The sequence below is a fragment of the Theobroma cacao genome, chromosome 2, assembly GCF_053813885.1.
Source record: "Theobroma cacao isolate CCN51 chromosome 2, ASM5381388v1, whole genome shotgun sequence".
Classification (NCBI taxonomy): Eukaryota; Viridiplantae; Streptophyta; class Magnoliopsida; order Malvales; family Malvaceae; genus Theobroma; species Theobroma cacao.
The window spans coordinates 47489480-47561568 of record NC_142640.1 but is presented as its reverse complement, the minus strand read 5'-3'; the positions used below and the strand labels follow the sequence as shown (position 1 = coordinate 47561568).

The 72089-nt window shown below is 33.2% G+C and overlaps 2 protein-coding genes, 1 long non-coding RNA gene and 1 pseudogene across 3 annotated transcripts; 1 reads left to right on the top strand and 3 right to left on the bottom strand.

Annotated features, from left to right (window-relative positions):
- Positions 1-29495: 29495 nt before the first annotated feature.
- LOC18610019 (U-box domain-containing protein 21 pseudogene) lies at positions 29496-31050 on the bottom strand (annotated as a pseudogene).
- A 7341-nt stretch (positions 31051-38391) lies between these two features.
- Positions 38392-41997, bottom strand: LOC18610018 (Leucine-rich repeat protein kinase family protein). Its single transcript, XM_018116003.2, has 2 exons — positions 39772-41997; positions 38392-39170 (listed from the first exon to the last, which is right to left on the bottom strand). Exons 1-2 carry the CDS (start codon positions 41948-41950, stop codon positions 38644-38646), a joined length of 2706 nt encoding a protein of 901 aa, XP_017971492.2. The 5' UTR covers positions 41951-41997; the 3' UTR covers positions 38392-38643.
- A 4667-nt stretch (positions 41998-46664) lies between these two features.
- On the bottom strand, positions 46665-50329 carry LOC18610017 (brassinosteroid-related acyltransferase 1-like). Its single transcript, XM_007045427.3, has 3 exons — positions 49760-50329; positions 48166-48624; positions 46665-47428 (listed from the first exon to the last, which is right to left on the bottom strand). The coding sequence occupies exons 1-3, from the start codon at positions 50189-50191 to the stop codon at positions 46928-46930; spliced, it is 1392 nt and encodes a 463-aa protein (XP_007045489.1). The 5' UTR covers positions 50192-50329; the 3' UTR covers positions 46665-46927.
- Positions 50330-67634: 17305 nt separating this feature from the next.
- On the top strand, positions 67635-68282 carry LOC18610011 (uncharacterized). Its single transcript, XR_016024757.1, has 2 exons — positions 67635-67812; positions 67959-68282. It is a non-coding gene; the product is annotated as an uncharacterized LOC18610011 (long non-coding RNA).
- The last annotated feature ends 3807 nt before the right edge of the window (positions 68283-72089 follow it).

Here is a 72089-nt window from a genome sequence, read left to right as displayed (position 1 = left end):
GTTTGAATAATTGATATATATAAAAGAAAGCAATTTGCTATTTTGTTAATTAAGTTGTAAACCAACTAAATCAAACCATGATGTAATTCACATTGAAGCAAAGCAAAGGAAAAACAACATTATATCCATAGGATCAGGTAATTAGACATTGAAGCAAAAAGGAACGATCGATTCCTCTTTAAGCAACATTCTATCTCAATCTGAATCCCAGGTTTCAAGTGGTACACATGGTGTAAAGCTCTGTGCAGGAATTAATGAGTTTCTCCTAGCTAGGCTAGGCTTTGCCACTTTTTACAACAAAAACATCCTTAGAGACACAAATATGGCAAAAAAGACTATTTCATAACTTTAAAGTACTAATTACAGCACCATTTAAAGTCTAAACAGTGTACATAATGGACTGACCTTTTAACAAAATCGCAAAACTATTGTGTTTGAGTTTCTAAAGAAGATAAGAACCAGAATAGCTTTGCTTATCTGCTCTGTTTGGGTTCCAGTTTGCTAGAAGGTGAATGTATGTAGAATTTGCAAATTTTTTTATGAATCCAAAAATTGTTTTAATTTAGCATCTACAAGGTCTATATGCATTTGCGATTTTTGTTTGATATATATAGAAAATAAGGAAATAGTTAGCTGGAATAACTATGTAAAGTTGTCTTTTGTTTGAAGTTATTTGAAGGATGGAGAATTTATCTTTGTAAATTTTTTGACTTACTTTCTGATTAAATTTGTCTTAAAAAGACAAACAAATTTATCTTACTATTATTTATAGGTTCTTTTTATTTTTCTTTCTCTATTCGTGTCTAGAGAAATTTGATCAGACATAAGATTAAAGAAGGTACGTTAAAATGCATTAGATCAGGTTTGGGCTAAATGTTAGTTTGTTATATTCATTGTGGTTATTACAATATTCTATAACAAAATGAGTAGTGGCTTTTCGCACCTCTATTATTGGTATTTTGGTATTTAGTGTAAATTTTGTTTATTTCTTATATTTGTCATATTATTTTAATTTTCTACCTTTTTATCCTTCATGCATTTTCTTATTGATATATTTGTCATTTTTCCTTTGCTGAAAACTTGGATCAATCAACTGATTATCCCAGTGAGGTTAACTTTCGCATAAGATTGTTTTTAGAGTTGATTATTGTGCCTTATAAAGAAACTGTGTAGAGTTTTTAAATTTAATTTTTTCCCTATTTTAGATATTTGTGTTTCATGCTTGGTTTTATTGTCAAATTATAATTGTTTTGTTTGTAAATCATTATTACGCTTCTGATGTCCAAATTTTTTTGATTAAATTCACTACTTTATGGGGTTTAAAAGATGTCCATGTCTTATGGTTACTTTATTTGCATTCATATATTATAACTATTGATTAACTTTTTTTTTCCTTCCTATAGGATGGTTGTGTTTCCAAAAGTTTTGGGGCATATTAAGATATTGGTAGACTTCTTTGTGCAAGTTGAAAACAAGTTCAACCCATCACTAGCAATTTTAGCAGAAACCTTTAGAACACTAGGCAGAAAAGGACCTTTGACTAGATGTGCACAACTATTGAACATATGAATTAAAATTCACTTTTGAGTGTGAAAAAAGTAAATTGTGAGCACCATTCCTCTCTACTAGTGTGCCTATTAGAGAGTTTTGTGAAGTGAATGGCCTGAGTAGAAATCTAAACAAACATGGATCTCAAGACTATGAAGCCTCACAAGACGGTAGGTGGTTTGGAAAATACAATGGATGGGACTTCAACCGATGTTATATAGTTGTAGGAATGAGATGTCAATTCCTCTTTTAGGATTATGGGGCAATTAATTATGCTCCATTTATGGTACGTAAACAGGTTGGATTTGAACAATTTATTCCAATGACTCATAAGCTCGAATTGAGTTTTCTTATGGCGAATTAGGGACATGGAAAAAAGTCGAAGAGATTACTAAGGCGTGGAAGCAAACTCATAGAATAAATACACGAAGATTCACTAATAATATTATGCCAGAATATTCAATATAACAAACACGAAAAATTAAAGACATTGTGTATCCTTTCGAATGTGGCTTTAACTACCCAAATAACGTGGAACTTCAAAACACCCCTATCGTTAAATTACAACTCGAAATTGAAGGAAATAGATTGAAGAAGGAAAATAAAGAACTTAAAAGAAAAGTGGAGAAGCTAATGCGTGAAGTTGAAGAACAAGAAAAGAAAATCGTAAAATTGCATACAAAGAAAAAGGTTTGGAAAGAAATGTACAATGGCTTAAGAGTCACTTTTGAATCAATAATTACTGAACTTAATGTGTTACAAAGAGAGGTTTAACAGTTGCAAGAAAAATGTCAAATGATTGAAGAACAAAAAGAGGCTCTCCAAACTTCTACCAACAGTTTGGGCCGTAAGTTATACATCCAGCAAAGGGCCAACCAAGTACTTAAAAGGAGAATGTGATCAATTCAAATGTATTGTACGAATGCTTCAAAATGAGTATGATATGGTCAAACAAAAAACTTTGGAAGAAACAAGCCTTAATGGAGTATCTTGTAGAACAAATCACCAAGGTTGTTTTCACAGCAAGAGAAATGGAAGATAAGGCAGAAATCCCCATAAGAGAGATCATTACAACAGAAACATATAGGCGTCATATGCTCAACTTCTTAGATGAGGCATATGATCAATATCGACAAGTTGGTCATTTCATGTAGATTATATGAAATGGATATAATAAACAAACCTCTCAAGGTTAATTAAGGAAATTTTTTTACCAGTATTTGTTATGTGATAAATACAATGAAGCATATTCATTCTTACATTCATCAAAATGCATAAACATGCATACATATTCATAAAAATGCAATTACCAAATTTTCATTATATGGCACAAACGCATGCTAATTCATATTTATGGTAATAAAAGGTTAAAGAATAGCTCGACAGTTGAAAATCTCAAGGTAACCTATTTGTCATTCATACAATACTCGATCGCAGGATAAGGTCGAAATCATGGAAAACGAATAATTAAGCCAAATAGATAGAGTCGAGAAAACTCAAGAGGAGACGATGGAAAAGTTAACAAGATTAATGGAAATTATGGCTTCCATTAAAGGAAAAGGAGTTGTTGAAGGATCTTCTACTCAAAATGGTTCTCAATTCCAAGATAAAGATAAAAATGAGCCTTTATATCCCCTAAGATTCACTTTACCCCAAGTGCATGTTGCTCAACAAACGTACCAAATGCCAAACCACCAATGGGAACTTATCGGTTCCTTGAAATGCAACCACATGTAGGGATGGCAATGGGTACACGATTAGAAGGTACCCGCGAATACCTCGACTGATTATATAGGTTAAGGTATCCTATAATTGGGTTTGGAAATGGTTCGGGTAGTAATTTTACTACTCGTATTGGGTTTGGGCAGGGTTTGAATACTACCCTTTAGGTACCCTGTTACTTGAACCTGATTACTATGTATAAATTTTTTTTATTATTTTAATAATTAAATTAACAATTTACAATTTTTACCAACTTTACAAGCAATTTTTTTTTTAAATAACAAATATATGAAAAGTATGATTAGTCTAATTATTAATATGATGACATTAATATATTTAAAGTAAAAAATTATTAGATTGTTAATTATGTTTAAATAATGTAAAAATTATATCATATTATAAAGGAATATAATTACTATTACATATATACTTTTAATATAAATATATTTACTTTCTATTTTGTGTTAACATTACAAAAATTATTACTTATAAAATTATTAATTATAATATATATACCATTGTTTATATAATCTTATAATATATATACTTAAAGAAAGCTTTTGAGATTAGAATAGTTTTGGAAGCTAAATGTTTTTTTTTTTAATTTCATGAAATTAAGAACAAATCCTTATAATTAATTAAATTAATTCATGAAAGTATTATTATTAATTAACTTGTAATGTCTTTTAAAATATATAGTTTATATATTGTGTTAATTTATAAGAAATATAATTATTATTATATATATACTAAAATATTTTAAATATATATATACTTTAAATATAAACATATTTACTTTCTATTTTGTGTTAACATTACAAAATTATAACTTATAAAATTATTAATTATAATATATATAACTTTGTTTACATAAACTTTTATAAATCTAAAGAGAAGTTGTGAGATTAGAATAGTTCTAAAACCTAATTATTTTCTTTAATTTTATGTAATTAAGGACAAACTAGTATAGTTAATTAAATTAATTCATGAAACTATAATTATTAATTAACTTGTAATGTCTTTTAATATATATACTTTATATATATATATATATATATTAGATTCATTTATAAAGAATATAATTACTATTTTATATATATTAAAATATCTTTTATGTATGCGTGTGTGTATATATATATATATATATATATGTACTTTAAATATAAACATATTTACTTTCTATTTTGTGTTAACATTATAAAAATTATAACTCATAAAATTATTAATTACAATATATATACCATTATTTATATAAACTTATAACATAAAAATCTGAAGGGAAGTTATGAGATTAGAATAGATAATTGGATAATTGGGTGTCTATGAAGAAGATTTTAATAATTTTTTTATCTAATTAGGGTATTTAAATGGGTTAGGGTAATTATAGGGTAGTGGGAATGTATTAGGGTTAAGATAGTAATTTTTAAAATTATTCGAGTAGTTAATAGGGTTAGGGTTTGAGTATCTCAAAATTAACAGGTACCTTACTCGTTGACATCCCCAACCACATGTCGGATAAATGCTAACCCAATGAATGTTATGCCAACTTTAGGTGCTAACCCTCATGAACCAATTTCTGCACCTGATTTGGATGACCCTAAAGAATAGGAAAAGTTAAAGGCAACTTCGAAGGCAATACAAAAATATGATCGTTTGGAAGAGCGTCTTAAAGCTGTTGAAGGATTGGATTACTATACCACCATTGATGCAACAGAATTGTGTTTAGTACTTGATGTGGTAGTACCTCTTAAATTCAAAGTCCCAGATTTTGAAAAATATGATGGGAAGAAATGTCCAATGGCTCACATCATTATGTATTGTCGATGAATGGCTGCCTACTCACAAAATGATAAACTCTTGATTTATTGCTTCCAAGATAGCTTAACAGGGTTAACAATAAGATGGTATGTCAAACTAGATAGAAATCGAATATAATTTTGGAAGGACCTCGCAAAAGCTTTTATAACTCAATATGGCCATGTCACAAACATAGCTCCGGACAGACTATCTTTGTAAAACATGAAAAAAAAAGCTACAAAGACTTTTAGAGAATACACTCAAAGATGGAGAGATATAGTTGCACAAGTTGAACCACCTCTTACCGAGAAGGAAGCGACAATGTTGTTTGTTAACACTTTGCGAGCTCCATATTATGAAAGACTAATCGATAATGCCTCTAAGAAATTTACCGATATGGTAATCTTGGGAGAAATTATTGAAAGTGCCATCAAGCAAGGAAAGATTAAAGCTAGTGCCGTCACTAAGAATAGTGGATCGTTAAAGAAAAAAAAAAAGGAGACACGCAAGTTGTTATTTTTTAGAGTCAGCAATTTAAGGGTTCTAATCAGCACTACCTTTATTCCTCAAATTATCCTTTTCACCATGCAATTAACAACGTATCTCAAGGACCGTACCTCTATTAACTAATTTCACCACCGGTTTTCTCAACAAACACCAATCACCAAACTCCCATGCCTACACTTACACCAGCATCAACTTCCACAACTCAGCTTGTTTCTAAAAAAAAACATATATGGTTATAATAAAAAGGGATCACGGAATAACCAAGAGAAAATACAATTTGACCCTATACCTATGACCTAAACTGCTTTACTTCCACAACTCATTGAGAAACACTTAATTGCATCTATCCATGTGGAACCCCTCAAACCCTTTTACCCCAAGTGGTATAATGTTAATGCCCATTGTGATTACTATTATGGAGTTCAAGGTCATTCCACTGAGAATTCCACAACTTTAAAGTACAAGGTGCAAAATTTGATTAAAACAGGATTGGTCAATTTTGCAAAGAAACTAAAACCAAATGTTATTGGGAATCCATTACCCAATCACACGGGAGCTTTTGTAACTGTTGTGAATAGTAAATAGGCTTGTTTCATCAAAAGAAGTGTGGATGAGGTTAAAACTTTGATGATTGAGGTATTCGAAGCAATGATTAAAGTTTGTATACTTTGTTAAACACCTAAAAAGGTCAACACTAAGCAATTAGGATGCAACTCCAAATTATACTGTTAAGTACCATATCGGAATGGCGAGACACACTATTCAAAATTGTGTTGAATTTTGTCTCAAGGTGCAGAAGATGATGGATGCATTCTTGGTCGAATTTTATGAAGAATATGATGAGGAATCTATGGATGCAATAATCGAGGAATCACCAGCAAGTGCATCTTCTCAAAATATGCCTATGCCGATGACTTTTTTTATGAAGAAAAAGTTCAACTAGTAAATAACAAGCCTTATTAGGGAATCACGATTAAGATTCCAAGCTCTATCCCATATGAAAATAAGAAGGCAGTTCCATGGATATATGATTGCAATATTATTATCTTCAAATTTGAATTTTAATATGTTTTCACTTACTTCACAATTCGAAAACGCTGCAAACATAACAGGTGTTAGGGGCATGACTCGTAGTAGACGCCGCTATACTTTGAAAATGTTATTGGACAAAGCTTAAAAATAGAAGATGAAAGAAAAGTAGAAAAGTTTGATTGGAGAAGAGTATTCATTAAAGGGTCAAATAATAGAGCCTAAAATTGCTCCAAATGTTGAGCATAAAAAGCCAATGTCAGAAAAAGAGGCTTGTGAATTTTTAAAGTTCATCAAGATAGTGAGTATAGTGTAGTGGAAAAATTGAGTAGAATGTCGGCTCATATCTCGCTATTATCATTACTTCTAAATTTTGAGTCCCACCGAAATGCATTGTTGAAAATGTTAAATGAAACGTATGTGATTCACAATATATCTGTAGAAAATTTGGATTATATTGTGGGAAACATCACTACAAGAAATTCCATCACGTTCAATGATAAGGAGATTCCACCTGGCAGTCAAAGAAGCAACAAAGCCCTCCACATATCCACTAAATGTAAGAACCATTCTATAGCCAAGGTATTGATTGATAATGATTCATCCTTAAATGTCTTGCCTATGACCGCATTGGCTAAGTTGCCTATTGCTATATTTTACATGAGGACTAGCCATATGATTGTGAAGGTTTTTGATGGAACTAGATGAGAAGTGATAGGTGATATTGAGATACCAATACAAATTGGACCTTCTACTTTTATTATTGATTTCAAGTCATGAACATCACATCATCTTACAATTATTTATTAGGGCGCCCATGGATTCACATGGTAAAGGTTGTACCGTCATCTTTTCATCAGAAAGTAAAGTTTATAGTAAACAAAAGTTATTATGTGTTTCTGGAGAGGTGGATTTGCTTGTTTCTCAATTTTCGACCATTCCATATGTGGAAAATGTAAGAGAAGCAATTGAATGTTCGTTTAGATGTTTTGAGTTTGTCAATGCTACTTATGTGAGTGAAAGATCAATGGTACCCACTATGCGTCTGTCTAAAGCTACTAAAATGACAATCAAACAGACTCTTAGAAAGGGATGTCACGTTGGGTTTAGCTAGGAAAATACTGTAAAGAATTAGAAGACCTTTATCAGTGATTAAGAATAAAGAAAGATTTGGCCTTGGATATAAATCTACAAAGAATGAGGAATTAGAGATGATGTCTAAGAAGAGGAAAAAGAGAATGGCTTACTTCAAAGGAATTGAACTAATAGAAAAGAGGATGTATTTTCCATATCTTTACGAAACTTTTTGTTTAGGAGGGTTTGTTTATCTATGCCTACCAAAAAGGGGGAATTGTGACTACGAAGCTTCAGTGTGTGCAATAGATGAAGAACAATCAAAGAAACACCACTAGTATATATAAGGCCCATTGGTTTGAAGCTGAGCAACTGATTAGTCATGGAGCTACTATCATCCTCAAACCTCCAGAGTAATTGAACTCCTTAAATTCCTATGAACTCCTTAATGCTTATGCCTAGGAGCTTAGGGAAAATCTTGAATGTATAATGGGCTTTTATTTTATTATCATTTAAATAAAAATGACGCATATGATGCATTTTTGTAATTTTTCCTTCATACATCAATTATCATTTCTTTATATATTTTCAATTTATATTGTTATTCCTTCGTTTCCATATCCTTACATCTCTTTAATTTTACTATTTCCAAGTTTCCAAGTAATGAATATGGGATTGTAATAACAATGATTCTGGATTTGATTTTGAAAGAAATACATATGTTGGTAAGCTTGATGACGAAGATAATGTTGATAATTGTTCCTTACCTCTTGACTTCTTAAGGTTGGTTGAGAAAAAAAAACAAATTAAACCTCATCACAATTCTATGGAAACAATTAATTTGGGAGATTCAGAGAATAAAAAAAGAAGTGAAAATCGACACAATGCTTTCACCTTTCAAAAAACAAAAACTAATAGAGCCGTTTCATGAATATGTGGATATGTTCGCATGGTCTTACTAGGATATGCCAGGACTTAGCATAGATATTGTAGTACATAAGTTGCCTTTGAAAGCAGAATGTGAACCGATCAAACAAAAATTGAGACAAATAAAACCAGAAATGTTGTTGAACATTAAAGAAAAGGTGAAAAAACAACTCAATGTAGGATTTTTAGAGGTAGCCAAATACCTTGAATGAATAGCCAATATAGTCCTTGTTCTTAAGAAAAATGGAAAACTTCGAAAGTGTGTGGATTAGCGAGATTTGAACAAGGCAAGCCTAAAAGACAATTTCCTTCTGCCTCATGTCGACACCCTTATTGATAATACAGCGAGGCATTCCATGTTTTCATTCATGGATGGTTTTTCAAGATACAACCAGATTAAAATGGAGCTGAGAGATATGGAAAAGACTACGTTTATAACAATGTGGGGCACATTCTACTATAAAATGATTCATTTTGGAATCATATATTTGACGATATTTGAAAAATACATGGGTTGTGTATTATGACAACATGATGAAACAGGGAAAAAGGAACATGCCATTTACTACTTGACCAAGAAATTCACAAATTACGAATCCAAGTATTCATCATTGAAAAACATGTGTTGTGCACTAACTTGGATAGCTCATAAACTTAGGTAATATATGCTATGCCATGCTACTTGGCTCGTAGCAAAATTGGATCCAATTAAGTATATTTTTGAGAAACCTTCATTGTCAGGAAGGATAGTGAGGTGGTAAGTTGAAGAATTGAAAGAAAGTAATTAAAGGAAGTGCAATTGCTGAATTTCTTATAGATCGAGTTGTTGATGATTATGAACCCGTAAAATTTGAGTTTCTTAATGAAGATTTAATGGCTATATTCCAAACTGACGAAGAAGAATTGAAAGAAAATAAAGTTTGGAAAATGTTCTTCGATGGAGCTTCAAATGCCTTAGGGCATGGCATTAGAGCCATTTTGATTTCACTAGAGGGCTATTATTACCCTGCCACTGCAAGATTAGGTTTCCACTGCATTAATAATGTGGTAAATATGAGGCATGTGTTATAGGTCTTCGAGCAGCAATTGAAAGAAAAATTGACAAACTCAAAGTTTTTGGGGACTCTGGCTTAGTCATTTACCAGTTACAAGGGGAATGGGAAACAAGAGACTCAAAATTGGTGTTATACTAGAAATATATAGCAAGATTGATTAAAAAATTAGATGCAATACACTTTAATCACTTGCCTAAAGATGAAAATCATATCATTGATGCTTTAGCAACATTAACAGCAATGTTCAAGGTGGGAATAGAAGCTGAAGTCCAACCTATCAAGATAAATCTGCAAGAATCCCTTGCGTATTGTTCAAGTGTGGAGGATGAGATTTACGGAAAACCATGGTATCACGACATCTTACAATATGTCAAATGTCGACAATACCTTGAAAATGCTTTTAAGAATGACAAAATGATCATCAGAAGATTGGCAATGGATTTCGTCCTTAATGGAGGAATTTTATACAAAAAAAGGTGAGATCAAACATTGTTACGGTGCGTGCACATTGCTGAAGTTAAAAGAATCATTGAAGAAGTTCATGAAGGAGATTGTGGAACACATGCAAGTAGGCACATGATGGTCAGATAAATCATAAAGGCGGGTTATTATTAGTTGACAATGGAAAATGATTGTATTAATTCCCTTTGAAAGTGTCACAAATGTCATATCTACATAGATATTCATACCCCTTCCATTTCCTTTACATATCCTAGCACCTCTATGGTCCTTTTTCATATGGGAAATTGATGTAATTGGGCCTATTACTCCCAAAGCTTTAAATAGACATTGATTTATCCTAATTGTTATTGATTATTTTACAAAATGGATAGAAGCAACCTACTATGCTAATATAACACGAACTGTTGTGTGCAAGTTCTTAAGAAATAGGTAATTTGTCGATATGGACTCCCGGAGAGGATTATATCAAACAAGGCATGTGACCTCAATAAAAAAATAATAGGTGAAGTTTATGTTCAGTTCAAAATCAAGCATCACAATTCTACACCATATTGTCCTAAAATAAATGGAGCAGTAGAGGTAATCAATAAGAATATAGAGAGGATTGTGGCAAAAATAACTGATGTGTGCAAGGATTGGCATATTAAGTTGCCATTTGCCTTGCATGCTTATCGGACGTCTGTACGCACGTCCACAAGAGCCACACCATTCTCTTTAGTATATGGAATGGAAACGATAGTACTTATTGAAGTTGAGATTCCTTCTTTAAAGGTTTTAAAGGAAGTTGAATTAGAAGAGGCAAAATGGGAATATGCTCGTAATGAACAATTAAATTTAATTGAAGAAAAAAAAGACTCACAGCACTTTGTCATCGCCAATTGTATCAACAAAGAATAGCACGAGCACATGATAAGAAAGTCCACCCTCGATGCTTCCATAAAGGGGAATTAGTCTTGAATAAAATTCTCCCTATCCAAAATGATCATCGAGGAAAATAGGCACCAAATTGGCAAGGTCCATATGTGGTAAAGAAAGCTTTTTTAGGAGAGGCATTAATCTTAACAGAAATGGATGGAGATGATTTACCAAATCCAGTAAATACTGATATAGTAAAAAAAATACTACGCTTAAAAAAAACAAAACGAAAAAAAAAGAGAAAGGAAAAAAAACGAAAACAAAAAAAAGGAAAGGGTTCAAGGTGAAAACCCAAAAAGGGTAGTTTGAATTTAAGGGAGGCATCTAAGTTGAAAACCTAAAAAGGTGAATTAGATACGAAGAGTGATGACAAGACAGGGGTAATGGTCAATTGAAAATGTTCAAAAAAAATCAAGTACATAAACAAGTGCTTTTTATTTTGAAGGGCCTCTAAAGTCATTTTGTGCATGATTGTTCTTATATTCATTACTTGGATATTATATCCTTCATTTGGATCTTGAACTCTTTATTTTCATTTTGATTGTGCTTTTCCTAATAATCATATTAGTTCTTTGTCTCATGAACCAAGAAAATTTGCAATGCATCATATTTGTCAAGAAAGTTTGAATGATAATATATTAAATAAAGCATAAAAAAACATGAGAGACTCTCATATTACTTTGAATGAGATTTATGGGTGATAAGGAGTTCAAAAAAAATTGAATCCAGAAGGAATTTTGAAATTTCTAGAATTGAATAGATGTGCTGAAAAGAAAATTAGATCAGATCATTAAATGAATATGCCAAAAGGAAAGGGCATGAGGTCCAAAATCATAGAATTCTAAAACCTTTGAAAAACCATGAACATGGATGTATGATATCATCCTAGAAGGTAAGCATTTGCATATCATGACAGCTTGCAAAAGATGATACCATCACATGTATTCAAAGGATGATATTCAAAAAGAAAAATTTTCAATCATTTAAATTTGTGTAGCCTTGTTTAGAAATAAAGAGCTTTTTCAATAATTTAAAGTTACGTAGCCTTGTTTAAAGATGAAGAGCATTTCTAATCATTTAAAGTTGCATAGCCTCATTTAGAGATGAGAAGCTTTTTCAATTATTTGCGTAGCCTCGCTTTGAGATGAAGAGCATTTTCAATCATTTAAAGTTGTGTAGCCTCATTTAGAGATGAGGAGCCTTTTTAATCATTTAAAGTTGTGTAGCCTCACTTAGAGATGAGGAGCTTTTCTAATCATTAAAAGTTGCGTAGCTTCATTTAAAGATGATGAGCTTTTGTCTTGATTCAACCAAAATAATGTCTACGTCTTTGCACAATTCCTGATTCTCAAGAAATACGCATAGAGGGGTAACTGAAAACACCCCATTTGGTTGGGGTTGCCTCAATAATAAAAATCAATCAATAAAATAATAAAATAATAAAATTAAAAAAATAAAAAAATTTGAAATAAAAAAGGGAAAAGACAAATGATAAGGAAAATTATGAATAAAATAGATTAAGGATCGATTTAAACTGATCCTAATCCAACAACTTTCAAAATTTGATTTTTTTTTTTTAAAAAGGTGGAAGGAATTTCTAATCTTAAAATGGGTATAAATACCCATTCATCAGCCAAGTTTTGGGGAGGGGAGGAGAACAAAAAAAGTGAAGGCAAGATTTATTTTGGGTTTTGTTTCCGAATTTGGGTTTTAGATCTAGGAAAATTGGGGTTGTTTTGGGGAAAACTAAACTGATTAAAGGGAAGAGGAGAAGAGGATTCGGGAGGAGCAATTTGAGAAAATTTTGATGATAGCTTGTGGCGAAGCAAACGATGGTCAAAGGTACGGTGCCGGCAAATTGATGTCGGATTTTGGGAAAGAAAAGAAAGAAAAGCTTTTTTAGAGAAAGAAAGATATTTTAGAGAGAGTAAACGTAAAAAAGAAGAAGAGAAGATTAACTCATTTATATTGAAGTCAAAATGACGCCGTTTCAAGAAAACCTACGCCATTTTGTGTAAAAAAGCAACTTTCAAGACGGGCCGATTCAATCCATCAAGGCCCGTGTATAATTCAAAGTCCAATAGTTAAAGTTTCTTACTTTTGAGTTTCTAAGCCTGCTAAGGTAAGTTTTATTTTGGTTTTTTCAATTATTTCGTATATCTCTCATTATCTTGATATTTTAATTTACTTAAAATAAGGCCTTTAATTGAGGAGATAAATGATGAATTTTAATCAAGGAATCATGAATATAAAATTAAGTCATAGTTAAGTAAAAATAAAAAAGTAATTATAAAAAAATAGTTAAAATAAGATAGAATAAAGTACAATTATTTGCAAATAAAATCTTTTAAATGAAAATTTTAAGGAAGATTACAAGTAGTAACTTTCTTAAAATTTTCAAAGCAAGAATAAGTATAAAACCTCGCCATAAGTAATGGGACATAATCTTGTAATTTATTTTTTCAAAGAGATTTATTTGTAAATAATTATCATAAACATTGATAGTTATGACAAATAAATAATAAAATTTATACATAAAAAATATTTAAGGTTTCATAAATTAAAATATAGGATACTTAAAATCTTGTAAATTAAAATATAATATCATAATATTCATAAAAATTAAATAAACATATGTAAATCCTCTAATGATGAAATCTCAAGAAGATTATGAGTAATAATTTCAAGAGAATTTTTAAGTGAGGAAATTTCCTAAAATTTTGCCAAAGTATTGGAAAATTTTAGAAGATTTCCAATATAAGGATTTGCATAAGTAATAGTAATAACAAAAATAATAAAAATAATAATCAGATGAAATAAATAAATAAAATTCTCTAATGATGAAATTTCGAGAAGATTATAAGTAATAACTTCAAGAAAATTTCTAAGTGAGGGATTTTTCTTCAATTCTAGCATAAGTATTGGAGTCTTTGGGAAATGTTTCAATATCAAAAGATTTGATTTATGTTAAAATAATAAAATAAAATAATCAAAATATAAAAAATAATAATTAAAGAAAATAAGATTGGATATCGAATTTAAAGATTAATAAGGTTAAAAGAATAACACATAGTTAAATAGGTACCATGTAATGGGCGTTCTAAGGGTGCTAATATCTTCCTTACACGTAATTGTACTTCCGAACCTAACTTGTTTCGTAGATCGGAACCTATCTTTAAAATGAATCTAAGCTAAGCTTAGGACTTCACTAAAAGTCATAGATTCACCTAAGTAGCCAATCACCCCTAAAAAAAATTAAAAAAATTGGTAATGACTTTTTTTTCATGTCAAACGGTTGACTTTCAGAACTCACATGTTACGACAAGTATCAACCTTTGCTTTACTTATTTTTCTTGACAACATGTTAACTTTTATGAGAATGCTCCCAAATTATTTTCACTTCATGTTTTTAAAATGAGATTTTGTACCATATAATTCACTTTTGTTGCTAAAAATCTTAAACTTTCAAGATTTTGTTGAAGAAGTAAATAAGACATCTTTTTATTTATTTCTTCAATCCAAGATCATTCACTATATTTCCAAATTGGTCTCTAATTTATGTTATTACTCTATGGTCGAAGTGGTTAGTAGTAGTACTATTGAAGAGCATCCTCATATTTTTTGACCATTACTTTTGTCTTCTAATTTTCTCAAGAGATCCTTGCAATGGCTATATTGATTTTGGTTGTGAATGTCATAGAGCTTATATTGATTTTTGTTTTTATGCTTTTAGTTTTCTTTTTGTTGTGTTGACACAAGTTTCAAGTTTCAACTTCTGTTTAGGCAGCTTTTAGGCATGTCATTTTTATTTTTTTCTTTTCTTATTTATTTTTTTTCATTTTTTTATCCTTTACTTTGTTTTCCAAGACTTGTAATGTTTGGTTCACTAAAGACTATTATATATTTAAAAATAGTTTTGATCTGTCATGATGTGTAACAAAACAAGCACCAGCTCACCAAATTTCAACTTTGACATAAGAGTTTGACGATTCAAAGCCCACATAATTTTGAATGTTGTTTTATTACTGATCTTTTCTTTGGATATGTATCTCATTGTATATGGCTTTGGTCTTGACATAGAATCCCAACACAGTCTTGTTGAATTCAGAAATGGGATAGTTCACATTGTTAACCAAAAATTTTTTTATAACTATATAATGACTATTCTTTGTACAGTACTCTTTCATTTCATTGATTATTTAATGTTTTATTCCTTTCTTATAGTTATTCAATTGTTAAAAAACCATTTTTCTTACCATTGATATAAGAAGTTGATCTTATTCATTTTTCGCCATGCAAAAGATCATCCAAAACAACCTAGTAAGCAAAAGATAGCCTCATTGGAAAGTTCTTGCCCACTCCTTGATACCAACAAATACTAGAATTTCACTAACAGTTATGACCCACACTGCCCTATAGTTTTTTGTGTACAGACAGCTTGACAAATTCAACACTCTAATGATAACTTTTGTATATGACTACTACCTTTACCATCATAAAAACCTATAAAAACACAACAATAGATCATGATCTTAATTTTGCTCATGGCTATTACCATTTTGTAAATTGGGTGGGAATAAATATATAAGAATATAAACTAGTATGAAATATTCTTCCAATTTGTACTCAAACCAACAACAACTTTTGTACATATATATTTATATGAACAATTTGTTTAAGGTTTTCTATTTGACACAAGTGCAACGAACGGGGTCAATTCTAGTATTTAATAATTTTATAACTTTCTCAAATTCCTTAAATAATTCTTTATCCTGTTATTGTATCCAACTAAGCACGTAGTTTATAAATTTTATTTATATATGCTCTTAATTGTTGTAAAGAAGTCACACATGATTTTAATGACTATTGAGCTCATGGTCAGTTGACATTATTTGCACACATGATAGATGATGTGGTTTTTTTAATATGACGAAATTAATTGATTAAAAATGATCACATTCTAAACAAGTAATTTTCCTACTCAATAAATTTTGTCATGTTAACTTATTTAGAAAACATCAAATGTTTATTAATCTGTACATGATAGATGTGACATTTTATTATCAACATAAAAATTTATTTGAATATAATAAAAGAATAAGAAAACTAAAAGGACTCGCTGAGTATTTTAACTTTTAATATTTTGAATTAAAAGAAAAAAGAGATAAAATACAGTTCAAGAAAGATGGGAAAAAGATAGTATATAAGACAATTGTTAGTTAGTGAAGTGATTAAAGACATTATAGGTATATTACATCAAATACTTCTTCATAATTCAAAGAAAACAATCATATCTATAATAATCAAACTAATTTGCACTCTTAGCAACCTCATTATCATGTATTGAAATTACTAAAATAGAGACATTTGGCAATGGAGGCCACTATTACTAACAAGGTTTAGTATAGCATTTAAAAAGTTTATCCAACTCTAAACACTCTAACAACACCAAACTCGAGTCATAGTGTCATGTGTCGAACTTTAGTCAAATATCTTGCGACCTTAAACACTAAAAATTAAAATAACTTATAACTCACATGCCATGACACACGGGGTATCTAACCATCCATCCAAGTCCTACAGCCTTCAGATTTGTGATTTGAGCGACAGCTCCTAATGTTTCGTTAGACCATAACCAAAGTTGTAGCTTAGCTTTAATGGCCCAAACTTTCAATAGGCTTGCTAAATCAAATCTAAAACCAGGCCTTTCACAGTCCATGCTTAAATTTAAGAAATGTGCATTGGGTTTTATATTTAATGGATCATTGGTTTGTGAGTTCTCTACATTTCTAGTGAATCACATGTTTTCACTTTATTTATAAATTTTCTTGGGTACTTTCAAAAATACCCCTCATATATAAGGTATTTTTGAAAATAGTCCTTCCCATAATTTTAACTATTTTTAGCCAAGAGAAATTAATTTTGGATAAAATTATTCTTAATGAAATCGACCTATTTGTTTGGATCCACACCTTAAATTGACCCATATGTTAGGGTCAAGTTTTTTACCATTGTAATTTCTTAGCTTTCCTCGATAGATTATTCATCTTTGGAGCATTCCTCGCCAAAAAGAAAAACCTTTGAGCATTTTGAAGTAGTTTTTTATATACGAAGAAAAACCTTTGAGCATCTTGAGCATTCCTCGCAAGGTAGGCATATTCATTGATTAGGTTGTTAAATGGAATATGGAGTGTTGTTTGAAGTTATTGATTTTGTTAAGTGAAATTTTGTAGTTTTGGTGGTTTTTGGGTTGAACGTTGACAAGACATGCATGACTGGTTTTAGGCATTGGGTTTAAGGGTTTTAGGCATTACATGACTTAGGCATTGTGTGACTGGTTGATAAGGGATTATGTGATCAATTTTTAAACATAGCGTGACTAGTTGATAAAGCATTGCGTGAGCGATTTTTAGGCATTGTATGCTTGATTTTTAGGCATTGCATTACTGGTTTTTAGGCATTGCATCACTGGTTGATATGGTATTGCATGACTGATTTTTAGTCACTGCGTGATTGGTTTTTAGGCAATGCGTGATTTAGGCATTACGTGACTACTTGATAAGGTATTGTGTGACTGATTTTTAGTCATTACACCACAGGTTGATAGGGCATTACATGACTATTTTTAGGAATTATGTGACTATTTGATAGGCATTGCATGATTGCTTGATAGTGCATTGCGTGATTGGTTTTTAGGGCATTGCATGACTAGTATGTAGGCATTGCATGACCAGTTTTTAGGCATTGCGTGACTGATTTTTAAGGCATTGCATGACTATTTTCTAGGCATTGCTTGGATATTAATGCTTTTATGTTTTTTGCTCAATTTTAGTGCTTGTATTATGTATCTGTTTCATTACTTAATAAGCCATGCTTCACATGTGCTTCGTTTATTTTCTTTCATGTATGCAAAATAGTAAAAACTAGTTCTTGTTTTTTAATCTTCCTTGATCATATTTGCTAAATAGATATGTTATTTGTTTTCTGTTGTAAATGGCTAGAACAAAGCAGGAGAACCTGAAAGCTTCGCTTTGTGTTTTGAGGGACAAGTGAGACTTCAACTCTGGCATTAAGATCTACTATAAGTAGATGCAGCAGGATGTCATATACGAGGCACCACGGAAAAAAATGAGTTGGAGGTAATGAAGAGAAAGAGAACGTGTTTCGGGAAACTGATGAACATAAACTAAAAAAAAGCTTATTTTGTGCTAGTCTCGTGTAGAACCTATTGCTACGCAGAATTGATGAACTCGATGCCATTGAGGGTGAGTTATGGTTTGTCATAGGCAATACCAAGGTGCACTTTTCCAAACGTGAGTTCTGCCTAATGATAGGACTGAAGTTCAGCCCCCATGCCAAATGTTATCTCAAATCCCTACAAGGCCGTCCTTGAAGGAATTCACTAAAGATACTAGGGAGTGGAGAACCATGTGAAGCCCTCAGATGTGTTAGATAGGGTTGAGAGAGGCCAATTTGATCAGGACAGAGACACAACAAAGATGGCTCTACTCTTGATCGCGAATAATATTTTATTCGATTAAAACTACATAAGATTGGTGACTCCGTGGCTATTATTGCTAGTAGAGAACATCGACTAGTGGAATGCTTTCCCTTAGTGAAGACATGGACTACATATCAAGAGGTTTCCAAATTCCCCCAATGAGGACATCTTAGAAAAACGCTACCCCTTATACGGATTTGTATAGGCACTACAAGTAGTGTGCCCCAAGGTTTTCCATTTTTTTTCACATAAGATTTTATTAGGTGATTATAATGTTTACAATTAACTTGCAATTTTCAACATTGAAAGCCATTCCTGTTATCCAAAGTTACTTTGGATCCTGCTGCCATTATGTAGACACTTATCCACGAATGCTTAGATGGCATTGTGATGAAAAGCCCACATGTTTCCATAAGATCATTGCACATTTACAGAATGAAGACAAGGTGAAGAGCGAAACGATACTATTTTTTTTTTTTCATATGTCAACTATCTTTCAACCTAATGGGAATGTAAGTTTTGGTGCAATTACGCACATTAACAACCTTGAAGCCAAGCATGAAGGAGAACTTAGAGGCATATTGGGTTAACATTGATATCCGCTTATCCCAAAGGCATCAGTCCGTTACATTATGGCAGTTGAAGTGTCAAGCAACATTCAGTCTTGAACAAAAGCAAAAGATCATCAGGCGCAAGGAGAAAAGTGTTACAGGAGTTGTTAAATGAAGGTGCATTATGGACAAGGAGGTCAATGCCCCTCTTACTGCTCTTGAGGCTCTTGTTGCTTAATCCTTGCATAATGATCAGACGTACAACGCTACGACCTCAAATGCATATAGTCATAAAGCGTAAGTTGAAACGGTTGAAAAAGTAATGGAAGAAATACCTACAGTTAGTGCAATTGGAGATCTAGCGGAAGATGCAGTCAATGCAGTTGAAAATCCAACGAGAGATCTAATGGGAGATGCAGGGGATGAAGAACTGACTTGTACATTGGTTTCTCGACCATTTTGAGGTATGAGCTTCTAGCTTTTTTCATTTTCAACATATAACATTTAGGATGTGTTTGATGTTTTAATGTGTTTCATTTCCATCACTATGTAAGGTAGGTTTATTGGTCAACACGATGGTGAGTGCAACGAAAATGGCGATGCCTACAAGGTTGATGGTGATAGGCCAACTAGTATGGATTGGAGGACGGGTGGTGATGAGCCAATTGGTTTGGATTTGCATACGAGTGGCGATGTGCCAACTGGTTTGGATTCACATATAGGTGCTAAGTAGTCCTAACCAGGCTTGAACGTCCTTCTAACTCAAAGCACATCTCCTCTGGCGACCTCACATCATGCTTAAAGTACATCTTCTCTTGCTTAGAGCACAAGTCTTTTAAAGGCCCCACATCTTGTTCATAGCACATTTCTACTTAAAGCCCCACATTATCCCTAAAGCACACCTCCTCTTGAAGCCCCACCTTCACCTTTGGTTGAAGATGCACAGATAAGCATGGCCAGCAAATACCTGAGGAGCCTTTACGTTAATCCCTTATTAGTCCAGCGCAAAGAGAAAGACAAGTTGAAGGAAAAATATGAGCTATTTAAGAATAATGAGCACACCAAGTAAGATGAAAACATTACACGATATTAGGCATTATGGTTCGAAATAATTGAATTTAGTGACCTTGACACTAGTATTTTATATGCGCAGAGTTAACATGATGGGCATCGAAGGGCAAGAAGGCCTTGAATTTTCAAGCAATTAAAGAAGCAGGATGAGTGGATGAACAACCAACACATTGACGCATGCATCAATGTCATGTGTAAGTGTAGTTGTGAACACCATTCCCTATTATACAAGTGGAACATATGCATTATTGACACACTTTTCTATGTAAGTATATTATAATGAGTTTTAATTATTAAAATATTTTTTTAGGGGTTTAGTTCACGGTGTCTAACTATGAAGTTTAACTTAATTAATAAGATATTTTGAATGCCATCTGTCATGAAGTGGACTCTAAACCCTTTGATCTGAAGTTCAAGCCAAAAAAGGTAGTTATTCCTAAAGTTCTGCTTGATTATGTTAGGGGTGACAGTCCTCCATGGGGGAAGCCATGGAATGAGGTCGACTCGATCTTGGTGCCATGCCATTTTAACAACCATTGGATTGTAATGCATATCAACTTGGTCAACTAGGGTATAATGTTGGTGAACTCCTCATATGGTCGTTTGGATGCAATTAAGTCCCCATTGCACAAGGATCAGATGTGTCCCCTAATTATGCTAATTTCCATTATATGCCACTAGTCCAAGTATTTCGATAGAGTACGTTGTAGAAGATGACCTTGGACACAGATGTGTTGGCAGTAAAATTGTTCAACCTCGGAACAAAAAGATAACAACAGTTGTGGGGATTGGGTAATCACTACAATGAAGTGGTTGATAAGTACACGTGACACGATGCTAAGAAAGAACGCTATTAAAGGGCTAAAGAACAGATATACATTAGAGATTTTTGCTAATACCTTTGTTTATTAGATTGATTCAACATGAGATGCAAAATAACTTTGTTTATTTTTTTGATTCAAACTTAAGTTTGTAAAGTAACTTTGTTTATTATTGCTCCAAACCATTGAGTTATAAACTTTTGAATTATGTTTAGCTTTACAATTGTGGAAATCATATCTTTTGTAGATGGATTACACAATTTATAATTCAGAACTAAACATGAATATAGCATATGGGCATTGCGTGATTGGTTGATAGGGCATTGCGTGACTAGATATTAGGCATTGCGTGACTGATTTTAAGGCATTATTAGGCATAACGTGACCCCACATCTAGCATTACATTGCATGACTGGTTTTTAAGTATTGCGTGACAGATTTAAGGTATTACGTGACTGATTATTAGGTATTGAATGACTAATTTTTAAGTATTTTGTGACTGGTTATTAGGCATTACCTGACCCTAAATCCGGTATTGCATTATATTGAACATGAATTACTTGCAATTTAAGGCTTTTCAACACCCAAATTAAATGTTTATCGACTTGAATCATCAACATTATAAGTAAAACCATAAAAAAGAAATTGAGAAATTGGCAATTTCTTCCCATATTAAGTGAAGCAATTTGGGAAAAAGCTTATAATGGTATTCCTCCCACCAACATTCTCATCCTCTATTCTAAAATTAATCAATTTCTATCAAAGGCTAGCTTTCCCAAGAAACAAAAGAGTGAGATTTTTCTTGAAAATAATGAAAATATATAATAGCATGCTTTTTTTTTTCCTTATTTTTTTTATGGTTTCGGAATTAATTAGCATATGCTTCTATCAATGGCAAGGTCATGTCACTTGGCAATATCATGCTGGCAAAGAGTTTTATAATTTCAAAATGCATGTTCATTGATCATATTAAGCATTAATGAGACATAAGAAAACTAATTAACAAATATGTACTAAAAAGTAATTAACAAGATGTTACACGTTTAATCTGTCAATGACAATGGACTATACATACTTGGATAAACATCAAGTTGATAAACAACGATCAAAATATCATAACAAGAGTATTCTGGCTCCACTAATTAATCAGCATACAAATCATGGTATATGTCATACACTTCATTCTGATGAGCCATTATCTTCGTCTACGAGACCCCATACATTCTCAAAATTTGTCATTCGCATTGGACAGTTGTTGCGTGTGTGCTTGGGTTATCTACAAGTTGAGCATGCTTTCGGTCATTGTCGTCGTTGAGGCATTAATTGACTAGAAAATGGTGCCATATTTGTCAATGAAACTACAAATGGCGTTGGGTAATTTTGTCTATTATGATTGTGGCTCTTGCATTGTGAACATATCCATCATCTACTACCTTCCTTAATCGATGGAATCCTTCTCTTTCTAGGTCTTCTTGCTTGACCTCACCAAGATGGTGGCAAAACAACAATTTGTGTCAAGCCCTACTCTATAATATACTTTCCATGTCATTCATATATTTGACAACATGTTTGCATACTTGAATACCTCAAAAAAATCGTCAAAAGTCAGTAGTGTACCTTGTGGTACAATTAAGTTGATTTAAACCTCGAACTAGTTTAAATAAAGATTTTAAGATGCAATTGAGAGATATTGAATCTTAGAATGACTTAATATGATGATTCGGAGTTCAGGGATTGATTTGGAGTTAAATTAGAAATTTCATAACGTAGGGGTAAAATGGTCATTTTTTTCACCCGAGGGCAAATTTGGGATGGTGGATGAAATTTTGATCAAGTTTGACTATTTGAAACATAATTTGAGCTTAAGAAGTGAAAAATTTTAATTTCGACAATTTTTCGAACATAATGGCAAAAAGGTCATTTCACGTGTCCACAAGGACGTAATTAGAATTTTTAGAATTTTACACCACCTTGACACTTGTCAAACCCATGAAATTCATTTATACTTTGGATAATTGAGGGATTTTACATGGTGGAGAAGAAATGCTTAATTATTAAGTTTTATGTATGGACCAATCACATGGTGACAAGTGTCAAGCTTTAATATTATTATATTTTCCTTTATAAACACAACTAAAACTCTCCCATCTCATTTCTCTTGGCCGGCCAAGGCAAGAACAAAAGGGAAAAAGCATAGAACAAACCCTAGAGAAGAAAATCAAGAGAAAATTCATTGGATTTCAAGGAATTAAGCAAGTAAAAGTAAAATTTCTTGATTCTAGCTTGTGATCTACCTTTCCTATGCATTTTTTTTTCAATTACCATGGTTAAAATTCAAGATCTCATGAAGGATTCATGGCTGACCAAATTTAGGGAGAGAAGATTTGATGATTTATTTGGTTAGATTTCAAGGTATCTTAGTGTTTTTAGTTGTTTGGTGATGTTTAGCATGAAAAATAAGCAAGAAATTTCATGCCCTTCACCCACACTCCTTGGCTGAAATTTTCAAGAGAGAAATTGGATAATGGACTTTGATGAATTTCATGCTATTTAGGTGTTTTTAGTTGTTTTATGATGTAAGGTGTAAAAATCAAGCATGAAAATTACATGTTCTACACTAAACCTTCAATGGTCGAATTTTACAAGGAAGATATTGATGATGGATTTTTGTGATATTACATATTATTTAACTTGTAATTGATGACTTGGAGTGTTGGAAGTGGAATCAAATTAATTAGAGTTGAATTGGATGTATTGGCCAATTAACCGGTGTATAGATCGAATTAGGCCAATACCATTTTATTTTGATACTTAATTGAAGCTATGTAGAACACCATATTTAGATAATAATCCGAACATTTCACATCCCATTTCATGCATTCATATAAAGCCTAAATTAGTTTTATAACGATTTAGTACAGATATAGTAAATTGCTTGTTGTGCATTATATTTAGGTGGTGAAACTTTCAATAAGGGTAAGAAGATTGTACCCGAAGACTGGGACTAGGAGTACTTCGACTCTCGATATTGTGAGTAACTTTATTATCGTCTTAATTATCTAAAGTAGTTTTTATTCGTTTTTGTGATTTTATAGAAAAATGAGTTTAAATGGTAAATCCTTATGTTTTATAAGTAAAATGTGATTAAATGAAATGAGTTTTATAAATCATTTTGAAATTGAATGATGATTTTAGAAATTGAGTAATTGGAGATTGTTTGATTGTGTTGTAAATTTATGGTTTAAATTGAATGGCTTATGGTGATATTGACATGAATGGCTGAATTGGAAATTGTGTTGAAATTGTATGAACTGTTTGTTTTGCTTTAACAGGCTGGGTAGTAATATAATTGCCAAGTCATGCTGTCGAAACTTTTATTGATTTGGTGGGATATTGATTAGTCACTGCAGTGGCAGGTTTTCGTGGACCAGCCTATTAGAGAGAGGCACGGTAAACCCGGTTATATTTTACCTCTGTACGAGAGGCGCGAAGGGTATCTCCTGAGGTAAAGCTTTAAAGTTCACTACACGGTAAACCATCACGTAAGGATGAACATAGCCAACGCCAAGGAACGGCTATGCTTTTAAACGTAAAAATGTGTTTTATGCGTATATGAACTTTTCTTTAACAGCCTTGGCAGACTCGGTTGGATGCTCCGACCAAGGTATCCCCGAGAATGAGTTTTGGCACGAGCCAAATTTTTAAGAAATTCATAAGCCATGTTGATTATTTGAGTGAAATGAAATTATTTTATTTAGTTGAAATGAGTTTGAAACGTTATGAATCATAGTACGATGAACTATTTTAAGTTGTCTCCATTTACTCAACTTTAGATATTTTAGATGATGTTTATTTACTCACTGAGTTTATATGAACTCACCACCCTCTTTTCCACTCATTCCAAGATCAGGATAGTCCGTGAATAGCTGATTACGTCGAGGGTTATTATTGGACTCGCCTCCTCATAAATTGTAGGTCCACAACCTTTGTTACCTTTGGTCATTCAGGGGCCTACACGTCATTGTAAATTAAATTACATACTCTGGTTATTTATGTTACTGTACGTATGGATTTATTTTGCTTTTACGCTACAAAAATTATTTACGCAGAGTTTTATAAATATTATTTTATAAGAAAATAGAATATTTTATTTAATATTTTTATTATATTCTATTAGCTACAATTTTACCCTAAATTAATGTTTTAGACATAAAAACTTGTTTTTAGTTATGAAATGTGTATTTTCCCCTAAATATTATATTTCCAGCAAGTTTCAAAATTTTTAAGAAAAATGACCAAAATGCCCTTGTGAGACAGAAAATATTTTTTATTTATTGTTTTGATTTGAAAATAGCTTATAATATTTTAAAATATGATATTTAGTAATTATTGCTCACAGGGGAGGTGCGAAAATTGATATTAAGCCTTGCGAGATTTCGATTGACATTCAGGACAATGAATGTCTATCGCGATATCGCGGCCGTTGTCACGGGCTCGAGGAGAGTACCGGGTCATGACAATTTGTTTCACATCAGGGAGGATTTCCCAGTTACTAGGATCCCCAATCGGGGAGAATAGGAACAGCATAACCTTCTACCCAAGACTGAGTCTTGTAATAGTTTGAGTAAAATTCAATGACTATACATTTACGCTTGTTGCAAAGACAATTAACTCATAGTTGAGGAACCATGTAAAAGTTCAATTCATTACAAAGCAAATAAGAAACATGGATATTCGTACCTTATTGTTGCCATGACATTGTTGTAAATGAGTAAATTGATATGAAACTCCCTATATGAACAAGTCTTGGTGGACAAGTTTACTACTCTGTCCTTACTCCCACCAATAACTTGGAACTCCACTCCATCGATTGCTTGGGTAGAAAAGTGACATGCTTCATTGAATCGTGTGTTCAACAGATTGGTAGTATAAAGGCTAAAATGCAAGGTCAAATTGAAAGCCTCTTTGTGTTGTTCATGGAACCAACGTTGAAACATGCCTCTAATGCACTGGAATCAAGATATTGATTGGTATTTTTCTTGCCTGACTCAGACACGAGTTAATACACTCCTCAATGTTGAATGTCTTGAGTTTGTAGCACCTTATCGGTGACCGTGCACATGCCCATCTCTCAAGGTGTAATTTCATAAGGTGGTCTTAAGCATCCTTGCAAATTTGTTTCAATTGTTTCATATGTCTGCTGAAATTGGCTACCCTATAGCAGTTGGCTACAAGGGTGAAAATCATTGCAACATCTTCACGCTTGGATATGTTTTTTTATGTTTTTTTTCTAAGTGGTAATCGCATAGATCGTGGTGCACTTGTGGTACACTTTTTCAACTATATTCTTAATGCCAATATGCTGATCAGAAATGAACATTGTATTTTTAAGAACAACTAATCGCACGATGCAATTAGGTAAGAAACCACGACCATGACTTTTCATCCTCAACTTGGCCAATGTTAAATGCAATTGGATATATCTACTCGTTTGCATCTTTGCAGACAGCAAAAAACAAAATACTTTTGAGTATACCTTTCAAATGTATGGCATCAATAGCAATTACATGCCACATTACAACCTGAACCTCCCAATACATGCCCTATACGCCTAGAAACAATATTTGAATTGTTGTGCCTGATTGGTAACCATAGCAATGATTGTACTAAGATTTTCACATTCTAACATATGAAAATACGAGGGTAGGAGTTGGAATTATTCCTCTAGGGGACCGAAAATAAGATTTCGTATACTCTTTTGCTTTGTCAAGCCTTATCATACAAGCATTACAATCTCCATTTGTGATTTATCTCTTCCATTATTTCCTTAGGTCTCAATGGTGTTACATTATTTCCTTACAGCTTGGGGGACATAAGTTCACCAATTAACCTCGTACTCGCTATTTGGTTCCCACATTGCAAACCATCAATTGTACATGTGTGTACCTTGTGGAACATGTGAACTTGCTAATAATCTCCGTCAGGTAACTTTCTTACACACACAGTTAACATGTATGCCTTGTCCTTACAAATAATCTCAAAATGAAATGACATGACTTTTTAACTCTAATATCAAAATGTTCTTTTAATGCCAACATATTCAAAGCTTGTTTCAATTCGGCCTTGGAGGGAAACACTGTCATCGGTTGATCTAGACTCCTTGGTGGCAATTGTTTAAAAGGAGATCATATATACACCTAGAATAATTCATTAACAAGATACCCCTGCATTTACCTTTTCTTGATCACTGTCATCCGGTAAATGAATCCCGTTATCACCAGCGATGGGGTTATTGTAAATAGCATCATTGCACTGAACATCTTCTAGGACAATAGTTGTGGCATGTTATGTACCGTCATCCGTATGATTGCAATCCGAAATGTCATTGTCGTCACCCTTATCCTCCTCTAAACAATCATCATGCCCCCCAACATAATTGTCATCATTATAATTAATAGTGTCATCTTCTGCATAGTCATCGTGCATCTGATCAGATGCATCGTCATCACTCATGGTCGTCACAATGTCGTTTAAGGATGGCAATGGACCCATTACAATCTCAGGCAACGGTTGCATTAGCTAGAACGAAGTATTTGGTTCGATGCACATGCTGATCAAAATTGTGCAGACAAAATTTGCAAACACTTCGTGTATGTACCGAGTTGCTCAAACTCGTGCATATGTCAATGGTGATTGCCATCGTTGTCAGTTAGGGATTGGATGGTGTGGTATGTGTGAAGTAGTATAAATCTGATTTGGGTGATTACTATGTTGGACAGTTTGTTCATGTGGCATAACATTTGTATGTCGTTCCTTAACGGTCACAAACACTACAACTCTTCTCTCATTTCATAGAATACTTGCTAAATTTTCATCATCCTTGATAATTGGATATGAAACCCCTACGGCATGATTGAGCAATGCATGTAGCTCGATTTTGTGATTTTGTGAGTTTACCCGAACAACCTCTTCAGCTAGCTTCATCAGGCCTGAAAATGACAAATCACTCCCAACACCCCTTACTCGTGTCTCACCACCCTTGTAAATGTTATCAACCTAATGACCACCATATGTAATCATAAACTTCACATTTGGCATACCATTGAAATTTAATAGAAAATAAGTGTCATAATCAATTTATCAAACATGTGTCACGTAATGATTAAGTTACGCAATGCTTAAAAGGCAGTCTCGTAACGCTTAAGTCACGTAATGTCTAAAATCTAGTCACACAATGCCTACAACCCAGTTACGCAATGCTTCAGTCATGCAATGCCTAAAACCGAGTCACGTAATGCCTAAAAACTAATCACACAATGCCTAAAAACCAAAGACGTAATAATTAAGTCACGCAATTCTTAAAAGCCAATCTCACAATGTCTAAGTCACGCAATGCCTAAAAATCAATCTCGCACAATTAGTGATGAATACCTAATAACCAATTGATTTGCCTGCTCGCAGTCAGGTTTAAGTTATCAAAATCATACAGTGTTCTAATTTACAGATACATCTAATCAATTTCAACCCCTCAACTTTGAGGTTTTATAAATATAAATCAATAAACCCAAAATACATACTTTGATGTCATCTTTGCACTTTGGAATGGCTAGAGAAAGTTGGATGGCGAGATAGATAGCATTTGGCAAAAGAAAGAAATTCGGATTTAATTTTAAAATTTTTATCCGGATGGCGGAATAGAGAAAACTAGGATCATTTAATTTATCTGAAATTGTTTAAAGAGCATTGTTGTTAAGTTATGTCAAAATTAAGTAAAAATAATTAAAATTATAATGAGCGGTATTTTTTAATTGAGCTGGTTATTCTCATAATTTTTTTAATTTTTTTACTTAATTTTTCTTAATTATATATACATTAATAATATATCAAATATAAAAATTTTTTTATTCATTGTAACCGCAAGATGGTTAAAGAAGAAAAGCTGATCAAGCAAAATTCATAATAAAGCTCAAGAAAATGCCTAAAGGACAAGACAAGCAGTGCACAGACCAAGTTATTCTCTTTGATGCAAACGGCCAAACCTTCTTGCGGCGGCTCTAGGTACATATACGCCATAGGAGTTAAGGTAAGACTCAAAAACCTTATGGGCGAGCCCCCTTTGAACACCTTTCTAAATTTAGGGAAAGATTGTATTTCTTTATTTGTTTTGCCTAACCAAGGTCCTACTAACATGAGAACTAACTCAATTATTGACGTTTAGATAAGCGATAATAAAGAAAAAAAATATAAAAAAAGGGGAAAAGTGAAAAGGTTTGCTCACATAAACAAGAATTAATAAGAGAGAAGGACACCAAATTCATGTTTAAAAGCAAAACATAGAATGAAAGTTTCATCTTGACTTGGTCGTATGCTAACCACCAGAATTCGTTTACTATTTTTTCTCTCATCAAGCAGTTCAAAATATGCTTATACTATTTATTCTAGTCCACGATTGTTATTCAAAGGGCTGGAGGCTTTGTATATGTTGACCAGATTGGCTTGACACCAAGAATTTCAGTTTTCTCAGCGAAGAAAATGAACTGTATACTCAATATTTGTTTTTGTACATTGAACTGTAATCTGTAAATCACAACCAAAATTTCCCTACTCTACATGCATGTTTTGCTTCGATTATTACAATCAAAAAGACCTTTTGAGATCTTTGAAATCCATGGGATCAACACATTCCACTTTATTCCTGTGGAGATTCAACAATTTCAACAACTCTGAAACTTTCTCCTTTGTCTTGTCAACACAGCCAAGCTGCAGGAGCAGCAACAGCTTTTGGAAAGCACCCACTTGCAGAGCTTCGACGAGAAAGCCTCCATCTTCACTTTTCTCGTTCTTGCAAAGCTTCCACAAAATGGAGAGTGAGAGCTCGGTTGCCAAATTTGAGACTCTGAGGATTTTCTTAACCAAAACCGGCATGCTCAAGGCATTGTTGCAGGCCATTTGTCTGCCTTCCTCGCTGTTGCAGATCCCATCAAGAACACCTAAAGACTTCTCGCATAAGCCTCTTTCACTGTCCACCAGCGTTTCTAGTAACAATGAAACTATGCCTAGATTAACAAACTTTGCTATTAGTTTCTCATTTGTTGACGTTGATGTGATCATGCAGTAAATGACAGTTAAAGAAGCATTTGTAGCTGTGGGGCAAATTGGGTCCTTAATCAGCTTAAACAATGCTTCAATGGCACCTTCCATCTCTGATAACTCATCCATTTTTTCTTGACCAAGCTCCCTTAATACCAAAACTGCGTTTCTCCTCCTAGATAAGTCTCCGCTGCTTAAAAACCATTTCAAGCAATGCATTGCTGAAACTGATCCTAAGAAACCCTTGGCCTCTCCGTCAAGAGGAAACATTATCGTCAAAGCAGACAATATCTCCTCTAGAACTGCAACATTTACATCAAAAGACGCCTTGGAAAACGCTTGAAAAGCTTCTGATAAAACGCTGCCTGCCCCGTTGTTCACAATGCACCGCTTGTTACGTTCACTCTCCTTTGCCAATGACTTGACCTTTACCACCAATTCTCGACACCCTTCTCCATCTTCTTTCTTGCAAGCAACATCAATTGTCGAAAGAATCTCCAAAACCTCCACCGAACTAACAGGAACTCGAGGCGTAGGGATTCTCTCAATCCCAAAAGACCGGTTCTCAACGCACCAATCTTGTATACTCTTCCTTATCATGTGATTCGGAATCGGTTCGAGACTCCTCAAAACCTGATTTGTAAGAGGACAGGTGAAATTCCCAGCCTCAATCCACTTCTCAATGCTCTCTCGATCATAAGTTATCCCTGTAGACAAAGTGACAGGATCTTTCATCAAGTCTAGCGATATCGGGCACCTGAAATCTCTTGGTATCGTCAGCTCCATCTCCCCATTTTCATTCCTTCCCGGCTCTTTCCCTGCACGCCTGGCTGCTCTTCTCCTCCTCCATGAAGAAATCATCATGAGTCACAAGATGGGCAGAATCAATACAAAACTTGGAATATATCTTTCTCCTTGGTTTCTGGTATGCAATGAAGAATGTTGTTTTTTGCTTTGGTGAATGATCTGGAAGGGAATTATGGAGAGTTGTTAGTATATATATATGGATTAGACAATGACATATGGTTGTTCAACGTCTTAGACCTTAAGAAAATTATTAAATTTAAAAAACATTAAAAAAAATAAAGGAGCATGGAAGAGAGGGCGTGATGAAGCTTTGAATATTTGACCGTTGAATTGATAAATTTGAAATGGTAAAAGGCGACAGTGTCTAGACGGATGGGTGGAGGGTGCGGTTTTAGAATGAATCAAAAACTTTGACGCAACCTGAAAACGAAAGCCCCGTCAAATGTATGAGTCGGTGGACTGGCTGACTCTAGCGGTCGGTCTAGCCATGTGATGAGGAGTTTCGATTTCTTTTTCCTTTCTTTAATGTTTTAATCTGTTTTTTGTTTTTCCAAGTAATTACTAGTGTAACCTAACGCGTCCCAAACGCGCAACCCATTTTCCCTTTGCCAAGACAATGAATGGAAATTGGCTACGTTTACATTTTATGATGATTAAGGTCCAACTGTCAACGCGTACGCAAGTGGAGAAACGCCGTTTCGGAAACGACGGGGAAGAAAATCTACTGTTAACGTGTAGTGTTGGAGTCATGGCGTTTCCAGCTCCTCTTATTCTCTTCAATTTTCTTATACATATTTACTCGGTCCACCCACTAATTTTTTTTTATATAATTATCATTTAAACCCTAAGTTTTTTTATCCATAATTTTTTTTATAAATTTTTATTTAGTCCTAACTCCGTCCTTATGTACATTGATGGTTTCTTTACAAAACCTTTGAATTTGAAAACTTGTTTATGCTCATTTTTACGAAAAAATGAGAAGATGCGACTAATGCATGAACGACTTTGATTAATGCCAATGTCATCACGAAGAAACAGAATATAAAAAGATAATAATTAAGGTTGATTAATTGAGAAAGCAATGGACGGTAACAAATTCAAAAACGAGAGTTGCGGAGGAATTGAACAATTGAGAACATGGGGGGGGGGAGACCAACTGACCAAATTCCCTAGTAAATTTTGTTCAACAGTCTGCAAAGAATGACCCATTTTTCAGGATGAATGCATAGCCATAGACTAATTTGCCATGAACAACAAGACATCAACGTGAAAACAACGAGTCATCAAAATTCCCAAGGACTTAAAATATTGAATTTTTTTTTTATTCCAATGCATTACTATTTTTCACTCCCGGTAAACGTGGATACTCCCTTATTCTAGAATAAGAATCGAATAGGATAATCAAAAGATAGTAGTAGCTAGCAACGACGGTCTAAATTAAATTGACAAAGCAAAATGGAGTGAACAGAGGGAAAAGAAGAGAGGTGCCTTTAGCAAACAGCGGGAAGAAAAACAGGAGCAGGCGTGTATTCTATGAGAATATCCGGCGCCGAAAGGGCAAAAGGGCGAGGAAAATTTGAGGAGAATGCAATGTGAAACTAGAGACCAAAAAACAAAAAAAAAAAAAAAAAGTAGAGTGGCGGGACACAATCCATCTGAAAGTCCGAAAGTATTTGAATCAAACATCACTTGGGCTTTAGTGCTACAGGAAATAAGCAACTATAGTGACATGAACTTTGGACCGTAATACTATCTTTTTCTTGCTTTTAACTCGTTTAAGTGGTCGGTTCCGTCCATCTTATTCTATACTGTTAAGATAATTGTACAATATCTAGTTATAATTATACCTTAGATTAACATTTATTATAATATCTAAAAAAGTTTTTTAATTATTTAAGAAAATTTAAATAAATTTTTAATTTTTATTATTTTTAATCAAATATTTATATTTTTTATTTTAAGTTAAATAAGTTTTTATTATTAATAGTTTATTAAATATAATTGGTCAAACTATTTTTTGTTATTTTTATATCACGTAGTGCTACATGTTGACATTTTTTTTGAAAATCAAAGAGAATATAATTGTATGATTGGATATGTCTAGAAGGATAAATCCCAAATCAGAGAAATGCATTGGAAAATAAAGCCTTGAAAACTAGAGGACGGAAATAATAAAAGCCAACAAGAAAATAGAAAAAAAAAAACAAACAAACACTTCCTGAACAACAAAACATCAAGAAAATATAAGAAGGAATAGAGCAGATTCAAAAGCAATAAGAAGCAAAGAGTAGAAAAACAAAAAACAAATAGAGCTCATAAAAAATCAAATCCGCAACCAAAAAGGTTCAGTTGGAGATAATCAATAAATCCATTACTTCGTTGTTTATATGACATATAATAGTAGATGAAGACACAAGATGTTTATTTTCATTATCTATATCAACGTCATATCAATCTTACATGAACATTAAATAATAAGTGACGTTCTAAATAATTACTATTAAATTTTAGATGCTTCATAAGGATACATTTTTATACATCATCTCCAAAATTTTAAGTCAAGGATCTAAAATTTTTAATTTGTAAATTTAAAATTCTACCCATTAAGACATATTCTCCCTATGGAAAATTATGAATAATTATATATATTTATTTTATACAAATTATATTATGCTACAATAATTAGGAAAATGTTAAATTTCATAAACGAATTTGTTGTTCCATTATAAGGATTGTCGTATCTCCATAGGATTGAAATTATTTGTTTATGATTTAGGCTTGAAATTTTAGTAAGATAATGAAATTATATTTGGACTTTGAAACAATTATTGGATCAATTTCTGTTGATTCTCTAATGAATAGTACATGCTCTAGATCTGCTGATATAATCCAACAATGTTGACCAAAACTGCAAACAAGGAGTTCAAGACGGGCATAAAAATCCAAGTCCTAGTTGGAATATGACCTGTCAATTTTGGCAAGTCGTAACCAATTACATAAGTGACAAGTGGCTGCTGAGGATTGGTTCAAACTGTTGATCGGGCCTAATGTTTTCTTCTACAGGGCACGACAGTATGACCGTGGACCATCGCCCTTGTTTGAACAATCTAGAATATTCCAACCCTTATAAGGATCTTCAGGCTCATATCTCATGACCAGAAAGGACATTGTCACATTCATGGATCATTCTTCCCAATGGCAAATGGCAACGGGTGGTGTTCTTCCCTTCTTTCTCTATTTTTTATAATGAATAATAGACATTCCATTTATCCAATTATTCACAAACGATGTGAAAATAATGAATAATAGTTGGACCGTCAAACATTTCATTAATTCTTTCTAAAAAATAGAGATACATTGTACATGCAACTTATCATTAAAACAAATATTCGAATACTTTGCACTCTTTTTAAATAAAATTCCTGCTGTTTTCTCTCTTAAGATTGGCTTTAATATGAACTAATAACCCAATCAATGGAGTCCCTAAAAATGAAAACCAATAAATATACGTGATTTGTCTGTAGCCTCTTGTTCATACTTATAGCCATATCGAACCCAAACCCACTTATTCCCTACCCAACTCCTTTAATACAACAGTTTTGGGCCAGTAACCAAATTAGACCTAGGTTTTTCTTTATTCAGTCTAGCATTGGGAAAAAAGGCCTGGTCTCACTCTGAGTCCGGCAAAAGATTGGGTAGGCTTTGTCAGAGCGATGTTAGTTTCATTTTCATGCGAAAAATTCTTCTTCATGTCTTCTTAATAATTTAATATTTAGTAATCACGTTCTCAGTAATCACTTTTCATTAAAAGTTAAAACGATAAAACACCAAACGCTACCACAAAATTATGCATTTAAATCGAGTTGCATTATTATTAATATTATTTTTTATTCAATAAGTTGCATTGGTATATGGTAATTAAATATAATTATTTAATTACGTTTGAATATCTAATTTAATAATAAATGTATGCATCTCATATTTAAAAAGTCAAATTCATAGAATATATATATTTTGACGTTTTACTTGTGGTAATTCGGGTAGTATTAGCCTATTAGGGTAATTTTACTCTAATGAGGGTACTTGCCACACCATAACACTCAGTTAGGCAATGGAGCCATGATTGAAGACTTGGGAGTCTTCTAGTACAATTATTGATCAACAGTTTACCAGCAAATGCTTTGCTGGATTTTTTGACGGTATGAATGCAAGAAAGTCTGAATGTGCAAACTAAAATCCCAACATGCTCACCTCATTCTGCAAGCAAGAGAAAGTATTCGCTCAAAAGCATTAAAGAGATTGGTGTTTGACTCTTAACTTAGTTGGCAACATGTAATGGATATAATCTTACACCCTATTCCACGCTCTGCCATTACTGCACCCCAACGTGATTCCAAAGGCAGGGGGGGAAAAGGAAGAAAATCTTTTGATCAAAATCAGAAGAAAGAAAAGGAAAAGGGGATTCAGTCAAGTAAATGCTAATGAATTTAGCAAACATGACCAGTACAAGTCACTGTAAACCCTTTTGGAAGTTTGCAACAGTTGTTTCCCATATTTGACAACTAACTCTCAGCTGTGAAACTTGACAACCGTATTAATTACCCACAATTCATTACAGTTCACCGCTATTTGTGTTTGTACAATTATATTTAGTCATATGTGGAAACAATGCAGGAAACTTCTGCCATGGAGTGTAAAATGGAGTTTGCCTTAGCTAGAATCGGCGCATATCCAAGGAAGAAATCTCCTCTTGTCTGACTCTTTTGTTGAGGATATGGTTCCCACTATTAACAGTAAAAAAAAAAAAAGAATTCTGACTAGAATTATTGTGTTACTTGAATTCTGATTAGCTCTAACCCATCAGTCCATTTCTTTTTTCCCACCTTTATAAACATATCTTTTTGATATACAAGGGGCACCTTTATTCTGTTCATTTTATGATTCAAATTTGAGATTTTTAAAATAAAATATCAAATTCTAACTTGTTTAAATATCTCGATAATATTCCATTTTATAAATAATACTTGTGTTTCTAAGCTAGTAATATTCCTTTTGACATTTGTTGGTGGTTAGGTTAAATTAATAAGCCCTAATGATATAGCTGAAAATATAAATAGGTAAATTGAATGCTTTTGTGTTGTTATGCCTTTGAAGCAAGCCTTTGCTTATACCGATAAATGAGAGGTGGGAAGATTGAATTTCATAGTGGTAATGAATAAACCCTAGACCCTAACTCTAAACCTTTCATCACAAAGAAAGAGAAAACATATCTTGCTAATAATGTACTTACCATAAAAAGAAATACCCAGTTGATATACTTACCAAAAACAAGAGATCTTACCCCCTCTCCCTTCCTTTTGAGTAAGGATCTTACAAAATCCTTCTCATTAAGGCCAAATAAAAATAATTAGTAAAAGATAATATGATTGTTGGGTCAATTTTTGACCAAGACTGGTAATTCTTTTCTTCGGGGGAGGAGGTGACTTAAAATAGAGGCTCTGTATATAAGTCAAAGGCACGTCGCCAGAAAAGAATCCATGGATGGAGATTGAACTAATAAACGTGAACCCAAATAAGCCAAATGGGGACACTACAGCTCAGATCGAGACCCACACCCTCACATGGGCTATCTCAATCACATTTGATGTCCAACATTTTTGTACTTACAACACTCCCTTTTTCTATCTAGCCTCCTTCACACGTTATTTTTGGAACCCCATCTTTTAATAATACTACAACATATCACCAGTAATTGGATAAGCTTGACCCCCCCACCCAACCCAAGAGCATGTTTTGGGGCATCCTTTACTCATTGTTCTCACTACTTTCCCCCTTTTTTGGATAACAGAAGCAAATCATTTTGTGCCCATGCCATACCCCAAACTCAATTCTCATTTCATCTTTGCCCTTAGAGGGATTGAATTCATGGACTAATAATTGATTGAGAATGAGTTTCTTATGAACAGATTATCATGGAGGTAGGGTTTGTGCTTCTCCTTACATGATAATCCATTTAGAGCAAATTAAAAAAAAAAAAACCATAAAATTAAAATTTTATAGCAAATTGTACTAGTATTACTCTTTGACTTATTATTAATAATTAATTGACTTAATTGATCAAATCGTTTGTTTGATAATGGAACACGTTTGCCTCCTCCCCAAATATTTTAGTAAAAAAAAAAAGGAAAGTATTTTTGCTTGTTGAAGGAAAAAAAAATCTGACATTAAAATAAACTCAAATGATAGGCAGAAAATTGTGGCAGATTAAGGGGGGATCAAAGACTTGGAAAATATTAAAATATATGATATTTGACTAATTAAGTCAGCATCATACGACGGATAATGGCCACAGAATCCGCTAATGGTAGAAATAATGCTGATGATTGGTCTTAAGATTGAGACATGGAGGGGTGCACCTCATTTAGTCCCTGTCTAGAGGTGGAGAATATTCTAAGCAACAAATACAGCTGGCATGCATTTCATGTAGACATACAACCGCTCTGTGCCTGACACATGGCATACAGTGGGGCAAATCGGACAAGACAAACAACATAGATTTATGAGACATTCTTGGGTGAGGATGAGCTGTTTGCCTGTTCAGGGAGTGTCTCAATCTGCTCACATCATTCCTTCACCTAAAACCTGTGAGGAGAGGGAATATCTTTTACCAGGGCTGGTGAGAGTCTTGAAATAACCTCATTATTTTAGCATTTAGGTTTAGATTAATGGATGTTGCTTGACTTGTTCAATTAAAACCCTCAGCAGGGGGGACCCTTCTCCCCTGCAAGCCAATCCAGTTAGGTCACATGGCACTTAATTATGATTGCTCTCCAAATGGCTTAATATAAAGTTGATTATAAAAGCCACTTTCCTTGTGGCATGTGGCTAAAGTAAATGAATCCAATGTAATAAACCAAACAAACCTCCCTTCATTGCAGCAATAATCTATACAAAAGAATGCTTAAATTTTACTTCATTGCAGCATGTGGGCAAAAGCATAATGTCATTGAGAAGATCATGACAGATGAGTATCTTTCAACTGAATTGTTCAAATTCAGATAATTTAATCTGCATTGCATAGATATGACATGAACAAAAAGTTATTAAAGCAGTGATCTATCCAACCAAAATTTAATCATTATCCAAATCAGTATCAGCAAGGCACAGCCATAAGATGTTCAACCATGCAACAAACTGTGACAGCTAATGTGAAATTTTCAGCAAAGATGGCTTTGAATCGCTACTTAGACATCTCATCTTATATACTATCAACATAAACAAGATAGTATCTTTTTCCCCAAGAAAGGAAACGAACAGCTATGAGCAGGTTGTGAGTTCCAAAGACAGTCAACTTGGCTAAGTTTGAACCAACATCTTATAAATTACAATTACAATATAATAAATACAAACTATTAGATCATCCTTTGACAAACGAAGCTTTAACAACCATTTAGGAGGCACAATACTAGGAAATCAGAGCATGAAATGAATAACTTATTCCAAAAAGAAAAAAATGCCTGAAAGGAATAGACATTTAAGATCTGCCCTTTCTTGATTTCATTTTGAAACTTCTACAAGACGTCAGAAAAATTTAAACTGTTCAACTACAGAGATAAATAAAGGGGAGAAAGAAATCATTTCCAACAAAATACAGCAGAAGAGAGCAAACCTTACAATGAGAAATGAACAAGTAGTAGGAATGAACAAACCCAAACCTCTCAGAACCATGAATGGACACTAGAACTTGCCTCCTTTCATTATCTCTTTCACCTAGCATCTGCTGATGCAAATGAATCTGCAAACCCAGATGGCCGGCATGGTATACTGGTCTGTGTAGTGTCTGTACTGGCCAGAAATGATGATGAATCATCCAAATTGCTATTTCCCTCAAATGCTTGCCACTTTTTCAATGCTTGTGGTAAAGTCAAGTCAAGGTCGATTCCATATATGTCATCAGAATCAGGTTCTGCTGGTTTCCAGAGCTCTGCTAGTGATGACAGCCCATTGACTACGTGACTCATATCTGGCCTCTGGTAGGGCTCCCTTGCACAGCAGTGGCCAGCCAGCTCAGACACAGTGCTTATACTGGCAAGTGTTTCCTCATCAAGCTGAATAGTTTTGTCAATGGCCTTTCGGAATGTATCCTTGTTTGTGTGCATCCTACGGAACCATGTCACAAGGTGCAAACTTTCCTCGGGCTGTGTTTCATCAAGTGCCTTTCTGCCTGTGATCAATTCCATGAGGATCACACCAAAGCTAAATACATCCACCTTTGTGGTCACTCGTCCAGTAACTGCCAAAATGTGAGAACTTTCAGTTCTAATGCCAGGAATTATTAGAAGAGACAATAAATTTAATGTACACTTGCATAGTGAAATAAGGCAAATTCACAAATAACTTTAAAAACACACATTTCTTGTGACAATGTTGACCCAAAAAAAAGGATGTTCCACACTTAAACCAATATAAAGCTTAATGCTTTTGTTGGTTAATTAGAAAGTGAAGAATCACTCTATGTTAGACACATGTAATTCACTGCTGCAAGCAAACAGGAACTTATATTTTATTGGACATTCAGGAGCTTCTCAGAAGTGTCTCAATCTGCTAATAACATCATGACTTCACCTAAAACTTCTGATTATATTTACCAGAACCTTGTAAAGGAACTTAAAAGATTTCCTTATTGAAGAGCATCATTGTCTAACATAATGGAACATATTGCTTTTCATTATTTAAGTAAATACTCCTATATTTCACTGATGCTTTAATCCCATAAATAAAGCAGAACCCAACAGAAGCAAAACATACTAAAGGCCTTTCCAAGAACAAAAGAAAAAAGGCATAATGTGCAGGAATTTCTGATCAGAAAATGAAGAAAAACTAAAATTACTGACCAGCATACTCTGGTGCCAGATACCCAAACGTTCCTGCAAGTCTTGTTTCAACTGAATGTTTACCATCAACAGGAGCAAGACGAACCAAGCCAAAATCTGCAACTTTGGCACGCATATCGTCTCCAAGAAGAATATTGGATGGCTTAAGATCTCTATGAATGAAACTCTGTTGTGCCAGACCATGCAGATACTCAACACCTCGAGCCACATCCAGGGCAATTGTAAGTCGTCTAGTCCATTCAAGTGGCTTCAACCCTTCATCCTTCCAGTTGAATAGGTGCCTACTAAGGGTCCCTTGAGGCATGTATTCATAAACAAGAAGCCTCTCATTTCCATCCAAGCAATATCCGAGAAGTGCTACTAAATGACGGTGACGAACCTTAGTAAGAACTGCAATCTCAGACTTAAACTCAGCCAAACCCTTCTCACTCACAACACCAGACTCCATCCTTTTCACTGCAATCTTTGTCCCATCATGCAATTCCCCTTTGTAAACTGTACCAAAACCACCTCTTCCCAATACATTTTCCTCACTGAAATTATTCGTCACATTCCTCAAAACTTGAATTGAGATAACCATGTTTCCAGCCTCAACCATGTGAACATCACTAGGTCCACTGCTCGTGTGGCTGAAAGTTTCACTTCCACCATTAATACTCGATCCAGCAACAGTGATCTTAACTCCTTCCTGGTCACCAGAATGATGAGGATGTATCACTACCGTAGTTGGACTCTGTACCCTACTTGAACGCTTTCCTTTTCTAGCATACAAGCAGATACCCAAAGCAAGTAGACCCAAGCCACCAACTGCACCAATTACAGAACCCACAACCGTCCCAGTATTGGATTTCTTTTCACCACTCCCAGAAGAACTACCACCACCCCCACCACCAGGAGATCCACCAGGGGACCTGCCTTCAGGTGTGGGAACACCATCTTTTCCAATATTAGGGTTTCCATCAGTTATTATTGCAACATTTTGCCTAAAAGACGGTATTTTTCCATACAGCCTATTGTTTGAAACATCTACTCGATTGAGCTTGGGCAATGTAGTGAGCTCTGTTGGTATTGTGCCAGTAAGATTATTACCCGAAAGATCCAAAGTTGTCAATGAAGTAAGCTTAGCAAAATTACTAGAAATTGTACCAGTGAGCCCCTTTTTTGAAAAAATAACAGATACGATGTTTCCTTGAGCACATGAGATACCTAGCCAATTATTACAAGGATCATTCCCTATCCAACTATTAGCAAAATTCTCTGGATAACCAACGGCTTCCATAATAAATAACAATATATTAACACGCTCATCACAAGCAACACCAGGCATATCCAAGCAAAACCTATTACTACCAGCCGTCATATCCACAATTACAGTATCAGGAAATTTCGGGGTTGGCCCTTGAAGTTCATTATTAGTCAAATTCACAATATAGAGTGACGTTAATTTAACCAAAGACAAGGGAACAACACCAGTGAACCGATTATCTCTCAAACTTAAATTCCCCAACTGAGTTAACTTTGAAAAATCAGGTAAGGGACCTGAAAACTGGTTCCCGTGCAACCATACCTCTGTCAAAGAAGACATGCTCTGTATCACTTCAATTGTCCCATTCAAACTCTGCCCATTAACCCACAAAGACTGAATCATAGAAGCCGAAAACTCGGCAGGCAATTCTCCTTCAAGATTGTTCATAGCCAAATGCAGTTCTGTCAAGGTTGGAAACGTAACAGGGTCAAACAAACCTGGAAATCTCCCTTTAATATTAGCTTTGTTGGCAGAGAAAGCTTTCAAGGAAGTTGCTTCCTTTACGCTCTCTGGAATCTCCCAAGGTTCGAACGGGTTGTAGTCTAGATAAACAGAAGTCAATGAAGTCAAGCCTGCAAAGAAATCCGAAGGGAAAGATGAGAAATTGTTGTTGTGAAAGTTAGCTTCTTGCAACTGGCCCAACCCAGCAAGGCTTGGGATTTGTCCACTGATTTGGTTGTTCATGACTTCAAAGACGGTAAGCTGAGACAGATTCTTGAGATCAGGGGGAAGGATTCCACCAACATTTTTGTTGGGTATTTGGATCCTGGTGACCCTGTTGTTTTCACAGCGGACATTATCCCATTGGCAAGGGTCAGGATTAGACCAGTCAAGGGAAGATGGGATTTTTAGGCTTGTTTTCAGCTTTTCCATGACTGAAGAGTCAGGGCCGGATTGAGAAGAGACCTGGAAAGTGAAGAAGCAAAGGAGTGAAAGAAACCAAAAAAGAAGACAACCCAAAACATGGTGCTTCTTCATTGTTCTTCTTTCTTCGTTTCTCTTGGGAGAATTAGAGAGAAAGTGAGGGAATTTAAGAGAAAAGTGGCAATCTTTATGTTACTTTTGGCCAAATGTTTTTCTTCTAGGGTTTATGGAAGCATTGATGGTACGATCAACAAAACTCAAAAGAAGAGTTAAGAGAGAGAGAGAGAGAGGTAATTGAGAGAGTGAAACGGCGGGGACAGAGGGAAAGAGAAAGAGAGAAAAGTGGGGCAAATTAAAAAAAAAAATCAGCCTTTTTTTTTTTTAAAAAAAAAAAGAAGTTAAAGAGAGAAGAGAGAGAGTGAGTGAGTGAGAGAGATAGACTTGCTTTCCTTTTTCTTTGTAAGATTTGTTAGTATGTTTGGTTTCGAGGAATGTGAAAGGGAAAATAGTTGGCACATGCAAATTAGGTCCCACCTTCCTATAATGTCGTCAATTTAACTCTCTATTTTCTCTTCTTCTCAAAACAAAATAAGAAACTTCTTGAAATTTCATTGGACAAAAATATAATTTTATATTACTTCATGTAATTTACTATAATTTCAAATAGTCTCCATTGTGACATTGTAGCTCAATTCCATATTATGTCATTAGAATTGCTCCTTCAAATTGAGTTTCATTGTAAATTTGATTAGATTCATTCCCCTCCTATCATTTTTTGTTTTATAATTAGAGTAAGGAAATTCGAATTCTATTCTTTAGACAAAAGACCATACACCAATCAATAAACTAAATGCTCTAGTGTTATCATTTCCTTATCTTGTTTTGCTAACTTAAACATCACTTAAATTGTCAAATACCCCTTAAATAAATTATCTTAATATTAATATATATATTATTCACCTTTATAATATGTTCAATTTCAAAATATAAGATTTTTCGTTTTTATCAATATAAGAGTTAAAGATTTAGAAGGCATAATGCCTTTACAATTTGAGAAATATATCAAATAAAATTTTGATATATGTTAGCAAACATAAAAAATCCAATGCATGTGGTTTACCTTTTTTTTCTTTTCTTTTTTTGGGTGGAACATGAGGTTTGCTTTAATTATTCTTTTAAAATAATTATAACATAAAGTTGTAGATTAAAATAGAAGAAGAGAAAAATTGAACTAATTAGGATGACATTGTAAAGAAATATGGCCTAAATGGTAACTTAAGATATTTATCTATAATTAGAGCAATACTTTTTGGTATAAGAGGAAACATAATGATTCAAATCCCAAATTTCTATTTAAATCGTCACTAACCTTCAATCATTATGTTTTCATTTTACACTTTAAATTTGTTGGTAGCCTTATAATATAGGACAAGACAAAAGAAAAGGGTTGGTTGGGTTAGAAATAATTAATATTTTTAATTTAATTTAATTTTAAATTTTAATCCGCAAAATTTTTGTGTTATTTTGATTACTAACTTTCAACGGAAAAATACCGAAAAAATCGCCATTTAATGCCACTATTTTTTAATTATTTCAATTAATGTCATTAGCTATAAATTAGTAATTTACTTATCAAAATCTCCTTTGTCTTGAAAAAAAAGAAAAGAGAGGGCAATAATGCCTATGCAAAGCAATGCAAGTGTGAACTCCCCAATTAATCTTACCGCTTTTGTTACTCGTGTGTAGCAATAATAAAATAAGAAAAATTGCGTGAGGGATTGGCAATGTGGCATGTGATTAATTAACGCGGTTTATTAATTAGTTTTGGCTTAAGCATATTTGTCAACCTTCTGAGTCTGACAGGATCTGCCCACAGAATCAATAATCCTGACATCTTCTGAGTTGCACCCAACTTTGTCCCTCTCATCATTTCTTAATCATACTTTTAGACTTAGCTAATCTCAAATCGAATTAATACGAACCATTACCATAATTTTAACTTAAATTTGGGCCTAAAGTTTTGGGCCTAAAATAATGAAGAGGACAAGCTCTACGTCTTTTTTCTTTTTCTTTTGTTTTTTTTTTTGTCTAAAAATGTTAAGAGAAATAGGGGATATAATCCAAAATTTTTTTAGTATAATATTTTAAAAAGTCATTAAATTATTTTAAAAATAAAAATGAGTTATTGTTATTTTATTGCATTAAATAAAATCTTTATATTTCTATTTTAAATTAAATAAATTTAATATATCATTTATCATTTTATATTTACATTATACCGACGGATTGATGTAAAAAAATAAAAATATTACGTGACCACGTCATCATTTCACATCACTAACTATTATGACATGCTAGCATATCATATTAGTATCATGTACTATAAAATGATGAGAGATGTTTTAACTATCGATAATTAGTCAAGTATTAGTTATAAAAATTTATTGGGGTCAAAATAAAAAAAAAATGATTAAACATAACAAAAAAAATAAAAACTTATTAAATTTTTTTTTGAATAATTCATAAACTTTTTAAAGTATTATACTTATTTTTTTAATCTAATCAAAAAAGAAAAAAATTAAGCTTAACTTTTCGACAAAAAAGGTACATAATTTTATCAATGAGCCGAACAGAAGGAACCTTTGAAAATTTCATTGGAGAAAAGCAGCTGGAGAATAAAAAAATAATTTTCATATAAATTAAACCCCAAAATTATTGGACGTGTAACGCAATAGGCAAAAGACCAAGTCATTTCAGTACTCGCAAGAAAGAGGGGACAACACCATGCAAGCAACGAAGGTTAAAAACAATTTGTTGAATCCCCAAAACGGGCATTTGGAAAATTTGGGAACAAGATTTGTAAAAAGAAAAAAAAATGGGGAATGTTTAATTGATGAGGTGGGTGGATTTAAATTCCCCAAGTTCCATATCCACGCATGCAATTACACACTGTCCAATTTGAACTTTTTCTTTGTTTCACATATATTTTGTGGTCCAAATGTTTAAGATTTCAAAGAGAGACAGATAGGCCAGTTTTGGCCTTTGGTAGCATACGTGGACTTGACCATTTTGGAGCCGTCCTCCCACAGGGACATATATCAAAGCTTTAATAATGAAATATTGGAATTGGATCAATACATATTCCTTGTCCATATATATATATATTTATATTTTTTTTTTGTGGGGTCTTTACAGATATATACTGCTGGCCAGTTGCCATTTGTTCGTATTTGATTCTGTTCAAACCCAATTCCCTGTTTCCTCAACAAAACAAACTTGTTCAAAACTTGAATTTGAAGAAGCAAACATATTCATGGTTTAATATTCTTTTTTTAAAATTTCCTAACAAATGTGAATACGTGTGAATCTCTCTCTATCAATGTATTTTTTGTCTACTTGTAAGACTCTGTTGCTAAAATTCTATTGTTGTCATGTGTGTAGGTGTTATGGATTTCAACTTAAATGAGATAGGTCTTATACTTATAAATATGAATTTTATTTTACCTATAATGTATGTCTTTTGAATTCAAAATATGGGTTTGTAATAAGTAATATCAGAATTTACTCAATTCTTCAATAATATAAGACTCTCATGAGAGATATCAAGATCAAAGTAATTAAACTCAAAATAAGATGGATCATTTTTCTTTACGGATAAAAAAGGAATTAGTGTAACTAGAACGTTTCAAAATTTAGTTGAGTAGAATCTCACAGATCCCCTATATTTATAAGAAATAAGATGCATCTTTAACTTATAAATAAAAGACTTCCTCAACTTGATAGATATGTCATTTGAATTGAAAGTATGAACTTTCGACACATGAAGGTGGTTTGATTTATTAAATTTGAATTATTGCTATCCAATTTAATTAATTAGGTCTTATACTTATAAATCATTTGTGCATGCATATATATATCACATGGGTTCATTTACTTTTATTTTGCATGTGTATACGGAGCAGGTTTAATGAGTATTAATTTGTAAGCCCATCTATCTAATCAATGCTTTCTTTTTTTAATAAGAAATCTTTACCTATATAAATTTATCATTTTAATTTATATATGTATCTTTCGTTTACTGTTTTATATTGTTTTAAGATAAATTAAAATACGTATCTTTTTATATTTGAATATAGTTTTTTTACTCTAATTTAACTTATTATTTAAAGAACCTTTTTTTTCCTAATATTGACATTATTTTTTTTATTAAAATTAACTAATTCAAAATTTTTTCATCCTCCATTTCATTATTTTCATTATTGTTTATAAGATATTATATGCATTTTAATCAAGTCAACACAAGGCAATTATATAACAAAATAAAATTAAGATGCTAAATTTTTCCCTAATAAATAAGGAGAGTTGTTGTGGCTCTTAACTTGGCATTTGTGACATTTTCATAATTAAGACAACTCTTTTTTATTTTTTATAGAGATCAGAATTAAATAAAAAAAAAAGAAAAAAGGAATGAGGGAAGTGAGAATGGGATGTGTCACTAATACATATTGATTGTACACTGTGTCAAGTAACTTAAATTCATGCATGCATGCCAATTAATTACTTCACATGAAGAAATAAGTTTCAAGGTTTTCTTGGCGTCCAGAGAAATAATTTCAGGATGACATTTCAAGTGATAATAAGATCCATGCACCATGACTTAAATGAAGGGCAGGTCAAACATAAAAGCTTTGCTTGATAGGATGGAAATGTATGTATGTATGTATGTATGTATATTAATTAAATTAAACTAAAGATACATATTAATGACAATTTTGCTTTGTCACATAAAAAGGACATGAAATTTGAGAAAAGCATAAATATATACAATACCTTAAGCATTAACATATCCTTAATTAAACTATATTATACAAGTCCAGACAAACCACTCAACTGATCACAACATAATTAACAATACAAGCAACAACCTATGTAAATTACTTCAACCATTTTGATGGCAATTCTCATGATCATGATGGACTGTCTCATCTACATGTTGCTTAGGTTATTGAAGTTGGTGATAAGATCATGCACATATTGTCTCCCAATACCAATTCGAACTAGGAACCCACCAGGTTCTTCAAGGTTCAACATTAGAAAAGCGGTTTCCGGGACAGGAGTTGCTAAGATGGCTGCATTGGAAACCTTTCCCCATCCGAAATCAAGAGCATGGAAAGGAAACCTCGACCAATCAGACACAATGGTTAGTTCTCTCATGGAGGGGAAAAACTTATCCGAGGCCTCGAGAGCCCTTGCATACAATTTGATATATTCATCGGTAATCTCATCTTTTGCTGCTTGGATTTTTCGGATTGTGTCGTGCAGAGGTTCTTCTAGCAGCTGTTTCACCGAACATGACACTGAGGCAAGAACAAAGGCATTTCCTGTGAAGTTGTCACCAAGTGGGGGTCGAAGCCTGCTCCGAGCATCAACTGGGAATTGCAAACAGATGTTTGTGTTTGCCTGTAAACTCAGAGTCTTCACTCTTGCCTGGTTATATTTAAGTGACCAATAATATCATTCTCATTACTTTAGCAAGAATTCACATATATAAAGGAATTTACTATAATCATTGAAAAAATGTTATTGAAATTATTGTAGCCACTTAGTAGTAATTAAGTAGATTATTTTATATTTATTCAAATTAATAATAATTAAGTCATCAAGAATTATCCTTTCCAGTAATTGTTATGTAATTAATTACATTACTGATATATATAGTAATTCAATTTTTTGAACATATATTTTAATTTATATTTATTCTTTCAAGTTCTGTTGTGGGGTCATCGTCTATGTAATGATATTATAACAGATACACCATAAAGAACTGTCATGAAACTAGAATTTGAATTCTAGCAGAACAGTATAAAATCCTTTCTTTGATGCCAAGGAAATTTATTCAAGAACTAGTTGCCTTACAGAAATGTGATTTAATGTAATGGAAATGCATCATCAGGCCTTCAATGGTTTTTATCTGCAGGGGCTCCACTTCATATGTAGCTGTAAAGCTTTTTGATTTATTCATGAAAATAAAGTAGTTTCATTAATTTTTATGTAGAGAAAAAGGAGTAATCACCACTACCTTGATGTGAATTTGAAGAATTATGGAGTAATAATACCAAGTAGATCAGGTAATTAAACTCAAAAGACTTCAGTGGTCCTGGAATATGCAGATAAGAGTTGCTTTATTATATAATAAGTCAAGCATATAAACTTAAATGACTCACCTTCCAAACATGGGCACACAAAACATCAAACGTAGAGCACTTCGGAAGCTTGCCCTTTTCAATTGCTTGTCCTTTCCATGTCTCTACAGTTTCCTTCTTCATGCCTAGAGTAACTAGTTCTAGCCCAACTTGAGGATCAACCTGGCTGAACTTTGCCACGGCAGTTCCCCAACATCTGTCATCTGAGGCCATGGCTTGCATAGGTATTCCATAGAGATCTTGAATAGCTGTAATATGGCCCTGTTCATATATTGAAGCAGCCGTGGGGCTTGAATTGGGAGAATAGATGGCACTTAACAGGGCATCCCTTGAATGGTTAGGCACCATAAGTTCAGACTCATCTTTCCCGTTTGATATTTGAGCCCAAGATGCAAGAAAGTTAAATGCGCCTAGGCCATCAAACAAAGCATGGCTGCTACCAAAGCCAATCGAAAACCCTCCACAAGCAAACTTTGTTATCTGCAAAAGGGGGTGCCAACTAGTTATAATAAATAGGGGATTCAACGGAAACATAGAACAGCTAGAGATATAGTAAATGAAATGCTGTGAAGCGTACGACTTAGTAATACTTAGTGCTTACATACGAGCTTATTCGAAATAATTCTACCAGGCATCTTATTTGAAAGTAAAGGCGATGTAATAGTCTCATATTTCATTTAGATAGTTTTTTGTTTTTCCAAAATAAAAGCCCAATTTTCTGATCCATCAGTGTAAAGTAACAATTAAACAGTTGCAATACTAATGATTATGAGCAATCAAATTAGTCCTTGCAATGATGATATCTGAAATATTAGCCAATTAACGCTAGGTTTCATTTAGATTTTCACCCTAGATAGGTTACCAGTCTGTTGAAAAAATGCAGGGTGCTCCCATTCCAAAAAGAGGGAGCTTAGTAAGTACTTGATTTATCTAGCTAATCTCTCAAGTTGTTTGTGATAAGGCGACAGATAAAAACCAGAAAGAGATTTAGGTTTGAAGGACGATAAAAGCTAAGCAAAATGTTCTACCAAGAGAACAAGCAAGTTTATATTTAGGTTTAGGGTTTCCCACTATTCTCAAGTAGAACTTAAACCAACTCTCCATAAATAAAAACTAAAAGAAGTGGACGTCAGAGCAAGGGACAAGTTTATCTAGAGAAAGGTGTCTGTGAATGTGAACATCAGGACTTCATAGTCTCCTGACTTCGATTAAACCTGCACAATAATCATTCATGGTAGTCAAATTAAACTCATTAGATAAGTGCTAACTATGACCTTAGTTTGGAGCATATGTATTAAGCTCAATTCATGGTTATCTATCCTCAGCAGATTGTTTCTAAGAAGAGGGAAAAACTATTTTCTTTCTTCTTTCATGCATGAGCAGAAGCTATAATTAAAATATTATGGTCACCAAATTACACCATAGTGTGATCGTTTGCATCTTTGTGATACAAAAAAAAAAAAAAAAACCTGTCAAGAGAACGTCATTTCAGTTGTTCCACATCTCAGGTAATCAATTTGACTACCTATAGCAGAAAGGTAATTAACAAAATAAAGGAGAAAAAAATTAAAATAAAAAACCTAGAGTACTTCTCTCTCATGGACAAAATCCAAACCTGAACAACTGCAATTGGATTTTCTGAAATATCAGTGGCTTCAGGGCACTTAGGAACCAGGTTTTCATAGCAACTCTTGTATTCATGCAGCCTTCCAAGTTCCTCAAGCTTGGAATCAGTCACAGCAGTTATCAGGATGACTCCTTCGTTGTTGCAGTCAATTTCTAGCTTGCCCGAGGCTTCATTGATTCTAAACCTCCCTGCAGCTGGATACCAAGGAATCAGCACTTTCTGAAGAGCTGTTTTGGCTCTCTCAACAGGATCTTCATCCTGCATAAATGATTCATTAATCAACTGAGAATTATAAAAGAAGACAGTGTAGAGAATGGAAGGAGATATCCTGTCCAAACCAGAGAGTTCAATAGTCTGTCTTTTAAATTGTTTGAAAGGTTTGAGAATTATATTCTCCTTAATGCATAGCTTTAGCTCCATTACTTAAAATAGGATAATGATTAAGAACTCTAACGGAAGTTGCAGAGATTATGAAAGCTGTCTCATGTTCGTACAAAGTGAGGAAAAACCCTAGGTTTATATAATTTCGAAACGACGGGATGCTGCAGTGCCAGGGGGTCAGCTTGACAGAAAGCGTTTAATATGCAGGTAAGGACAACTGTTTTCCCATCACTGTCTCTAGTGGGATGAGCAAAGGTACCATATTCGAAAGGCTCTCTGAAGTATATTATATGCAATCTAGTACCAAATTGCTACCTAAAAGTATATTGCCAAGAGACCAATATCATACGCTAAGTAGCCATAAAACGCTCTTATGGATTATGATTAGGCAAGCCAGTCGAAAAGGATGAGAGTTTGTATTTTTTAATGGGATGATTTGTTTTTATTCTCAGGCATGAGAATTTTGTCACTTTCCCTTTTGCAATGCTTGTCGGTAATCTTGTCTGATGATAAGATCAATGGCATGTAATTGCTTTGGTGGCTTTTAGAGCTATGTTTCTGTTATCATGTTTCATTAAACATACTCACTTTTCCCACCAATACATACGATTCTTCCAGGTAACCCTCGTTACTGCATCATTTTCTACTAAAATTGAGATGCAGCATATATAGAACCTATATAGCCTACTCATAATGGTGGAGAGGGCTATAAAGTTAAACCTATCTAGGAGTGATACTTTAATCTATATTATACCAGTGTTAGGGCAAACAATTAAACTGAGTAAATCGAATCATTAGTCCATGACTTTTTTGAATTTTGTTTTTATTTGTGATATTTTGAATTTGTATGAAATCCTTCAATCCATCGACATTGCGAAATATGGATTGGACTGCCACATGTACATTCACTTATGTTTCATGTGACAAATTTTGTCAATATTCTAATAGTGTGTTAACAAACAGATGGATATACCGAAACAAATTTAAAAATCATGGTTAAGGTTTTAGGTAATTCTAAAGTAAATTCCATCATTAATTTGTAACTTTAAGTTTCATTTTCAACCATAACTTAAAAGATTAAAATTTTTCATCCATGATCTTTTGATTTTATTTTAAATTTATCCATCTATCAACGTACCATTCAAATTTAAATGAAATTTGTGATATGCCCACCAAATTACCACATGGCAATTTTTTTTTTTATGTATTCCCTATTTCATATCATGGTTGAAATTCAAAATATAAAAAAAAAGTCAAGAACTAATGATGCAATTGATTTAGTAAACCCTATATGAGAAGTAGTGTAGCCTTTAAAATAATTTGCTTTTAAACTGATCATGCTCATAATCCTTAAGTATTTAATTGTGCTGATCATACTTTAGATTCAACAGGGTGCCTAAGTACGTACGTAGGATCACAACAATATTGGAAGGCCGGTTAACAAAATCAAATTAAGCACTTGCAGAATTACTCCGATCATTAGTCAACCAAGCAATTTATTTGCAATTTAATCACTACTTTTCTTTTAGGTATGTCCGATCCTATAGTGGACCATATAAATGGCTTCAAGCATAAGAACGACAGTTGTACATATATTATTATAGAAGGTATCTGCCCCCATTGCTGACAAACTTTGCAGAAAACATGCATCTGGTTTCTATCTGTTTCATGTCCTTGTGTGTTTCAGCTTTAGCAAAGCAATTCTTTTTTTTTTTTTGTTTGAACTTAGCAAAACAATTGTTACTACACTTTTTTCCCTTTAACTAATTATATGTGGTAATGGTGGTGGGATCTTCTCTTTTTCAGGGACTGACCTCTATTGTTTATGCAATTCTTTGCCAAACTAAGGCAAACTTACAAATAAAATACTGTGCAATTGTGGCATTCGACGGAAAGGTGCATGGCCGTGGATCCTAGCTGCCACCTAAATGTAGTCACTAGTCAATTAGTGTGGAAATCAATGCCTTGAATTGATTGATTAAGTTTGAATAGCCAAAACAAAGGGGAAACTATTGAAGATTTGATAAAAACTGAAAGTATGAAGAACAGGGATGAAAGAGAGCCAGAGAGAATAATCGAATGAGAGGAAAGAGAAAATTTTGGGTCAGCACAAAAACAATGTGTATAGCCAATCTCATATACTCAGTAACCAACTTTATATACATGATGGAAGAAAGAGAAAAAAAATAAAATGTACCAGCTGGTTAAGCAACCACTTGGCATTCCAACCATCAAGATGCAATGGGAATGGTGAGATATTTCCTGCCACTAGTCATTTCTCAACTATTCAAACGATGTAATTTTGGAAGAAATACAATGAACTAAGACCTGAATTCTGGCACGTGAGAAAAGTAAATAACCATAGCAGATAGACAAAGTGAAAGTACAAATTAGACAAGGTAAAGACACCAAACGACATAGGTAAAGAAATAAAATGGCAGCTAAAGTCTTCTTCTATTTGAACTTGTCAAGATTCATCACCTCTGATACTACAAAATAAAGCACCAGATTTCAACACACCTCCTTGGTGTTCCTTTTGCAGACTCCCAGTAAAGCTCTCAGTGTAAGAAACTTAGTGAAAACATCAGCTACCTGATCATTTGTTCCACAGTGAATAACAACAATCTCATCATCTTTTACTGCATCTCTAATAAAGTGAAATTTCACCTTGACGTGTTTTGTCCTTCCATGATGAACAGGATTTTTAGCAATGGAAATAGCTGATTTGTTATCGATCATTAATGGAGTTCCTATCTTTTGCTCAAATCCCAAATCTCCCAAAATCTTCTTGATCCACATAGCTTGGTTTGCAGCAACTGCAGCTGAGGATTGAGCAACCATCTCTTGTTTCTTAGAGTTCCATGAGAAGATTACAGTGCCAAAAGAGAAGCAGTAACCTTCAGTACTTCTTGAATCATTTAAGCTTCTAGCCCAATCACTATCATAATAGCCAAATCAAATCTCCACTATTTACTTTTCAAACTTTAAACCATAATTGATTGTTCCTTTAATGTATCTTAAGACTCTCTTAGCAGCAGAAAAATGAATCAAGATGGTTTTTGCATAAACTTGGACAGTAAGCTGGCTGGAGACATCAAATCAGGTCTTGAAGCAGTTAAATATAATAAACTTTCAATAATGCTTTTGTAGTTAGAAGTTGCAACTTCAAGAGCTCCATCATCCTTACTTAATTTGCAATTAGCAGCAAGAGGTGTCTCTACTGCCTTACTGTTTTTCATATAAAACCTTTTTAACAACTCAATAGCATATTTGCCTTGATGAATACAAATAAACGTCGAGTGTTGTATGAACTGCATACCTAGAAAATAATGCATTTCACCTAAATCTGTCATTTCAAATTCTGCCATCAACTTACTCTTGCATTCTGTCACAGTGGTATCATCCAAACCAGTTATCAGAAGATCATCAATATATAAAGAGATTATAACCACAGCTGTCTCAGCTGACTTGTACAAATACACGGTAGGTTCATTTGGACTTCTAACAAAACCTTCTGTAATAAGAAATGCATCTATTCGATCATACCAGGCTCTTGGAGCCTACTTCAAACTATACAATGCTTTCACAAGTTTGCATACCTTTCCTTCAGTACCTGGTTTGATGAAGCCTTCCAGTTGCTGGATGTATATATCCTCACACAGATAACCATTTAAAAAAGCTGATCTAACATCTAGATAAAGGATTTTCCATCCTTCTCGAGCAATTAAGGCAGAGAGGAGTCTTATGGTATCATGTCTTGCTACTGGAGCAAAGGTCTCACAATAGTCAATACCATATATTTGTGAGTACCCTTTCACTACTAGTTTGGCTTTAAACTTGTTGACAGTACCATCTGCATTGAGCTTGATTTTGTAGATCCACTTGACACCTATGATGTGTTGATCTGCTGGCTTATCCACCAATATCCAAGTGCCATTTTTTTTTCTTTCATTTGCATTTCCTGCTCTGTAGCTTTTAGCCATCTAGTATCTTTTGCTGCTTCATAGTAACAGGTAAGTTCTACAACTGCCACATTACATCTTGCATATATGTCTTGCAAATATCTAGTACCCCTGACTGCTAAATGTTCTGCTTCTATATTCTCATCACTGTCAATCTCACACTGCTCATCCACTAATGTCTGACTAGAACTACCAAAACTCTTAACAACCAGCTTATCCCAGTTCTACCATGACTGCTCATCAAATCTAATGTCTTTGTTGACAAAAATCTATTTTGTCTCAATATTATAGAGCTTATAGCCTATAGTAATGTCAGTATAGCCTATAAATATTGCCAAAATGCTTTTCTCATCAAGCTTAGTTCTTCTGCTATCTGGTATTTTCGCATAACAAACACTGCCAAATACCTTGATATACAGAACACTTAGTTTATAACCAAACCAGACTTCATATGCTGTCTTGTTCTCTAGCACTCTTGTTTGTGATCTGTTTAGCAGATAATTTGCAGTACTTGCAGCTTCAGCTCAAATTGGTAGAGTAAGCACCTTGCCATTTCTATAATAGTTTTGTTCCTCCTTTCAACTGCCCCATTCTGCTGAGGATTATAGGATACAGTCAACTCAACTGATGAATTACTCCAACTTGAGATAAGAACTTTTCAAACTCGGAGGCAGTGAATTCTTTTCCATTATTACTCCTCATTATTTTAATGGACTTAGATACTTGATTCTCAACCTGCTTCTTGACCTTCACAAAGCAAGGCAAAGCTTCTGACTTAAATTTCAAAAACAAAATCCAACTGTACATGGTAACATCATCAATGAATAGCAGAAAATATCTACTTCCTCCTAAGGAAGGAATATTCATAGGTCCTCCCAAATCAGTGTGAATCAACTGCAATTTCTCTGTTGCTTTCCATTTCATTTCCTTTGGAAATGAAAGCCTACTTTGTTTCTCATATTGATAGATTCCACACACTGTTACATGTTTGGTTATCCTTGGCAAACCCTTTACTGACTCTTGTGATGACATCTTCTGTAATGAATTATAATTAATGTGCCCTAACCTCCTGTGCCATAGCTCATAATCAACAACTGAACTAACAAAAACTTTGTGTTCAGTATGCTTCCAGGCAATTGGATAGCATTTGTTTTTCATTTCTACTGTCAACACTTCATCTCCTTTAGGATAAAAAATAGTACAATATCTATCTTTAAATAACAAAACATAATGGTTTTCTGTGAGTTGACCAACACTCAGGAGGTTCTGATTAGCATCTGGAACCAAATAAACATTGGTTATATACTTATAACCAGAGTCAATCTCCACAGCTACAGTTCTTGTACCAACTATCTCTAGAAATACCCCATTACCAATCTCAACCTTAGCCTTAAAGCTTTTATCTAAAGTTGTAAATTGGCTCTCATCACCAGTCATGTGATACAAGCAACCACTATCAATTAACCAAACTTTTTTTCTAGCTGATTCATCAACCATCCTTGCCATAAACAACACTTCATTAGACTCTTCCACATGTTTAGCCACTGTAGCCTTCTCATTTAAGCTTGAACCCTTGTTCTTGCACACTCTCTCCACATGACCAAGTTGATTGCAAGCCCTACACTTAACATTAAGTCTGTACTAACAATACTTGGCTGAGTAAGTAGTCTTCTTGCAGTGTGTAAGGTTGGTATTTTTGTTTTTGTTTTCCAGGTTTACTGTCAAAATTTTTCTTCTCTTTATCCTTCCTATCTAGCTCACTTCTCTTAGAACTGTTATTGCCTAGCTTAAGATTTCTAGTCCTAGCAACCAAAGCACTATTAATATAGTCTTCCTCTCTAAAAGCCTTTCTCTGTTCCTGAGCTTTTAAAGCATTGATGAGCTCACTTAAAGTAAGTCTAGTAATATCTCTTAACTCTTCTAGGGGAGAAATCTTGCTATCAAACCTTTCTGGCAAACCGAATACCTTGATAGCAATATGTTTTCCAGTTAACTCTTCCCTCAAAAGTGTAAGCTGATTTACCAGCTTCATGAGTTTTTTAGAAAACTCTTGAACAGCCTCTTCTTCTTTCACCCTCAACATCTTAAATTTTCGTTGAAGATTCAAAGCTTACATCTGCCTTGTTCTCTCACTACCTTGAAACTCATTTCTTAACAAATCCCACACTTTCCTAGGACTATTAGTATGCATAATCCTAGAAAACACAGTTTCTAAAACAGCTGAATGTAAAGAACATAGTGCTTTATACCTTTTGGCAACTTCCTTAGAGTGCTGCTTGATCTGAGCAATAGTTGGATTTGCATGCCTCATTGCTAGTGGTTCTCCTCCTGTTTCAACCACATCTCACGGATCAAAAGCTTTGAGGTATGCCTTCATTTTGACTGCCTAGTATTGATAGTTCTTCCCTGCGAATGATAGAGGAGCTGGTGTGTTGAAACCAGCTAAATGCCATGAAGAAATGATAAAGGGGTACACAGTAATGAAATAAGAAAATTTAAAAAATAACGAGTTAGTCCCTTAATATCCTTAGGTCTACTTTGATACCATTTTAGAGATTTGATAAAAATTGGAAATATGAAGAATAGAGATGAAAGAGAGCCAGAGAGAATAATCAAATAAGAGGAAAGAGAAAATTTTGGGTCAACACAAAAACAGTGTGCATAGCTAATTTCATATACTCAGTAACCAACTTTATATACATGATGAAAGAAAGAGAAAAAAAATAGAAGGAACCAGCCGGGTAAGCAACCACTTGGCATTCCAACCGTCTAGATGCTATGGGAATGGTGAGATATTTCCTGCCACTAGTTATTTCTCAACTACTCAAAGGATGTAGTTTAGAAGAAATACAATGAACTAAAACCTGAATTCTAGCATGTGGGAAAAGTAAATAACCACAGACAAAGAGACAGTAAAAATTAGACAAGCTAAAGATGCCAAACAACATAGGTAAAGAAATAAAACGGCAGCTGAAGTCTTCTTCCATTTGAACTTGTCGAGATTCATCACCTCTGTTACTGCAAAATAAAGCACCAGATTTCAACAAACTAAAAGGAAAAGGATCCGCTCTTTAATTGGTATTTTGTTTTTGTTTTTGTTTATTTGCTGCCTCCAGGGCCTGATGAATATTTTAAAAATTGTATGGGCAAAGGCAAATTTAATCACATATATTCCAGGAGTTTTCTTCTTTGAAAAACATAAGATTTCCTTTGATAAAACTGCTTACATACAACCAGAGAGCCAGAACAGAGTCAACAAAACAACCAAGACATCAAAATCTGCCAGCAATACATCAGTTTTAGCCACTATCAGCCCACACAAACACTTAATCATGCTCACATTTATCCAGAAGCGGGGAACCATTGTTTGGTCCCTTGGGAATACTTGATTCAAATGCAGCAGAGGTGATGGCCTTTAAAACAGCCTTTCAAATGTTCAATAATTCCCTCTGGAAGGGCATGATTCCGTTAATGATAGAATCAGACGCATTTGTTGCGGTATAATGAAGTTTATAAGAAATAATGTTTTTCAATGAAGTGAAGAAACTAAGGAAAATGCTTCAGAGCAGCAACATGAAAAACAGAACAGTTACTTCATTCATAATTTGTTCGTTTCCGCAAACTTAAGTACAAGAAAGAGAAAACCTAGAAAACAAGGAATTAGAAACTGACAACTACCCATCAAATGGATGCAGCACACAACTGATCCATAATACTAAGTGGTAAACTAACATTTGCAAAGAAGGATAAACAATAACAATTGACTACAAGTAAAAGATAAAATAAAGCTAAGCTTAATTGAGTCTCATGCATCAGCATGTAATATCTGCTAGCTGCTAAGATAAACACTTGTAGAAATTAAGAGATGTATTCCAACTTCAACACGATATCATGGGTGTTAAACACCTCATCAAGGCTCTGAGAGAATAGGAGAGCATTCAGTGAAATTAACAGATTGATTCAAAACATTTAAAATGTAGAGATTATCCATGCACTAAGAGAAGCAACTTCCTTCGCTTATTCCTTGGCAAAATTGGGAGTTGATTGAGCAAACTTCTTCCATGCATGATGGTAGCAGAATTATGTGATTGTTTCAGTTTATGGGGGTCTTAGACGATGTTTCAGTTTATGGGGGTCTTAGACGATAAGTTTCTTATTCTATATGTCAATGTATGAATTATACAGAGGAGTTGTATGTTTTGAATTGATAATGTTGTACTGCTATCAGGTGATACTTTCTGGATCTGATGGTGTAATCGTCACATCATAATGAGATGTTGTAAGCTTTATTGCTTATTTATTGATAAACTTACCTTGTTTGAGCCAAACAAAGAAAAAAAAAAAAGGAAGAAGCGGTGAACGAGACTAAATGAAAACCATTCAGCAACACAAAAACCAGCACACTCTACCCAGTTTCTAGCATTCAAAACAGCCAGCCACGACATATTTAACTTCCTAACAAATAAAACTCCATTGCACCGGAGGAAGCCAACACTATACTACCCAACAACAGAGCTGGGACCTTCTTATGACAACAAGAATAACCAGTCATCTAGTTGGTCACCGGCAGCCATACCTGTTGTAAAATATGCCCTATTTTTTTTTTTTTTTGTTAAGTTATTGATGAAATTTCATTAATGAGAATTGCATAAGTACAACCTAATGTTTGACAAGCTATAACACAATATCCCCTAAAAATAATGATTTATGCTTGTCATAACAATAGTAAATGCCAGTAGGCCACTTAAGAAACACCTTTCAAACGGACAAGGAAAGAAATTAAAAGCAATACAACCATAAACATAAAGCTCGAATCAATCAGGCATTGCAAATAGAACCTAGACCTTGAAGCCAAAGATGTAAAGAACAATATAGCCTGTTCCATACAGACAGAGAATATCACTTGCAGAAAACAAATCAGATAGATTTATGTCACCATGCCACTAAAAACAGAGTCAAGACCTACAGCCAAACTATGAACAAATTATTGCGGTTCACACCTTACTTTGCAAGCTGATCAGCGCATGGATTGCCCTCTTGGAAAACATGTTTAAATGTTACATTCTCGATTGCATCACATAGTAAGTCAACGTGCTGAAAGATTTTCCAACATTTCCATGGCTTCTTTAAGTGATTTAGCACCCATGAAATTGCTATCTTAGAATCAGATTCAACAATCAAATGCTTGTGCCCAATCTATGGTGACTTACAGAATACGCCCTTTTATTCACATCAAACCAACGATTTTAAATTTTACCTTGCATCGTAAAAGGTAGCACACTAGGATTGCATATCTAAAGTTTGGCTTATAAAAAAAATGTGCTGCTGTATTAGCTCTTGATGTACAAAATCACATTTTTCACATTTCAAGGTGATTTTTTTTCTTTTTTTTAAATGGATATAGTAGTTTGTATTAATAATACCAATAATTACAAAATGCAGAGCAAGATTTCGAAAAGGCCTATCTCTGCCTCTCAGAATCACCTATATGTACTGTTTGTGAACAACAAATCCTCCCTGACTTGGGGTCAAAACAACCCCACTAAAAATGCCGTTACTCGAACAATCAAGTTGTAAACTTACAAAAAAATATCCCAACAGATCAAGGAATTCACACAGAAGAATCAAGAACAAAAACATTTACAATTCCACAATCACATAACCAGAACCAGTACCTTGATTGGGAGGCGGTTCAGGATTAACCCACAACAGTCGTTGAGACCGTGAGGCCCCCTCTTTCGCAAGTCAATCAGCGTCGTCATTAACTGAGCAAAATCTGTGTTTTATCTAGCATTGTCTTACATTCTTGAGGAGGTTTGTGATTTGGATGCAAAGTTTTCTCATCCTCCGTGGCACCATAGTTAGGTTAAGAACCCATTTCACCACTTTCGATGAATCACATTCAATCTCAAGTTTAGCATCAGACCACGCTTAGGCGCAAAAGATCATAATTGCCTCTTTAACAGCCATAAATTCTGTAGAACACTATCATCTCCCACAAATCAGCAGTAAATCAATCACAAAACAGCACCAAATCACTCACAAACCAGTAGCAAATCAGCAATAGATCAGCAGCAAGATTAGTATCATGTGTTGCAATATTTTCTGTAAAGAGACGTTGCACCAATTTCAGAAGATTAATACACCATTGTTGACCTTATAATCTCTCCCTATTGTTGGACAAAGTTTCTTTGTATAATATGGTTTGTAAGCTATTTTAAGAGAGGAGAACCAACTAAGTTCTCAAGCAGAAAAAAAATGCAAAAACTTATATGTTTGTTTTTTTCTCTTCCTCTCTTGTCTACTATCTCTCTCAACCTCTTTCTCTCCCTCTCCTTTCTGTTCCTAAACTTCTTCAAATTCTACCATGTTGGAGTCATTATAGCCAACAGACTTTGAAAACAGAATGAGTATAACACCAGCATTATCCCTCAAGATGCTTCCAATACCAACCTCACTAGGGTTTCCTCAAGCTGCCTTGTCAGTGTTAAATTTAAGCCAGCCTTCATTTGGTTTTGACCAAGAAGGGGAGTTCTTGGCTTTCCTGGTTGGTTTTGACAACACACCATCATTACAACATCTAATTAAATCATTGATGGAGGAGTTCATCTTTGGCCATTTGGCCTTAATCCGCCACACCATACGAACCTTGACTAATTCTAGAATCTGACTACCATCCCAAGCTTTCCCCCTAAACACCATTTCATTCCTAGCAATCCATATGGTCCATATGATTTCAAGATGATGTTTAGGGCGATAAAAACCATTTTACCACCTTTGTAGAATCACTCTTGATTATTACATTATAGGATCCAACTCATTTTAATGCAATAAAGATCATGAAAGCTTCTTTGATGGCAAAGAATTGTGTATATTAATTATAAAAAATTGATAGACAAAAAATATAAAAAATAAAATTTAATAATAAAAAATTATTATTTATAATCAGATTTAAGTAATGGATATTTTAAAATTATTATCTGAAAACGACCCAAACTTTATCTAAATCTGATTATAAAATTTCCTAATTTTACTTAATCAAATTAGATAATGTATGATATCCGATTATAATATATTTATTGACATTCCTAAAGCTATCCTCACTATACCAAGAAATTTTATTTTAGTTTTCTCTTTTTTCGCATGCATTTATACAGTTTAGAAGAAAGAAAAAGTAAGTACAATTCCTTGGGCAAAGGCGAACCTCAACCATACTGCTCAAGCTCTTATCATCAGTGGATCATCAATTGCTGCTTACTTCATTACCGTCAATAAAACTGTAAAGGAAAGTGCTAGGAGAAATTCTCGAGCCCAATTTGAATGGCCAGACCTGGCGGTAGTGCAAAGGTTCCAAGAGCAACAATAATGTATCTTACAACTTGATGCTGTTGTATGGCACATGATACAACATTTCTCTGAGTATTATCTTCAATTGTTTGATTTAAAAAAAAATTATTAGAAAAAACAACCACTATATTTGTTATCGAAATTCTCTTTGGGCTTAACCGAAATTTCCATTATAAACGACTTGATACGACTTCTTAATGCTAAATATTTTTGTGCATTAATATGGAATACCTGAAGGAAAATTTTATTAGTTTTATTTCATTCCAAACCCCCTTCACATTTAACCAATCAAACCACTATTATATGATAATCGTTTTTGGGCCCAACACATATTAATACTAAGCAACTACGATGGAATAAAGGATGCAGAGGAGTTATTCAAGGTGATTTTAGGTGCTTAATATGATGGATTGACAAATTGATTTAAGCTGAAGTGATATAACGCAAAATTATTAATATGATGGATTGACAAATTGATTGTGGGAGAAATTTTAGGTGCTTGAATGGAAACAAATAATTTAAGAGGTGATTTTTAAAAGAGTATATAGAAATGCATTAATGTATTACAAGAACACAAAATATAAAGAGTATAACGGCAAGATTTTTGCACTCAAGTATTTAACTTATTAATTGATGTATAATCTTTCTATTTAAAGAGTAAGGGTTCGAATCTCTTTTCTCTCAATTCCCAAAAAAAAAAAAAAAAGTAGGGTTCTCACAAACTCTGGAGGAATTTGTATTCAAATTTAATAGTTTTTTTTAAAGACATTCACAAAGATAAAATTTAATATTTATGTTTTACTCTAATTCGATTAATAATACTCTATAAAACCTAAATCTATTTATTTAGTTAAAAATAATGTGAGCACCCGTTACAAAACTCAATTTGACTTGAATTTAATAGTAAAAAATGAAATTTAATTATTTAATTTTCTGTATCTTATTAGTCTAAATTAAATTAATAAATTCAAAGTAAATTTTATATTTAAATAATTTATCAATTATACGTAAGTCTTATACTAAAAAATAATATTAAAAAATTCATTATTTATAATCAAATTCAAATAATAGATCTTTAAAGTTACTATTCATAACTTACCCAAATCCGCTTATAGAGTACTTTACTGTTGTTTAAACGAGGCTAGTAGTTTCGGAAACTGGTTCATATACTACCTATTGTCATCTCCAATCTAAGAAACAAAAACAACAAAAACCCTGCAAATCTTCCAACTTCCCTGTCAATAACCATTCGTTCATCACATTTAGCAAAATTTCTTGTTCAATAGTTCTTGTTTTTTTTCTCTCTCTCTCTGCCATGTAACCCTTGATTTTTCATTCCATTTGCAGATGTAATTTTTAATATTTCCTGTTGTTCCTGAAGATTTAGTAAATTTCCTTTTGTTCCATTGCTAGACGGTTTGTGAATTTCATGCCATCGACTTGCTTGTCAAAGTGCCTGTAAGAGGTTGCGATTTTCTGTTCTTTGAATTTAAAATGAAACTTTGTTGGTGCAGTAATGGATTTTAGTTAGAGGAAGGTGGGAGTTGATTGTGGATGAGTTTGGGTCGAGCGTGGAACAGATGAGATGGACAATTTTCAAAGTCTTTTATTGTTAAATCAGATTGGAAGTTGTTATTATTCAGATGTATAATGAGAAATCTAAATCACGAGATAAATGGTTTATATTTAATAAAATTGATCATTTAAGAAAAAATATTAATAATATTATCTTTGTGCATACTCGGCCAATGTCTTCACACACTCCTTAACTGATTTTAGTGTTGATAGATTAAAAATGTTTCATACGTGGTGGTATTTATTATTTCAAATTTCGTTTCAGTTTATTCATTGATCTGAAACTTAGTGATTGCATTTTATATTTTAAAGTTTTAAATTGTATCAGTGTTTGATATTAATAAAATTTTACTTGACTGGCCAAAAAGGAAAAAAGTAGCTTTTATTTGATCCATGTTCTACATTACAAATCCTTATAAATTGTAACAGGAAGAAGCAGCTCATCATCCAAGTCTTGATGGTTCCTCTGAAATGTAAGTAATTATTCCTCTTGTCTTAAGCCAAATAAAAGTTATTGCTTTCCCTATGATTATTGTGGCTAATTTATTAAATAAGAATTTTCCTGAATTGTTTTTTACTTATGGAAGAATGGGTACTTAAATAACTGATTTGATTAATTTAAATGGAAGTTTGCATTGGAAAGGTAGTAACAAATTTTGTTAAAATATCGCAGGCAGGATAGCATTACCCCTGCCAACGCCATGCATTCTCAAGGCAGTCTTTAGTTAATGATTTTTCAAAAAAGCATGTCGTGAAGGCAGCAGTCTAATGGCTGCTTATGATAGTAATTCCTCTAATAATTACTAAAAATGATTATTCTAATATTCTGACTCTTTATTGCTAGTTGTGCCAATTATTGTATTTTGATATATTAAATTTTAAGGTGCAATGCCTCCACACTTTAAGTATTAATCAAAATTCTAAATAAAGTTATTAGTTTTCGAAATAGACATTCTATCCTAAAAATGTAAACATCGTTAACAAAGAATATAAAATGACTAAAATGTTTTTTTTTTTATTAATTTTAAAAATTATTTTTTGAAAAAATAAAAGAACACCGGTGTCACACCCCATACCTGAGGCATAACAGACACTGCATACCTGTAAGATATAATCTTACAAACATGCAAGGCTCAAAATAATATATCTTAACCAACTAACTAAATGGGTCAAATATATTTATAAAATATAATGATTCTCAAGGGTAAGATGTAAATATAAAATCCTGAACCATTAATTTAATATAGTTCGATGTTCATAACATTTAAACAATCCTAAGACAATCTAAATCCATATACTAAATTATGAAACATTACTTCTCAAAATTTTCATGTAGTTGACCAAATCACGACCTGAAAAAAAAGTGAAGGAAGGAGTGAGTCCAACAGCTCAGCAAGTGACTAACATCCCTTCAGTCAGATTAAGCATATATAAAACATTTAGGCCAAAAATTTTTATTCTCATATAAATATCAAAAACAAAATTTTGGGTAATCTAATTCAAATAACAGAATTATTTTAATTTCAAAATTTTTAAATAACGGATAAAATATGATTTCACAATTATTACAGATTTTAATGGTCTCCTATAACATGTAATGGCCATACTTAACCCCCTACGGTATAGGTCATAATTATAACAGAAACCACAATTAACCCCAATGGCATGGATCATAATCGTATCGAAACAACAATTAACCTTAGTGGCATGGGTCATAATCGTATCAAAACCACAATTAACCCTAGTGGCATGGGTTATAAGTATATCAAAAGCAGCCATTGGCTACTATAAATAGATATCACAATCACCACTATTTTGTATCCAGTGATGAGGTTGGGAGATCGATCTCTAGTTATATAAGACATGTCGTCATGGCTAATGTTTAACCCCCATTGCACGAATCATAATATAAACATACTAGGAGACAAAACAAAATATATTTTTTGATTACTCAAATTCACGAAACGGTAATATTCACTTTCACAAAACACATATCATGCACATAAAAAACATATATATTTCAAACTAAGTATTTACATATGTAATCACAAAGATAATCATATATGCATATGTTATACAAAAATCACATTAATATTTCAAAATCAGAAATCATATTTCATAAAAATTCACATTCTAAAATCCAAAACACAAAAATCATATATATATATATATATATATATATATATATATATATATATATATATTTTGCATGCTCAATCTGATATTTACAAATCATAAGATAAAACATATTATACATAATATATGAAATTCAATTTCACATTGAGGCTAATTTTTTTTAGGGTGTGAAAACATCAAAGAAATACCAATCACTTGATTTTGTCAATTTCACTTTTAAGCAGCAAATCAGAAATTCTCCTAATAGCTTAATATTTCAAGAAACTATATACAAAATCATAACTGAATTTACAAACAAATCCTACAAAGCAACTTTTCGTTGATCATCCTAAACACTTAGGGTGTATAACGACTTCTATTGCAATTTAAAAACATTTTCGATTAATAAGGTAATATTTTTATTATAATATTTCTTTTGAATTAATAGTAAAATCAGATAAAGTTGAGAATTAAACTTAAATCATAAAATTAGTGACGATTTTAATTTCTGATAGAAGATAATATTAATTTCATATAAAAATCATATTTGTAATTTTTTTCTAAATTTTTTATATTTTAACAAAATTTACTAATTTAAGAAATAAATTTATAAAAGATAAATATATATACTTTTAGATAAAAAAATACAGTAGATATCACATATCCAATATATAAGAAGTTTATATCAGAATTTATCAAACATTAATTAAAATTAAATTTTAAAAATTTTAAAAAGAAATTCTTTATTTTCTGAAATTTTCATAATCTATATGGTCATTTGACCTACTTTAAGCTCTTGTAACTTTTAACCCATATTGTTTCCAGTGATACAATTAACACTAATTTGAAGTATTCATATCATAATATAATACTAAAATTTGTTTCGATTAAAAAGAACACAAGATTCCTAAGTTTCAAAAGCCAAAAATTTTAAAAATCATTACTAACTTACCTAGATTTCTAAATTTCTAGTATGAATGAACATAATTTAAGGCTTTAATTCTCTTAACATAGGAAGTCCCTAACCCAGCCATTGACACTGAATTAAAAACCTTATTTTATACTACAAAAGCTCTTAAAGAAAAGACCCAAAATGTTATCAGAATATAGAGTTTCGATGACCCAAAATTGGGTCATCAAATCTGTTAAAATTAGATTTTCAATTAATTTCAAAAATTCATATCTTTCTAACCATAAAACCAAACGTGATGCTACAAAAACCATTGGAAATATTTTTTCAAGATTTTTCCATTGATACCTATCATGCCACCGGAACAGTACTAGATTTAAACAAAATTTAAATAAATATAAACTAAGATTAAAGCTTGATCATATCTTAATTAGAAATTCCTCGAATACTTTTTCTTTTTCTCTATCTTTTTACTTTCTCTCCTTCTTCTAATTGTCTTTCTCTTAAGCCCCCTAATATAAAACTAATTTAACTTCTATTGATTTTTTTTTCCAACTGATTGCTTTTTTTTTTTTAAACATGATAAGATAAACTGATTGATTTTCTTTTTACAATATGATAAGGTAAAACTGATTGATTTTCATTTAAACGTGATAATGTAATCTGACACTAGCTATAATATAAATATTCAATAAAATGATTTTTTTTGTGAGGGATATTACATGACTTTGATATCATTTGTAACGATCCAAATCCAACCACTGATCCAACAGCTTTTCGAACCTAAACCATATGGCACTTAAAAGCTTAAACTCAAGTTAGTAGTGGTAATGGACTTGAATTGTTATATAGGTTTTAACAATCACATTCATATCTGATGTGAGATATCACAACCAGTTGATGCTCCCCTCTCAATGCTTCTTTCCTAAAAGAGCACTGATAAATATTTTTTAAAAATAATAAAAGGTAAAATTATCATTTCAATATTATCATGTCATCAAATTAATGAAAACACTAACAGTTGATTAATGGTTAAATCTATGTATCTAATAGAAAATATTTTTTGAAATAGAGTATTTATTTTAAAAATTAATAGACATATTTAAAATTTTAATTAAAACTTAAAAAATGAAAATATTTTACCCAAAATTTCACTGATGTATTGGGCTGAGTTTCTCTACAGGCTTCTCCAATCTTACTGTGTGGCGTCTGCATTACGGTCACACCACAAGTCAATATGGCGTTACGTGCGAACTCGCTCATATAAGCGGAAAGCAGCATTTTTTTTTCCTGTTTTGTGTTATATGTTCGGGGCATGGGCCATAGGCGGGACTGACACAATTTGCACCGAATTGCCGTATTACAGACCTCCCAAGTCAGCCCAAAGCTCCGTACCATTTTAGCTTTTCACCCAATTGTAGGCCCATCATCCGAAAGAAAAAACAATTTAATTTTGGTTAGATTGCCTTGACCGAAGAAAGAAAGATTGCAAATATTGGACGGCTCAGAAAATTAGAGGCTTATCATATTTATATACATATATGGGTGCTGCGAAACATAATTGCCTAAACACCATAATATGTACTTTCTCTTTGGGAGACACCCAACATCAGTTCTTAGAGGAAAATACATGGTTGGGGCTAAAATGCTAATCAAACCTCCATTTTCTCTCGTTCTTTGCTGCTTCCTCTTGGCATCGCTCCTCTGCATCCGGCATGGAGTAGTCGCTCGTAGATTACTGGAGGTTCAAGGTTAGTTAATTTCTCTTCGTCTACTAATTTTTCTAACTATAGTCTATACATCAAATTTTGTAGCTAAATCTCAACGTTTTTGAATGTATTTGATAGTCGGGTTTGTTTTCAGTTTTATATATATATCCCCATGTTTGATATTGCAGAAAATGACAATGGAACAAGCAAAGTGGGAATAAGAAAAAGTAAGCCAACAACAGCACCATCTTGGGTTGGCCAGAATAATCCTGCAAGCTCACAAAGCCACGGAGTTAAAACAAGTCAGGCAACTTGCACGAGGGCTAATCGATATAATCGTGATTGCTTACCTCCTCCTAATAAAGCAGTCATAAGAAAAGCTCATTGAAAAAACTCTAGCTGTCTTTTGGAATAAAATTTTCGAGAGGGTATTATCTACTTTGTTAGTGATGTTATCATTTGCTTGGGAAAATTTCAATTAAAGATTCACGCCTTGATATCTGTCGTGTAAATTTTTATTCATGCGAGAAATCTTTGATATATGTCTATTCTTTTGTGAAGTAAAAAAAAGTAAAAATCTTTCCCTCCAAAGAATCAAAACTATTTGAAATATTTAGAAGTTTTGACTTTTATTTTTCTGTTGTAACGAGGAATTAGAAAAGAAACTATATGTATTTTTTTCAAAAAAAACATCAATAATGGTTTCATTGTTTGGATTTAATTACAAAATACTACCTTTTTGTGGTAGCAGTGCGAGTTAGCTCATCGCCGGACAGACCCTGCCACGACTACCCTGCATATAAAGAAAAAGTTATCAAAACTCCATTTGGTTGCTAATAAGATCAAGCACAAACCCCAGAGGACAGGGGCCATGATCATCCCACAGCAACTAAATTTCCTCTAATTATACTAACAGCCCACTATGTTAAGAACCAAATGATAAAGAGAGCACCTGCTTATGCCGACTCTGTAGCCATCCATGTACTTCAGAGCCTTTACTTTCAAAACACAGTCATGTGCATTGACACGTATGAGAAAAACCCATACCCAAAAAGCCCATTTATTACGGCAGCCAGCATTCAGCTTCCCAAAGAAGTGCCGCACCAATTTCAAATTACGGTAAAAACCGAACGTAGCAAACGTAGCCATTAACACCAAATTAAACACCTTATTTTATACTACAAAAATCATCAAAAAAAAAATAATTCAAAACGTTACTGAAATATAGAATTTCGGTGACCCAAAGTTGGGTCGTCAAATTCGTTAAAATTAAGTTTTCAATTAACTTCAAAAATTTATATTTTTTTAACCATAAAACCAAACAAAATGTTACAAAAACTATTGAAAATATCTTTTCAAAACCTTCTTATTAATATCATCATGTAATAGAAACAATACTAGATTTAAACGGAAGTTAAATAAATATAAATTAAAGTTAAAGCCTGATCATATTTTAATCAAAAATTTCTCGAATACTTTTCTCTTTTCTTTATCATTTTACTTCCTCTCATTCTTCTAATTGTCTTTCTCTTAAGCCTGTTGATATAAAATAAAGTTGACTTCTATTGATTTTTTTTTTCAATTGATTGCTTTTCTTTTTAAAACATGATAAGATAAACTAATTGATTTTTTTTAAACATGATAATGTAATCTGACACCAACTAAAATATATCTACTCTATTTTAAAATGTCATTTCTTTTTTTTCTCTCTTTTTATTAATTACATGACTTTAATACCATTTGTAACGATCCAATCACTGGCCCAATAATTTTCCATATCTAAATCACGTGGTTTTTAAAAACTTAAACTCAAGTTGTTAGTAGTGATGGACTTAAATTGTTATATAAATCTTAATAATCACATTCATATCTGATGTGGGATATCACAATCGATCGATGCTCCCATCTCAAATCTGATGCTTTCTTCCTTAAAAAGCACCGATAAGTAATTTTTAAAATTAATAAAAAGTAAAATTATTATTTCAATATAATAACGTTATCAAATTAATGAAAATACTAACAGTTGATTAATAGTTGGACCTATATATCCAATAGAAGATATTTTTTGAAATAAAATATTCTTTTAAAAATTAATAAATCTGTTAAAATTTTAATTGAAACTTAAAAAATGAAAATATTTTACCGAAAATTTTATTGATGTATTGGGCTGACTTTTCTCTAATTGCTTCTCCAATCTTACTGTGTGGCGTCTGCATTACGGTCAGACCACAAGTCAATGTGGCGTTACGTGGCGGAAGCAGCACTTTCGTTTTCTGTTATGTGTTATATGTTTGAGGTATGGACCATTTGGTGGAACTGACACAATTTGCACGGTATTGCCGTATTACAGACTTCCCAAATCAGCTCAAAGCTCAACACCATTTTAGCTTTTGACCCAATTGTAGGCCCTTCATCCGAAGAAAAAACAATTTAATTTGGGTTAGACTGCCTTCACCGAAGAAAGAAAGATTGCGAATATTGGACGGCTCAGAAAATTAGAGGCTTATCATATTTATATGCATATATGGGTGCTGTGAAACATAATAGCCTAAACAGCATTATATGTACTTTCGCTTTGGGGGCATAAGTTCCTAGAGGAAAACATATGGTTGGCCACATAATATGGCTAAAATGCTAATCAAACCTCCATTTTCTCTCATTCTTTGCTGCTTCCTCTTGGCATCACTCCTCTTCATCCGGCATGGAGTAGTCGCTCGTAGATTACTGGAGATTCAAGGTTATTTAATTTCTCTTCGTCTACTAATTTTTCTAACTATAGTCTATACATCGAATTTTGTAGCGAAATCTCAACATTTTTGCATGTATTTGATAGTCGGGTTTGTTTTCAGTTTATATATATATCCCCGTGTTTGAAATTGCAGAAAATGACAATGGAACAAGCAGAGTGGGAATAAAAAAAAGTAAGCCAACAACAGCACCATCTTGGGTTGGCCAGAATAATCCTCCAAGCTCACAAAGCCATGGACTTAAAGCAAGTCAGGCAACATCTCACTTTGTCAGTTATGAAGCTGTTCGAAGCCGCAAGAATCTCACGGTTATAGGTTGCCGGCCTTATAATCGTGATTGCCATCGTAGTCCTTAGTAAAGCACGCAAAAGAAAAGCTCAATGAAAAATCTCTAGCGGTTCTTTGGAATAAAATTTTCGAGAGGGTATTATCTACTTTGTTAGTGATGTTATCATTTGCTTGGGAAAATTTAAATTAAAGATTCACACCTTGATATCTGTCGTGCAAATTTTTATTCATGCGAGAAATCTTTGGTATATGTCCATTCTTTTGTGAAAAAGAAAATGTAAAAATCTTTCTCTCCGAAGAATCAAAGCTATCTGAAATATTTGGAAGTTTGACTTTTATTTTTCTGTTGTAACGAGGAATTAGAAAAGAAACTATATGTATTTTTCAAAAAAAGCATCAATAATGACTTCATTGCTTTGAGTTAATTACAAAATACTACCCTTTTGTGATAGCAGTGCGAGTTAGCTCAATGCAGGACAGACCCCTGCTACGACTACCCTGCATATAAAGAAAAAGATATCAAAACTCCATTTGGTTGCTAATAAGATCAAGCGCAAAACCCAGGGAACAGGGGCCTGCTCCCATACAAAAAAAAAAAAACTGAAGACTGACCATGATCATCCCACTGCAACTAAATTTCCTCTAATTTTACGAACCGCCCACTATGTTAAGAACCAACTGATAAAGAGAGCACCTGCTTGTGCCGACACTGTAGCCATCCATGAACTCCAGAGCCTCTACTTTCAAAAGACAGCCATGTGCATTGAGACATATGAGAAGAACCCATACCCAAAAAGCCTATTTATTACGGCAACCAGCATTCAGCTTCCCAGTTACAGTCGAAAGAAGTGCCGCAACAATTTCAAATTACGGTAAAAACAGAACGTGAAACCCTGAAAGCACCTCACAAGCATCAGGAAAGGAAGCCCTTTTTCCAAACCTGGCCACCAGGAAGCTGCTGCCCAGTCTCGGTCTTAACCCGCAAACCAAGAAAACTATATGTGCTTTGCCAATGTTCGAATCATGTATCTAAACCTTTTGTTTGAAACAGTTGTAATTACTTAGCCCTTTTATCTTAACAATAGAAAAGGGTAGCAGTACTTGAAGACCTCTGCTGTTAAATCCAGTGCTGCACTCATCATGAGTTACCCCCAACCCCAAGTAATACTTCAGCAGTCAACATTTGAAATTTTATTATAAAAATTTCAATTTCAAATCCCAAGATAATAGGGATGAAATTTATGAGATTTTAGTTTACACAAACTCAATTGTCAAGTTTCAAAA

Bases quoted from the DNA above. Each gene is read 5' to 3' on its own strand.
- LOC18610018 (XM_018116003.2), bottom strand. From the start codon at position 41,950: ATGGAAAAGCTGAAAACAAGCCTAAAAATCCCATCTTCCCTTGACTGG. The intron at 39,171-39,771 runs GTCAGTAATTTT...ACATTTTGGCAG, and splicing joins TCTGGCACCAGAGTATGCTG to TTACTGGACGAGTGACCACA.
- LOC18610017 (XM_007045427.3), bottom strand. From the start codon at position 50,191: ATGGAGCTAAAGCTATGCATTAAGGAGAATATAATTCTCAAACCTTTC. The intron at 48,625-49,759 runs GTTTGGATTTTG...CCCCTTTTGCAG, and splicing joins ATCCAATTGCAGTTGTTCAG to ATAACAAAGTTTGCTTGTGG. The intron at 47,429-48,165 runs GTGAGTCATTTA...AAATATAACCAG, and splicing joins TGTGTGCCCATGTTTGGAAG to GCAAGAGTGAAGACTCTGAG.